General features: G+C 45.2%; 5 protein-coding genes across 5 annotated transcripts in view; 1 reads left to right on the plus strand and 4 right to left on the minus strand.

The window, feature by feature from the left end:
• Positions 1-5,574: 5,574 nt before the first annotated feature.
• Positions 5,575-11,514, minus strand: LOC144124285 (uncharacterized). Its single transcript, XM_077656922.1, has 2 exons — positions 11,078-11,514; positions 5,575-5,830 (listed from the first exon to the last, which is right to left on the minus strand). The coding sequence occupies exons 1-2, from the start codon at positions 11,374-11,376 to the stop codon at positions 5,575-5,577; spliced, it is 555 nt and encodes a 184-aa protein (XP_077513048.1). The 5' UTR covers positions 11,377-11,514.
• Positions 11,515-16,171: 4,657 nt separating this feature from the next.
• On the minus strand, positions 16,172-19,177 carry LOC144123511 (uncharacterized). Its single transcript, XM_077656326.1, has 2 exons — positions 18,911-19,177; positions 16,172-16,485 (listed from the first exon to the last, which is right to left on the minus strand). Exons 1-2 carry the CDS (start codon positions 19,162-19,164, stop codon positions 16,209-16,211), a joined length of 531 nt encoding a protein of 176 aa, XP_077512452.1. The 5' UTR covers positions 19,165-19,177; the 3' UTR covers positions 16,172-16,208.
• A 20,595-nt stretch (positions 19,178-39,772) lies between these two features.
• LOC144125551 (cuticle protein 10.9-like) lies at positions 39,773-41,070 on the plus strand. Its single transcript, XM_077659037.1, has 3 exons — positions 39,773-39,921; positions 40,053-40,118; positions 40,713-41,070. The coding sequence occupies exons 1-3, from the start codon at positions 39,823-39,825 to the stop codon at positions 41,001-41,003; spliced, it is 456 nt and encodes a 151-aa protein (XP_077515163.1). The 5' UTR covers positions 39,773-39,822; the 3' UTR covers positions 41,004-41,070.
• Positions 41,071-51,230: 10,160 nt separating this feature from the next.
• On the minus strand, positions 51,231-53,048 carry LOC144125552 (cuticle protein 16.8-like). The gene is made up of 3 exons (XM_077659038.1): positions 52,916-53,048; positions 52,710-52,766; positions 51,231-52,337 (listed from the first exon to the last, which is right to left on the minus strand). Exons 1-3 carry the CDS (start codon positions 52,925-52,927, stop codon positions 51,822-51,824), a joined length of 585 nt encoding a protein of 194 aa, XP_077515164.1. The 5' UTR covers positions 52,928-53,048; the 3' UTR covers positions 51,231-51,821.
• A 3,044-nt stretch (positions 53,049-56,092) lies between these two features.
• Positions 56,093-70,761, minus strand: part of LOC144124286 (uncharacterized) — a 19,006-nt gene continuing 4,337 nt past the window's right edge. Inside the window, exons 4-7 of the mRNA XM_077656923.1 lie at positions 69,019-69,131; positions 59,640-59,705; positions 59,432-59,488; positions 56,093-56,733 (exon numbers count right to left, since the gene is read on the minus strand). Of these exons, the coding sequence (XP_077513049.1) occupies positions 56,266-56,733; positions 59,432-59,488; positions 59,640-59,705; positions 69,019-69,131 (704 nt within the window). The 3' untranslated portion in view covers positions 56,093-56,265. The remainder of the gene's footprint in view (positions 56,734-59,431; positions 59,489-59,639; positions 59,706-69,018; positions 69,132-70,761) is intronic.

The raw sequence follows: 70,761 nt of genomic DNA on the forward strand, positions 1-70,761 counted from the left end.
GTGGATACTGAAATCCTCTTCCTGCCAGGGGCGCTTTCCGTAGTTGCTGAGAGCTCTTGATTATAACTTTTTAGACAGGAAACGAACTCACTGAACTACTAAGTTAATTAAGTCCCTGCGTCAGGTATTTCTGAAGCAGCACACCTGAAGAGGCCTCCGAACCGTTGTGTTCTTTTGTTCCCAACTCCCACGTCGAAGGGCCACGAGACTCGTGTGTTTGCGCCGAAATTGCCTGCACTGTCTTCTAGCTCACCACCACAGTTGGTATATGCTATTCTTGCTAATTGTATTGTTTATAACATTTTCTCTCTGACATTTTTCGTTAAGCGAAAGTGTCACGGTTGTGTGGATCATTCTCCAATGTTTTTCAGTGCTACGATGCTTTTGGTCTTTATTCGTACTAATTTGTTCCAACGGAGGCTCGTTGGGACGAGGGTGACCTGCCAGTCCTTAACGCATATATTCGGGGAGACCTTTTGTGTTCAGGCGAGGGCTCTCGACACAGCCGGTGTCAGTTGCGTTCCCCCTTCACGCAAGAAAGCTTCACGGGGTCTTTTAATGCGCTAAGTGCCCCAAAGATGCCAAGTCAATGCGTGAGAAAAGGGCTTAAATTAAAGAACAAGATAAAGTTGAATTGGATGTTTGCCAAGCCCAAAAATGTTGCCTGTGATGAGAGTTTTGCAACAAGTGCTCTGGAGTTTTTCGAGGTTGAAGGGGGAATAAGAAACTTTCGTACAGGTTATGTGGGCGTTGCCTTCATCAGGGACGTTATGAGCATGCAAGGCGACCGTGGAAGGTGCGTCGTATGGAGCTAGGTGGATGAAAATTATATTTTGTAGCAAGATGTCGCCCTCATCATTAGCCGTTATGTGAATACAACACGTCACGGGTTCTCCCTAAACACATGAAATCATATAACTGGAAGAAGTTTCAAAAGTGAGGCAAAAACTATCCCTTTTCTATTTGACACTTTTTCACTAAGCAGGAACAATTAATTATGTCCCACTTAGTTGTCACTCGTGAAAGTTGCTTCATTTGCGTCTGTCTTGGGGAAGACTGGCAGTTACAGGCTGTGCGAAGTGCCTCTGCGACCGATAAGGTACAGAAAACTCTTAAATGCAAGGTATTGAATCTCATTTGTGTAAGGTCACACGAAATACTGGCGTGTTGTGGATGCTGTGTGTTCCTGATTGCCTGATTGCGATTTTTTATTTACGGTCATCGCAAGCAAAAGCAATCACGCAACTTTAGCGAAACCTTGAACATTACGTCATGCTGAAACGGTGTTAATGCTGGCAGGCGAAGTCATGATCTATAAACTTCGCTTATGTAAGACCAGAGGAACTGGGCTTGGAGTTTTCGGCAACCTCCTGTTAGTAATAGACTTGGAGGCTTTGCTCTAAAACGAATATTTTGACGAAACACCGGTTTCGGGCATTATATTAAGCCTGCGAGAAAAGTAGGCATGCCTGTTTCTACATTTTGTTCTCTATAGTTGCCAGCTCGCATACGTTGACGTGAAGTGTTCCTGTGTGTGATACCATACAATGGCCTGTACTAGTATGCATGTTAAGCAAGCAAGCAGGCAATTTTATTGTCCTTTTTTTGTGATCGCCAAGTACGAATTTATTTCTTGTTGAACAGAATCCGTTTAGTGCATGTGATCTCATTGTTTTGTTTAGTGTCCAATGTGTTTAGTGTAATGCTAACCGTCGCAGTTTTCCTCTTTTAAGCCTTGCTTCTTGGCAGTGTGAACGTTGCTGAAATGTGCTGCTGAAGTGAATATTCATTATTTCTTAAAGGGAAAGGCTTTGTTCCTCTTTGTTTCAGATGCTTACCACTTGTGATCAGTGTTAGTGATGTGTTTGTATTGTATTTAAAACGCTTTGAAACTGCTTGGAAGACGAATATCCTAGTAACAAGCTCGACAGCCGGATTTCAGGAAAAGAGTACAAATATTTCGCAAGTTTTCTGTAAAAAATACATGGGTTCCATACCTGTGCACTCGTACGCTGGAACCTACGCGTAACCTGATTTGAGTAAAGATGATTCAACTTTTGTTTTTTGCAGACGCGTCTGCAGACGCGCAGACGAGTTCCAAACGTATTCGTCTTGACTTGTTTCATCGCAGACACACTATTTTTTTTTCCTCAGCAGCTGCTTGCATTCAACACTTTTCACTCTGAAGCCTAGACGAGGGCTCCCATATTCATGGATTTCAAGAAGAACAGAAATATCCGACCGCCTGCTACAGATGGTAGTGCCCGAGCTTTGTGTGCTTTGAGAAGAACCGGTACTTCAGAAAAGGCAACCATTTAGATGCGTCCAAAATCGACAGTGAGAGCAGTGCAGCGATTTATGGTGCTTATGTTTGACGAAGGATACACGAAGCGAAGATTCAACATTTTAACATGTAAGGGTACAAGGCAATTGTTGATTAATCTAAGCCTCGTATCAGTTTCGGATGATGTTATGACACTTAGAGGAGTTCATTTCTTTTCCTGTCATTTATTGAGAAAAGTCACAAGTTCAATGAGAACACAGTATCGATTACAGTTTGCTTAAGAAAAAAAAGCCTCCAGCCACTGCTTCATCCACTATTCTAAACGATTACTAAAGTCTGGTGTCAAAGCGTGGCTTTCAGCTCTACAGTGATCGCGGAATGCTAGTGTGTTGCCTAACTCTCTTCCAATTAAGGCCTATCGCATAATCTTGAATGCTGCAGCTCTGTGCAGCGGTAACCAATTTGTTTTAACTTGAAGCGGTCACAAGGTCGGACAGAAGTGAATCGACTGTGTCGCTGCTTTAAACTCAAGCGCTACCCAGAGGAATCGGGCTAAACCGCGTGCGCATGCGCAAACAAAGTTGTGATGAAACACACTGGTTACTTTCAGTTTTAGCTAGGACAGGTACGGACGCAGTTACAATGCTGAGGTGGGCTTTATTTTCAAGGGTGGAAAGCTGGGTGAGTTGGTAACGATGATCCATGATATTTAGCGCGATCAGGACGATAGACAAATAAAGCGCCTGTGTTGCGTACCCGTTTCTTAGTCCTTCGTCCTGTTCGCGCTACATACCAAAGGCTATATTTTCTTTTGTGCACATTTGTACACCCTGCTCTTGTCCCTCGGCGTGCACAGCCCGAAAATACCAAGAAGCGGAAGCTCTTTATTTCTGCCAACAAAACCATCTGGCCCAGGAACCAGAGTCTACAAATGCTTCAAGAATTTCGTCCAAGGGATTGTGCACTTCATATCGACCCGTTCAAAAGACTGCTAATCTACTGACTTCAGAGCCCTCGGGAGCCCTGTGTGACACACTGTGAACCCATACCCGGTACAGGGCCCCATTGCCCGCAGTGCAAAAATGTTGAGTGCACGAGTGGGCTCTTGTCCTTCAGTTACTTGATGCAAAGAATGGTGTTCGGCATCCAAGCCGAAATTTCGCTGCAGATTGAACGACATCACCTGATAAATGCCGGTAACTAAAGACTAAATCCGCATAATAATTAGGTATAAGCTCATTTTTATTTCTAATGGACATGTCTGGAAATTGGGACCAGTAAGCCACGCAAAATCTCCCTTACTTGTAAATACATTGAGTAACCCCGGTAAAGCAAATAGATGCTTTTCATCTTCCTAACCGGACAGCTAACTAGGTTTCCTGCGTGAAGATATGGACGTCCAGGACAGGACGCTTAGTACGCAAAAGCAATAAATTGGTTTTTCGTTCGCTTTCTCATCTTTGAAGGCGCGACAGAAGGTTCAGTATTTAGCCAGGCTCTGCAACTGGGCCAATAATTAAGGAAAAAAGTCAAGTAATCTGCAGCATGCGAAAGCCATAAAAAATACTTTAGTAGAACTTGTCGGGCCAGTTGGTTCATTTAGATGCGCGGAAAGAATTACGCGAACCTCTCCTCTTGGCCGTCCTTGTCTCATTCTCACGGTTCTTTATTCGCATGTAAAAAAGTGCTTTCCTGTCGTTGGCTGCTTAGAGCTAGTAGACATTCAAGCAGTTTTAAATTATTGATATACATATTCATATTTGTCAGAAACGTTTGCATTCGTTACTAGCTCCAAAGCAGTGTCATATTAACGAGATAACTTAGCCGAAAACTGGTGCTTTGGGGCTAACCTTCCGTGAGCAGCGAAATGTAAGAGTGCCGAACAAGTACAAAGCTAAAGGAACACCCATCACGACCGTCCATATGCAATCGTGTAAAAAACAGGTAAGTTCTGGTCGATAGCTATAAGCATATGACATACATAAGCATACTGCGACAAAAAAAAAAAAAAAGGCGAAGTGCGCAAAATGTTGGGCACATAAAGAAAACTCAGACTCGGAGATAGTCCGCAACTTTGTCTCCCCGGCCTTCCTCTTTCACTTGCAAAATCTTACACTGTTTCAGAGAAACTAAGCCTCCTGCTCACAGTCAAGGCTCGCATGCCGTAGTTGGCTGATAATGTGCTAAAGCCACACCATTTGGCACCTCGTACCTGTGAAACGGCTGGCTTGTCCTCACCTGTCTAAGTTCGCGGAGGCTTTTTCACCACAGGGTTCCAATTCGTCCTTGCTATGATGTAGGTACCTGATAATGTTTAAATTTGAGCCCATTGGCGGAGTTTTCAATTAATTTAGGGAGTATCAGAACATCCGATTTTTTTATCTGAGCTGTATGCTGCATAAAACGGTGACGTGCAGCTACTTCCTTTCTGCGACAAGAACTAAAGGAAAAAAATATTACTTGACGTCTTCACGGAGACCGCCAAGTTTATTAGCGCCATTAGGGCATGAGCTAGAACGAGCGTCCCACGCACCTTAGAGATTTGGAGCACATGCTTCGCAAAGCGCGCCACAGTGCGGGGGCAAGAAGCAATATGGTGGTCTAAGTATTAAAAAAAATGCTGCACTCGCTCACCTGCAAGCAAAACTCAATATCATAGGGGTGCGAGAAAAAAAACAACTAAATTCTAGGGGCATGTGCAGGCAGCCTTTGGTTATAAAGCGAACTGCAGTGCTGGTAGTGACAAATATATCGCCCACTTGATCGCTGGTCAATCAATCAATCAATCAATCAATCAATCAATCAATCAATCAATCAATCAATCAATCAATCAATCAATCAATCAATCAATCAATCAATCAATCAATCAATCAATCAACGAAGTTTTATTTATTCCAAATCAAAGAATGACACAAGTCTAAGATCTGAGCTTTGCAGAGGTCCTGCCCCCTTCTCTTACTTTTCGGTTAGCAGATAAACAGCACAAATATTTAGTTTCTACAGAAACAGTACCTTACAAGAAAATTGGAACACTAGGTAAAAAGCAGCGTCAATGATTGCAGCGCGAAACAAAACAGGAAACGTCTCGTCACTCCCTGTGTGTTTTTCAGGACTAGTGCCGGTATCCACATAAACTGCGCGGATTCTCATAACGCTTATCCCTAAACTGCAAGATCACGTGAAAGAGCACATCATTTAGACACATACTGATTAGATCTGACAGTTGAATCTTACTTCTGAAGGTGCAAAGTTTCGTAAGCCAAAAATAATTGCGCACTTTACTTTGTCACTTAGTCGGGGAATGAGTCAATGTCGAGGACATGGTTGGACACGGTCATGTCGCCGATGAGCGAAAGGGCGTCGATGTCCACGAGCAGTAACGTTTTGTTGGCTGCATCAGGGGGGGTATCCGAAGGCTCGAAGGGGGCGAACGTGGTCGTGGCACGCGCGGTTGGCGTCGCGCTCGTGCTCTCAACGTCCGCCTGCCGGGTGAGCAGCCACACGCTGAGCAGGAACACGCCCAAGAACACCAGGCACGCGAACATTCTGTGAACAAACGGAGAGAGAAAAAAAAACATGGACGCAATTAATGATTAGAACTGACTCTTATGATCGCTTGCGACGTCCTGCTAACACAGAGTAACAAATGCCGGCATGGCTCAGTGGCTATGATACTGGAGTGCCACAATGTCACCTTTTCAACTCCGGCTGCAACGGCTGCATTCTAATGGCTGCACGATATCAGCCGCTCCCACGTGTGAGCCTGGGTCATAACACAGTAGATGGCGCCAAATACCCGGCGCGCATAGTAACTGGCTCTAGGAGCGCATGGCGTACAAGGCCCTTATCGCCCTCTTTCAGCTCGATGACGTTATGACTTACCATCCGCTAACGGCTTGAGGGCTTTAAGTTAAGGCATACGACAGTGACGTCGATGGCAGTGCCACTTACCCCGGAAATTCTCACATCAGCCCATCACTGTGTGAAAAAAAGTGCAATGTTGCCCAGCGCAGCAATGTGAATTGCGCAATGTTTTACCTGTTATTTCGAGAGCACTAACGGAAAATTGAAGTTGTTCGGTATCAAAAGATAACCGGGTTCTAATGACAAAAATCACATTCTCTGAAAAAGGAACTTTTATAAGCTGTAATAGAAGGCCAAGAAATTGGAGCGGACACTTAAGCTCCGCCTCAACGGTATGACGTGATAGCGTAATGGGTTAATAACCATATAAGCAGTAAGTCATTCTCTACTTTACAATGGTCCCTGGGAGCCCTAATCCAATTCCTGGCGCAGTGGTGGAGCGGTTCAGCGACGTGCTACTGTTCTGCGATGGCAGGTGCTCCCACCGGTAGGCCTTGTGCGACCAAGGTTTGCTTTTCCCGAGTGAGAATCATTAATTTAACCGCCACCTGCCATGGTGAGCAGTTTGCTCTCTATCCGGTGGGTGGGTTGTGATGACGTCGCAAGGTCACGTGATGTAGGTGGCCCACGTGACAGAGCCATGCTCGTGGTTTTTCATTGACATCACTGGCGCCGACAACGCCGACAGCGGACTTTCTGGAAAATGAGGTCTTTAATGCTGTCGCGTTAAAGTGAAATCCAGGTATCACCGGCACATGCCGTTTTTACAAGCAACACGATGGCGTCAAGAACAATGTTCACCACGGACACCTGAGGCTAGACTACTCCGCTATTCCGTTTCAAGCAGTTGAGACGGAGTCATTTCCAGAGTTGACATTATGAGTTTGAACCTGTTGGCGCTCTAAGTTGTTGATTTTGAGCAATAAATGCGTCTTTCGTGCGAACAAAATTCAAGACTGCAAAGCCGAGACAAAAAGATTGGGGGGACACTTAATGCTCCGCCTTTAAGGTTATGACGCGCCAGCGGTACCTCTTGCCCATGCAAACACGGACATTGTTCTCAATCATTATGTGAAAGACCACAGGACATACATATAAAGCCCTGCTTTAAGAAAGACAAACGAACGTGTCTACGTGGCGTAGCGGTAGCGTGTCTGACTCGCAACCCGAGGGTCAGGGATTTCCAATGAGCCGCTGTTGTGGCTGGCGCCATCTATTGGAGCTTGTTGTAATGAACTAGTCCTAACTTTACGGCCACGCCGCCGGCTACGCAGACCCCTGCTTTTATGCGTCACGGGTCCTTTACGCTTGAGCGCTAATTTTGATTTTTGCCAAGGGCTATACCGTATGGCGTAGATTCCGATATCTCTCCAAACAGCTGCTCCCCTTATGCGCAAAGAGAGGGATTTCAATCTAGCCACTTGGCCACTCGCTCCCATCGCCTCCCACCCTCTATCATTCACCTTCTTTCTCCCTTCCCCTCAGCTATGAAAGTGGAGAAGAAGGTTTCACTCTTTCCACTTTGCCACCAGTAAACCAAGGCCTTAGATGGATGAACGAACGGACGTTTTTTCAACGTACGCGCATTAAACTTCACCGAACGAGTGTGGGCTTTTTTATACTAATGGATGCGTGCGACTCGCGCACACTATACATAGGACAGTAGTACAAGAAAGATGCCTATCACACTAATTAGATTTACCTTGGCATTGAGTGTTGATTCTTTCATGACATGAAACATCTGGGGCAATCGTCATCATCAACAGTTTTGCTACCCCACTGCTGGACACAGGCCTCTCTCATACCTCTCCCATGTCCCCTGTCCTGGGCCAACAGCAGCCGCTTTATCCCTGGAAACTTCATCTCTAAATAAAGGAGTGATTTTCAAGTTGTATGAACCTTTTGCTTGGGCCACATCGGCCTGCAGTATCTTGGAATAAATAATAAATATAATAAATTAATCTCATCCGTACACCTAACCTCCTTTCGCCCCTTGCTAAGCTTCCCATCTCTTGGAGTCTAATGCGTTTCCCGTAACCCGCATTCGTTCCCTGACCCACTGTGCTGTCTTGCTGTCCCTTAAAGTTACACCTATCATTTTCCTTTTCATAGCTCGCTGCGCTGTTCTCAATTTAAGTTGAACAGTTTTCATTAGCCTCCACATTTCTCCCAATAGGTGAGTTCCGATAAGATTCAGGTGATACATACTATTTCCCACAGGGATATTGATAAATTGCCATTCATTATTTGAGAGTACCTGCCAAATCTACACCCCAATCTCATTCTTACTTATTTCACTCTCGTAGTCTGTTTCTGCGGTCTCTATCTGCGCTAAGCAGACGTCTTGCCTTACCACTTTCAGCTCCTCGCTGTCAATCGTAAACAGCAGTTCCCCTCCGAGAGTTTTGAACGTTACTTTAGTTTTCTGCACATTATATTTTGACAGACCACTCTGCTTTGCCTATGTCTTTTTTTCTAGAGCATATAATAGCCGTCAACATGACTGTACATACAAGGACGAGTGCGCCAGTATGGTTGTAACTTGAGGTTGCGTGCGAAGCACTGCAAAAATTTGCATCTACCGTTGGTTACCACCCGAGAGCGAGGCGTCAAGTGCTCCTCAAAGGATGCCGTCTAGCCAATGGCGTCTCCGGATTTTCATGACATCGCGGCTAATCTACACCTAATCTCCTGTCGCGCATGATTTATCCGTGGTTAATCCTTTGTTATGATAGCGTGACAGAGGAATAACCGCAACGTAATGAAAATCAATCAACGTTGTTGGTTGACAGAAGTTCTTTTAGGAGAATTCCCCCTTTGTTTTTGAGATGTAATCGACTCTAGTGAATCGAACATATTTAAATCATAGCTGTATTCCTATTTGTCGAGAAGAAAGAAAGGTCGAGAGTATACAAAGCAAAAAAAAAAACAAGTCATTTTTACCGGGTTCCCACAGGTCCCGAATGCATTGAGCATAAAAGCGTCCACGGCGAAAGTCGTAAAAGCTGGGCTTCATCAAGTATACACCATAATAATTCGGGGCCTGATAAGCTCATTGTCCGATTTTCGAACGTCAAAATCATATAGAGAGTAAAAGAAATGAAGTAGCGCAATTATGCTCAGCAGTACATCGACCAGTAGCAATTGAGGAGGACTGGGATACACAAGTGACTCTGACCAATATAGGGCAAATTTCTAACATACAGCAACAATATACAAATAGTTGCCGTCGCCATTGCCAGTATCCTTCATCTCATCGGTCAATGAACTGTTCCGGTACCAATGTCTGTAAAATGCAGAGAGAGCTACATTTGCCTCAAGCACACTCGCGTCTAAACTGCAGAAACTTCACTCTCAGTTTGAATTGAGAAATGAGAAATTAATTTCTCCAGTATACATTTGTTACCTCTTATGTGCCCGTTTAGATACATTTCACTCAGCGAAAGATGCGTCTTGATGGGGGACTTTTGTATTTCCCGAGCATCAAGGGCCATTTGCGAGACCTCTATGATGTCATTACGTGCACGCACGTGAAAGAATTGTAGACAGAATTTCCTTAAATGAAAGCCGTACTTGATAGGCTTGCACGTATTTGATAGGCTAAATAAATTACTGAAATTTCAAATAGCATAACAATGCAATCAAGAAAACGATATCATTCGATTTATTATATCACGAAAACGTCGCCAGAGTCTACAGGTGGCTTTCCTTGTACGTTTCCTTAAAAGATGAAAGCTCGAAAGCACGTCTGGAATGTTTTCTTCTAGAAACCCCGACTAGGTATACAACATACGAACAGAAATCTTCACAAATGCTCAGTGCTCCTTTATGTTTTCTACGGTTCTAGGTATACTTCAACGATAAATGCATATCAGGTTAAAAAGTAATTCAATATACTCAGCGGTAGTCAGAGGGCAGGTATATGGGTTTCTTGCAAGCCCAAAGTGAACAAGGGCGAGGGAAGCCTCACGCGCTTTCACCGTTAAGGCATCTCTGTGTTAAGACATCCCTAAATAATTGCCTAGATAGGAGCCTATATTTGCTCTCGTAGTCGCTGAAGAACCCTACCTGTACATTTCAAACAGCCAAAACTGACACAAAAATATAAGAAAGATATTGAAGTAAAGACACAGGACAATGTTGAAACCTCTAGTCATTTAATATTGCTACGGGGACTTCGCTTATGACGAATAAAATAAAGCACCCATGAATGGTAGCTTGGCGCCCTCTGAAATTTCCTTCCTGGTAGACATGCTACCGAAACGCGGGTTTCCATGCGTCAGATTCGTCCACTGACATTCCTCTTTCTAGATGAATCCATCTTTGAAGCTTTGCTTTTGATGTTTTATTTGGGATGCAGTGTTGCCTGCAAGCCTTGTAGGACTATGCGAGCTCGTAGACATATTTAAAACGTCATGCTCCATTTCAGAATGGCTAAAGCATGTTTTTGCCAGCTGAACGTAAGCCGTTTTGAAGTTTTGGTGCCTTGCATGCATTTTCTTCTTCATTAATTCCTACAGCTCAACTCCTACCAGTTGTATAACAGAGAACAACATTTCCCGATTTCATGGTCTTAAATTTGGAACGAGAAAAGCGTGATTTCAAGTTAACAAAAATATAAAGAAGCATATCAAAGTGTGTAAAGGAGACGACGGCAAGGTTCGCCCGCGCCGCAGTGGTCCCGCCCGTATGACGATTACAGCGCTCAAACAGTACCCTCAGCAGAGCACTATAACTTCCCTAGTGAACCTTAATGATACCGAAACTGCGTATGCGACGAAGCGCATTTCACGGCCCGTGTACGAAATAGCTCAAGAGGCTGTGGGAGGGTGCATATGTCTCTAATAAACTTTGATATTTCAAAGAAAGAGTACCTCGGGAGGACAAGCGGTCGCAGTCTGCTCTTAAGGAGCAATGAACATAACTCACCTGAGGAACTTGGACTGGTACAGCGCGAATCCGAGAAGCGTGACCCTGATCAGGGTGGTCGTCATGGGCACGGTAATGATGTTGACGCCAGGGTTTTGCGCCTGCTGCCGACCCCCACCAGCTTCGTTGACCCTGGGCTCCGTTTTGGCCTGCTCGATAAGCGAAGCGTTGAACAACGTGACGTTCATGAGGGTCATTAGTCGGTCGCCTTTGTCACTGCCCGACGACTGTGACTGCGCCGACGTGAACGAGGTCTCCGCGTCCCGGAACTCGTCCTCGTCCGTTCCCGAGTCACCCATGCTCACACTATGACTCTTGGACGCGCGAGGAACTGCACAGAGACAGCGGGGGAGCTGGAAGGGGAGCGATGAAGGACGGGATTGGGAGGAGAGACCAGGGAAGACCTGGCGAGGTTACAAGCGGACGACCTCAGCGGCTGTGGACGTCGGCGCTTGGTGGTGCCTTCGTCTTCTTCTGCGCACGTGGCTACGAATCGGGGCGTACTTGGGAATAACACTGAAATTATAAGTTCCAAACTGCGAAAAGTGCGCAGGTGACTGACGCGCTGATATATTAAGAATAAAAGCGAAAGCAAGATATTATGCTTTATGAATTAGCGATATCCCACACGCAAGAAGTGCTCACTTTATTTTAGTAACAAAAATAGAAATTGAAAAGACCCTCAAACGGGAGGAACATTCATGCTGATCCAGTAAAAAAGGAAGATACCGGGTACTAATGCCATCCAGTAAAAGGTCAGACAACAAAAACTCTTCCTCGGCGCTGCAGGCCCGAACTATCCTGGACAAAGAATGCAGCATGATCTCTGCCCGCACCGAAGGTGCGTAGAAGTAGGTCGCATTTTCTCAAGACGAAAGATTGAGAGCGGCAATGAAGCTCAGTCTGCAGCCGTTCACAGAAACGAAAGAATTGCAACGGATTGCCACTGGAAGTGCAGAGTCTTCGTGTATATACATATTTGTTGACGCGCGAGCCGATAGCTAGAATGAATTCCACCCTCGTGCGAATTCTAATCTACACTGACAATTCGTTTTTCAAGGGCAGGAAACAGATTCACTAGAATATAAGAAAGCAATAAAATAAAGGAGTTTATTTTGAGTCCTCGCTACACTAGCGTGCTGGTTTTATGCGCATCCAGCGTGCAGCTTTCCAACAATGCATATAGACTGCGACTTACCTTTTGTTTTCTTGATATTCTCTTCGGCAAGAACCTATTTGCCACGCAAGGCGCGGCATCGTGCTCAACATATGCAGTGCCATAGGTAAACAATCACAGTGGGGTCGCCGTTGTCGCGGCCAGGAATCTCCGGAGACGCTGCGCCTACCCTGAAGGGGGCGTTGACTACCGATCCCCTTACACCGTAATGGCTCGTGGCGTGCATCAACTGGTGTGACCGCATGAAGAATTGATATAACGCTTCTCGTTGTGCGAAGGCTGCTTTCGCTCGCGTGCTTCGTCATACCTCCCGGAACTGCGTAGTCACCATATCGAGCGACGTGTACTGAAACGCGGTGCCCAGCTGACCGTATACACCGAGTGCTTCAACCAAGATTTTCAGCTGTAGTTGAAACTGTATGCGTTTAATCAGTTATAAAATCGTCCTAATGGCATAGTGTGCCACTGCTGTTTGATGTGCGAAAACGGGTTATTCAAGTTAACAGGCTGGGTGGCTGAAACGTAACCATTAGCGTTTAACTACTAGAGAGAGGCATGTGGTTGGAACTAGAGATTTTTTGGATGGTCGTTAATAATAGCCGTATCAATTTTGATAAGTTGTAAAACTTGATGGCGGACGCGTCACGCCGCCTTTCTTGCAGAACTCTGGCTGCTGCTGGCTGCACTAGCTCTCCAGAGCGGTTGCGGATAGATATTGGAGCGATCACGTGATAGATGCGCCTCCGAATGACGTGTACTCCTTCGGTTGGCTGCATGCGCGACACAGCCAGAATTTATTGAGCCAAAGTGTTGATTCGGATCCTGTTTTGAAATTGCGAGAACTTACATTACATGTGAAGATAAAATCAAGAGGTAAATTAATGAAACTATTGCGAAGATAAAAATCTCCAAATACAAACATGCGTTTAGCTGAAGAACAATTAGGTTTACCTTTTTGAATTTTTTCAACCTGCTCGGCTCTGGATGTCCGCCACAGCACAAGAAAAGCTAGCTCCCCCCCTCCAAAAGCCCCCCACCCCCCCACTCACACACACACAGACAAAAATAAATAACCGTATATTTGACAAATTCTGTATCTAATTAGTTCCAATTGAGTATTAGCTGAAATGTCCGGTATTCATTCAAATAGCGATCACATACTTCCCCCACGAGGCCATCACTTGGCGCATAGACCTTGAGCTGGGTTTGAACGTCGGCACTGTGGCATAGCTCTGTGTATGCTCGGTCGTGGTGGTGGGTGCCGCACTATCATCTCTCGCTCGTGCAGCGCTTCGAACCCCTAGCCGGAGCAGTTATGAATGTTCTAATCGCGTTCTAAGGATAAGATGGCAAAGGGACGCAAGGCACGTTACCTCGGTTGACGCCCGCAAACAATGTTTTGCTTCCGTTTTTGACAGCGGCTCTCTTAAATAAACGGCCTTCAGTTAGAGGAGCGTTGTGTCGTCGAACTTGTGATTAAGCTTTGACACTAATGCATTCAAGGCAAATCTTCCGGCAGGCATAAATTTTCAATGAAAATTGGTCGCCAAGGTTGTAGTGACCGGGTACAGACGAAGCGAAATAACAAACGCATGATTTAGATGTTTACTGTAGGATTTAGTGTTGCGATAGTCACGGTTTGGCCATTTGCTGCCTCAGCAATTCATATAAGTAAATACATGCGAATAAAGTTCCCCTTTGGAGTCGTATAGCTACATAGGAATAGTATGCGGAACACAAACTATGAAAGGTTTGTACGTGAAGCTTGTTTGTATGTAAATGTTGCTAGTATATCACATTGTTCCAAGCCATTGTCTCTCCGAACCGGATATCTCCTTTGCACCGGTTTTGTCGCAGCAAGACACGGAGCAAGACGTAACGCGAAAGCGTGGTGCGTTCGTTCCCATCACTGCACTTGTGGTTTGTGAAAGCGTATGGTACGGCCACAGTACTGATGCGCGATGCATGTTATCACGCTCGGGACAGCACATAACCTTGTTCGCATCAAGATGGTTCTTGCGCAGTAGTGATGGTCTGAATTTTAATCTAGGTCTGAGCTAGTTCGTTCATAGTGCACTTAAAACAGAACCCAACGAGGGACAGCACAAAACAAGGATACACGACACGGGCCTCGTGTTGTGTCTCCTATAGATGTGTGCTCTCCCTCGTTGGCTGCTGTTTTAAGCGAAAATTGAGTTTCAAGTCGGCTATTGAGTCTTAGATTCTAGTGCATTGAGCACAAGGTCGAGGGTCAAGGTGCTCAGAATTGTGAGCGTTATTTGTACAATTGTGTCGCTGTTCCATAAAATCCTTGGCATTAATAAAATAAGGTGGTAACCTTTCTACAGATTCGAAAGTTAGTTTTAATTACTGGTGGAAATACCGATAGATTGTCAGCGGTAGCGCCATTTAACTCCCCTATATTGGAGGCGGCTGTTATTTTATTTCCGGCCAGCTGAGATTGCGTTGCCTTCGTAAGAAAATAAATGAGAATGCAAAATGAAGAGGCATGCAGGCATGCACGCACGCAGGCACACGCACACACCAAAATGGAACAAGGAGGACGGACTGCATGTAAATAAGTACATGGCTCGTGGTACGTGCACACGCAGTCACTAAATGCTCGCTACGATGACAGAAATAATGAGCTGGCTGAAGCACTCGGAACTACATCGCGAAAGTCACCGAGGAGGCCAGCGCAATTAATCGGCGACTACCTTAAGATCTCAGACGCGCGCTCATGAAGTGGAGCGAAAATGTCAGCGGTGAGCGGATCTTGACGCTCGAGCTCGTGGTGCCGACAGCATAAGACAATAAAATCAGGATCTGGGAAAGCGCGCCCACAAATTTGAAGCCGCCCGAAGCAAGAGAACGGCGCACCACGGGGGGCGCCACCCGGGGCATTTCAGTCTTTTCAGTCATCGACTGGCTGTCAAAGACGTTGTGAATTTTCGCTGGTAATAGCAGAACGCTTAAGAGCCTTAATAATAATGCATGTACTTGGACAGACAACACAGATCACCCGCACAGCTGGGTCATTATTCACGTCTCCCAACAGAAACGCTAGAAACTCACGCGATAATACACTCCGTACAAGAAGCCTCTGTACTCAATAAATATTCGATCACTAATATAAACATGGGTACCGACGCCAACAATGCGATTAGACACATATAACGCCTACTACTGGTAACTCGCCTACATGACACACTAAAAGAATTTCATAGCTTAATCCAAACATTGCAGCCACTTTGCGTTCGATACATGGTCACCCTGGGATAGAGGGAAATGTTTAGGTTCATCAAGCGGCCCGAGAAATCAACATCCGGGCGGCCTAAATCCCCTTACCAAATCAACTTTCGCCGGAAGGCGCCGAAACGCACAGAGTGAATAGGTGGGCACTACAAACAAGACCACGCAAAACAGCCCAATCTTACACCAGCCCCAATCGACACTGAACAAGGAACAAGCACACGTCCTTCGAAGGGTTAAAACTAACTCTCTCCTTACCTTAGTAATGCTGTGCGACTTCAGATCGCGTGTCCCAACTGTCTGGGGATGAGGTCAGATACCGAACACATTCTTCACTTATGTAAGGCTGCCATTACCTCACCTTATTTACCCCCCCCCCCCCCCCCCCCCCCCCCGCTTCTTGGAGTGCGTAGCTTCTCTAAGACTCGGCAGATAAACACCACGCCTTAGGTGAGGAAAGGGTCTTTTTCACTGGCCTCAAATAAATTTTTTTCCTCCTCCTCCTACATCTGCTTTCCGGAGTACAAACAGGGTTCTTTTATCAACGGTATAAAAGTAACAATTAAGACGCTACCTTCCTTCCTCTGAATTTCTGGCATGCCTGGGCGCACAAAATAATTGGGAAGACTTCTCCTGCGCAGAAAATTTGTGTGATTGTAATAGTAACGAAGGCACGTTATCTTAAACGGAAGGTACAAGAAATCATCGCGCGGCTTCGGAGAATGAGTCAATGTCCAGCACGTGGTTGGGCACCGTCATGTCGTTGAGCAGGGACAGGGCGTCGATGTCGTACAGGAGCATCGTCCTGTTGACGCCATCGGGCTTCTCTGTGGCCTCCGTGATGGGGTCGTAGATGTCGACCGAAATCGTGGTGGTGGTGGTAGCCGCCTGTGTGCTGGAAGGGCCGGAGTTGGCCATCCGCAGGATCAGCCACAGGATGAGCAGAATGAGGAACAGGAGTGCGACGCACACGCATTGTCTATGGGAGAGAGGGAGGGTGTGGGTGGGAGAAGATTAACTCAGATGAGCTTAACAAATGTTGGCCCGTATCGATAGATCCACTGAAAACAGAGCTTTCATTGGCTATAAAATGGCAAAAAAGGAAATGAAACACAGGTGTTATCACTACCGGCTGTTTTCGCTAGCAAGCTGAGTAGCCGTCTTGGCAGGTAATTTCTCGCATATACCTGTGGCTAGGCCATCCCCATTTACTTCCAAACGTGGATTACGGAGTCATTATAGGTCTTGACATCGTAAGCTTGAATTGAGTTTGACTTAGTTTTTGTTGGTGAACAAACAGCAACATAATCAGAACGAACCAATGAATCTATTTTTAATGAGAACAGAATAGTATTTAGTGGTCTTTGGTGTTCTATAATTGCTGCAAAGGTTTTAAATAGTCAAAAGCGAGTTTTTAATTCTACATGCTCAGTTCATGTTGATGCTGATACTTATTTTAGTGGTGCAGCATAAACGTCGGTAGGCTTTTGGCAGGAGTTGTACGTGCGTTTGTGCTGAGCGCTGAAGGCAAGGTCAAGGAGTGAACTGGATGTAAGGGTAAATATGAAGATCGCCGGCCTTAAATAAATGCGTGTTCCCGTGCTACCGAGGCGGATATAATTGACCTTGCACAACCGATCGGTTTCCTTAAAAACCAAATTAATTCATGGGAAGGATGGCAGTAGTAATAAAAACAATGAGGTCAAGCAGTTAAAGGTAAATTCAATTCGTTTCACATTCACGAGGGTAGCCGCTCGGGCGAATAGATGATTCATAATGGTTGGTGTGGCAGCAAATAAGGAAACACGAAATATAAAATTATCGTCTTGTCCGATTGTTCCACATTCTTTCTCACGTGGTGTGGCGGTATGTGGTATATGGAGCTTAATGTTTCAAAGCTGCACTCAGGATATGATATGCGATCTATGGCTTTAATTGATTGCGTTTTAAGTGGAGAAGATTTTACGGAGCAGCCATCTGAGTTTTTTCTTTGGGTCGGTCCAAAACATTTGAGAGGATATTTTGAAAGAAATGAAGAAAAGATAAGCGGCCGCATCCAGCCGTCGCTTTCAGCATATGCTTCATTGCTACTCTGACGACCTTCTCCTTCGCGTTTTAGTTCACAAACTCCATACATGATAATCCTTTTTGGAGATAAAAATATGATTCCCGTTATATCGTGTTACATGGCACAGCCTATATTAGAATCAGAAGGTACGAATTTCTTTATAAGAGCGATATTTTGTTTTAAGACAAGTTACAGAGTCAGTCTTAGTCAGATAGATAGACGCAGACTAACAAAGAAAACAAGATAAACATACTCTGCTTCTATGGAAACACTGCTTGACTCAGGGTCCGGTGTTTGATAAACCAGGTGCAATATCTTAGTTTGGGCTAGTTATTTACCCGCTAATAACTATTGCAACGAGCACAAAACGAGGTCGGCAAAGCAGCAATACAGCGCCTGTGCGATATGTGTGAGTTACTGAATTTCTTGCGTTTAAAACAAAATCTGTGTAAGAGGTCACGTACTACAAACATGTTCACTTAGCTATTCACGTTTGCTGCTTACCTCTTATACTTGCGCTAAAGTGTTCCATTCACTACGTCATGGAAATCCCTCCACGCAAGTACTCCCACTCTTTCTCTTAGGCTCTGCCTACACGACCGTATATGGAGTTCTGCTAATTCTCTAATTTACATTCAAAGATCGCGGGTAGTCCTCGTACCACTCTTGGCGCCGTGGTGCACAGGCTAAGCGATGCGCCACCGCCCGGAAGGTGGCTGTTTCGAACACATCCACCGGTGAGGCTTGAAGGAGAAAGGTCGCTCTTTTCTAGGCATCTCCCGCGCCCAATCATTAATTATCTGCCACCTGCCAAGGTCGAGAGCTTGTTTGCAACCAGGTGGGCAGGTTGTGAGGACGTCACAAGGTCAGGTGATCTATGTCGAAGGCAGGCCACCTGCTCTGGCGATTTTTTGCTCACTCCGCCCAAGGCGCCAGGTTCACCTCTGAGCGGGAACCTAACGCTAAAATGGCATTTATTTATGCTTTGTATTAGGCACTCAAAAGGAGCTTACTTATTTTTGGAGCGTGAACAGAGACATCCGATAAGTTCGAGTCTCTTCAGTCCTTCTGTGTTAGCCGATGGTTAAGCGAAAGGGATCTCGTGTAGTACAGCCGTTAATGTGAGGTTAGTTACGACGTACACAACCTCCGTTTAATAAAATAACCTCAAGTGCCTGCGGGTATTAGTCAAGACACGAAAAATAAATCAGAACCAGAACATACCGACCTCTGCAGGTCACACGACTTACAATTACTGACAAGCTGCACGCTACATAACAAACGAATCCTGTCTGCATGTGCGCAAAGTGTTCAGCGTGTCGGGCAATATGGATACCTGAGCGCTTTGGACTGGTAGATCGAGACGCCTATCAGCGCTGTCCTGACCACGGCTGCTGTGACGGGCATCCCCGGAGCGGCTGAATGTGCAGCATGTTGGGACGTGCTCTCCGTGCTCTCGCCCCCGCCAGGCGTCTTCTGGTATCGCATGAACCCGGACAAGGACGTCATCGTCATCATGGTCTTGTCCTCATTCTGGTCCACCGCCGTCAAGTACTCCGGGGAACCAGGGGAAACAGTGCCGCTGGCCATGTCCGTGGAGCGCGGGGATGTCCTGCCTGGAAAGAACGACGCCAAGAACACTCTCTCAAGCTGTAATTATACGGGAGGAGAAAGGTGAGCTAACCCGAAGCTGAAAACCTTGCCAAGGAGGACACAATCGATCGGTGAACAAGCGCTCCCTTCTTTCTTCTTCTTCACCTGCTCTCTGCCTCCGTTCTTCTTTCATTTTACCACCGGCCGCGGCGGTCGAATTTCGATGGAGGCGAAATTCTAGAGGCCCGTGTACTTTGTGATGTCGGTGCTCGTTAAAGAACCCCAGGAGGTAGAAATTTCCGGAGACCTTCACTACGGCGTCTCAATCATAGCCTGAGTCGCTTTTGGACGTTAAACCCACATAAACCATAAACCATTTTACCACCACCCAAGCGTCCAAGTATTTATTACGTCACAGAATACAGCCTAGCTGCCACCGTTAGTACAACTTACTTTAAGAAAGCGTGCTCCTTGCATAAAAAATGTTGATATTTACCTCACAAGCTTTACAAAACACTTCCTGTGGGAATTCCCGTTGGCCAAAGAAAGCAAAACACAGGTTGCCTCTTTAGAATGTGAGAGTTCGACCAAGCGGGCAATAATTTCTACACGAGATGACCTCCACACCCGCTGCCAGAACGACGTGGAGATCGGATTTGTACGTCAAAATGAATTATTAAGCGTGTTCCGCGTTGGTTTCCGGCTTTATTTTGCTTTTGGCAAGCCCATCTCCAGGTGCCGCAGTCTCTGTTGTTGTTGTTGCCCACATAGGTGGGTTGGCCAAGAGTTGGGGGGCACAGAGAGTTTTTTAGGTAAATAATTCCTGAACGAAATTAAAATTAATGGTAAGGACGGAAGAAGTAAACAAAAAGGAACAACGAAATGCAACGGGAAATGTATAACACACGCAGGAGATCGAGACTGATGCCGCTGTCATTGCACTTAAAGCGAGTCTTCCTTTTCCTTTTCGACAAAATAGATGGGTTCAGCCGTTCAAAATACGTCGAAAAATTTGTATCCAGGTACGCCTCGTGCGCTCTTCGAATTAGCGTTCGTCTTCGGAAGAGCTTATGGTCATGCCACCCTCTTGAGAAAGAACCATCCCGACATAGCACCCGTAAGTTTGAAGCATCGTATTGTTCTGTCTATGCCAAGTCCGGTTTGGAATCCGTGGTGAGGTCGCGAAGTGGATCGTACTGGTGTCCATTTGCGGCAAGTCGCCAACTTGCCGCTAACATGCGCTTTCTTCATCGCTTGGCATTCGCAGCGGGCTGTAGCAACGCAACTAATTCTGCGAATACGTGCCTGGTTTAAATAACACTCCAACCTCATTCTATTAGAGCAGAGGAAGAATGAATTCTTTGCTGACCACCAGGTGGTGTGTTTGCATAAACTCAGCGTGATAAAGTCCGAACGCTCTGATGGTTCGTAACCTTCAAGCGTACCTCTAAAATAGCCAGAGTTTCGAGCCTTAGAAGTCCATGAATGCGCTCAAGAATGTAGGTCGTTCTGACACCTGTTTCTACGCGCAATTTGTTTTGTACAGTACGTGCAATAATAAAATGGCATGTGAGTGATTCTCTGTAACTACAGATGCTAAGTTTAATTTGCTGTCGAAATCCGATTTCACTTTCATCCTTTTGGAGATTTAGACGTAGGAAGCCCAGAGGGTAGGCTACGGGGGCCAGAGTCTCATAAACAGGTAGTATGGACAGCCTCTTAGATAGCCTTGTCTAAATCATATTGCTTCCCTGTGAAGTTCTTTGTTCTGTAGGAGAGAAGTTCCGTGGATAGTAACAAGCTGTGCGCAGTGCATGTCCTTTATGTGGAGCTGCAGCTAGACAGACGTTCTTCAGGCGCACGACAGTGATGGTTGCCGTAATGGGAACCCAAATTGCTCGTAGGTTTTGCTTTTCATACAGAATAAAATGAGCCGGAGGTGATGGGGGTGGTGAAGGCCAACGGCAACATTTGGGACAATTTTTGCGCTCGTAAATTGGTTCTTTGATTGCGAGAACTGCGTTTGATGTGCGCCAGTATAAACAATTGCTGTTATGCCTAGCAACCATCAAAGAAAAAAATATGCTCTAATATTTGCGGCAAAAATGATACTTCAGATTGAGGAAACGATATTTAATTCAACAGTACCACCGGCTGAGTGAGTAGGACCGTACAACAGCGCACGGATGCAGCGGCTGCGGCAGTTCTGCGCATTTGGTGAATTTTGGAGGAACGCCAAACTGCCAGCGCATTCCACACACCAGTAGTACAGGCTCATTGAAGCCATGAAGAATGCCAAGCTTTAGCTTCATTAATGCGGCGACTACTCTTGGCTAAGTTCAAGGGATAGACTAGGAGGGGAAAAAAGAGATGCTGCTTCTCTCGTTGCCGCGTTAATAGCCCGTTAAAAATCAGAATGAAATGCTTTGCACGATCGGCCAAGCAGACTCTACAGGATTGTCCACAGTTATTGGTAACGGCACTCCTTTAATCGGTCAGAGCCAAGTGCACCCGCTTTTGTTCTTCGCATTTTTTTAGAGACGCCTTTGTTTCTGTCGTTTTCATGCAGCTGCATAATGGCGCCGTTCTGATGCGCCGAGAGCTTCTCTGGACCGGCACCAACCCGATTAGAGTGCAAGACCTTCGAGACGTTTCCTCAGTCTAGAATCACCAAGTCCCATCACGCTGCGGCCGCACTTCGGCCGCCCAACATGTGGATACGCATAAGCAATCTACACAGACACGAAGGGTGACCGTTCGTGATGAAGGTTTGCGCCCTTTCGGGTTGTGTCATTGTGGTAGGCATTGCCACCTTTGTTTAAATTCTTAAAGTAATGTCATCTGTGCATCGATGTACTCCCTAGCGAGCGAAATAAGCCATGATGAGACGAAAGGTGCAGTACCTATCTCTCTAACAGTGAGGGACTGAACCGCACAATGAGAGTAGGCATAAAGAAAATGAAACTGGACAGAGAGAGGACAGATCGCATTCACATAGCACGCTGTCAATGGCGTGCCTGGGTAGGTGTGTGGGATAGTCCAACAGTTACCAGTAACCAAAATAAGTGTATCGAAGATAAAATAGGGGCTATGGCCGATTTTCTGACGAATCAAGCCAGCTGCTTTCATGCCCTGACGCTCTGGCGTTGTGTTGAACCCAGCATGGGGCTCTTCTGGGTCGAAGTACACGCGCGTGGAAACCCACTTCCCCCTAATGTAGAACGTAGTAAAAACAAACGCCCGAGATACTTTGCAAGGAATTTGAGGTGCCTTATCCAGAAGCAGGCAACCTGTCGTTGTCCACACCATTTTGAGACTTGAGGCTGTCTGATTTTCTAAGTACGGCAGTTTTAAAAGTGAGGTCTGGTCTTTTCTGCGTTCTTTCCTGAGAGGCAGTCTTCTTGTTTTTCCAGAGCAGCACTGCAACGAATGGGCACTGAAGATTGCCCGGGCCTCCCACATTTTTTTATGCGATGGCGGATTTGATGCAATGGCGATGGAGCTATGGCGCATTGGTAGAGCACCTGGTGAAATGAACGGCTGCTCAAATCAGAACACAGACAAGAAAGAGATGTGGTGTCTCTTTCTTGTCTGTGTCCTGATTTGCGCAGCCGTTCATTTCATCATGCACCAACTCGCCCCTCAGGCCGTTATTCTGTAGAGCACCTGCCTCACGTGTAGGAGGTGTGTATTTGAATCCAAATATAACCGCAAAACCAACAGTATTCTAATAGATACGCGGATTACACAGTTCGGTGCTTACTGTTCTCAAGGTTTGGTTTGTTTTTAGGGCGCGTAACGTCCCAAAGTGACATAGGTTATGAGGGACGACGTAGTAGATGGCCGCGGATTATTTCGACCACCCTTGGTTCTTTGACTTCCACTTACATCGGACAGTAAACGAGACTGCAGCATCGAACTTGCGCCTTTCGGGTCAGAAGCCGAGCACCATAACCATAACTGAAGGTAGCACACATAACGTCTGAGATGGGGAAGCAGCACAAAAGCTGACGCCATAGACGCGAAAGAGACTTCTGAAGAGACGAATCGAAAGCGCTGAAGAGTATAGACATGGGACTGGCGCCGACTGAGTGACGTGTGAGGCATGCTGCGAGAGTGAATTTTACCACGCGTCGGTTATGCAGTTTTGGCTGTAAATGTTCCTTTGCAGCCTCAACCATATAACGGGCCCAAAATAAAGGAAGCCTGACCTGTGCTCGAACCATTAGTGAAGTTCTCCTTGATAGCAATTGTTCCTTTGCACTTTCCAGTGAGAACAAGCTCCAATTTGCAGTGAGATGGGAGGGAATAGGGGGATTTGGTGGTGTTAACTTCTCGGGCTTGGCTTTCGAGAATAAAAGCTTACTTCACTCCTGCATGACAATCAAGACTGGACTTCGCGACTCTTCATCCACCCTAAAAAAGACTAAAGAGAAATATAGATTCATACGTTTACCAGCCTTCGGCAAAAAACAAGGAATAAGAAAGAAAAACGGCCCGCCCCTTCTAAGTCATCTGAGGTTGCAGTTACAAGGACGCGTAATAAATATTAACACTGGAGAGGGGCTTGAGTCTAATGGGAAAATTCGCGATCCCATTAACCCGATTGTTTACAATGCGTAGACGACACTACTTTTCCAATGCAATGTTTCAGGTGGCACGGTGAAAGCCAACAGAAAAGTTTAAAAAGGGATACGTTTTTTTTAAAGTTTGATTGTGCATGTAGTGTTAAATGCCCTGCAGAAATTCGGCAAACGTTGTATGACGTGATGAATAATTACAAGAACAACTGGCTGATTGTGACGTTTCTAGAGATCTTATTCGTGGCTGCTATTGGCGACTAAAAAAATGAATTTTTTAACCACTATCCAAAAAAACCGCACGAACACGTTCGTTCCGAGTATTCCTCGGCTCTATCTCCGACGGTTATATTGACTGAAAGATTATTAGAGGTAGCATTCTCTTTCGTCACAGTAGGTCTACCGACAAAGGGTCTTTCATCTTTTTCGCTGTTTCCTTTTATTCCCTTCTTTCTTTCTTCTTCTTCTCTTTCTATCTATTCCCTTTATTTCCTTCCTTCCTTCCTTCCTTCCTTCCTTCCTTCCTTCCTTCCTTCCTTCCTTCCTTCCTTCCTTCCTTCCTTCCTTCCTTCCTTCCTTCCTTCCTTCCTTCCTTCCTTCCTTCCTTCCTTCCTTCCTTCCTTCCTTCCTTCCTTCCTTCCTTCCTTCCTTCCTTCCTTCCTTTCTTTCCTTCTTTCTTTCTTTCCTTCCTTCCTTCTTTCTTTCTTTCTTTCGTTCTTTCTTCTTTCTTTTTTTACTCTCATTTCCTTCTTTTTTCCCTATCTATCTAAATTTATTTCCTTCATCTTTTGGTTGTCACTTTCTTCGTTTCCGTCCTCCTTTATCCCCTGTTTCTTACATTTTCCTCTCTTATTTGGCTTTCTTTCTATTTTCTCTCTGGCTTTCTTGTTTATTTGAGAGCTTGTCTTTCCTCGTTTTGGTCCTCCCTTGATTTTAAGTTTTCTTCACCTAATTTTCTTTCTGCTTATTTTTTTCCTCTTCAAATCGGCTATTCCTCTCTGGTTTATTCATTTACTTTGTAAGCTTGAACCCGTACACCTCGTTGCACCTAAAGGGGACGTTTCATCTTTATTTGAATTTTTTGTTTCATTTCCGAGCATGTACTTAACGATGCCTTTTCAGGAGGTGAGAAAGAAAACAACGGAGTGACAGGCGGTGGTGGTGAAAACATTTATTAATCACAGAGAGAGGTGTTGGGGGTCGTGACCTGAAGGGTCACGTCCTTACAACCATTGGGTGGGATGCCTAGCCAGGCAACCCATTGGCGGTTGCCGCCGCCCGGGCGCGCTGCGTTAAGGCCCTTTGGGCCTCGAGGGTGCAGCAGCCCGACAGGGTCGCCTCCCAGTCCTCTCGGGTGGAGTTTGGGATAGGTGGTAGGGATGGGTTCTGCTGGCAGGCCCACACCATGTGGTAGGTGTCAGACAGCTCCCCACAGTGTGAGCACCGCCCGTCGAATTGAGGATAGAAATGTTTTACAGTTGTCGGGCACAACATCATGTTAGTGAGCAGGCGCAGGAGTACCCGCTCGTTGGCCTTCCCCAGCCCTTTGCACGGGGTGTGAAGAGTTTGATGCGCGCATTTGTAATAATCGCATATTTCCTTACAAGGTTAAACCGGATTGAAATCGGAGTCCTGGCCAGCGTCGGGTCCCGTGGGAAATGCCCGGAGAGAGAGCGCGCGGGCGGCGGCGTCGGCTGCTTTGTTTCCGCGGAGGCCTTGGTGACCTGGAGCCCAAACGAGAGATCGGTGTGCAGTAGATGCGATAAGCCAGTAGATTCTGGTAGATGCGATAAGCCAGGGGAGTATCTCATCCCTGCTCGACGTTCCGGCAAGCCCCTCGCGAGTCGGTGACTATGCATTTGGAGGAGGAGCCGGAGGCTACCAGGGCGATGGCAACCTCTTCTGCGTGAATTGCTGATTGGCCCTTGAAAGTAAGGCCGTCTACTGTTTTGCCCTCGTGGACGACCACGGCCGTGTACCATCCCCTGGGGTCCGGGCCAGAGGCATCCACGTAGAATACTCCTGGTTTGCTCCCAAAATGACGGTGCAAGGCTTCCGCCCGCGCCAGGCGCCTGCCATTATGGTCCTCTTTGGACATGTTCGTGGGGAGAGGCCGCACGTGGAGGGCGCGTCTCCACTGTACGGGAAGGCGGCATCTCTCCCCTGTAAATTGGGTGTTCTGGATGTGAAGACGGGTTAGAAGGCGGCGACCCGGCCCTGTCTTTGTGAGACGAGTGTATTGGCTGTTGAGGTGGGCCTCCCGAAGCTCCCTGAAGGTGGTCACCATGCCCAGTGCCATTAGATGGCTGGTAGAGGCAGAGACCGGGAGTCCAGCGCTCGTTTCATGATTTTGTGGAGGATGAACTCAAGGGCATCCTCTTCCTGTTTCCGCGGGTGGAAGCAGGGAGTCTAATACAAGATTCGACTGGTCACGAATGCGTTCGCCAGCCGCAAGGCGTCTTTGCATCGTAACCCACCGCGCTTGTTGGAAAGCCTGCGGACCATGCGGCCCACCAGGTCCCCCACCTGCCGGAGCTTGGCGAGCGTTGTGTCGCAGCGTCGCTGGTTGTGTATGAAGAGTCCGAGGACTCTGATTTTCTTGGACTCGTGTATGGGACCGCTTTGCAAGGGAAGGAGAAATGGATTTGTGTCGAGCATGCGCGCGAGGGGCGCAGGCTCAGGCGTTTATTATCTTTTTGATCGTGCCCGCGACCATTTCGGAGTGAATCTTTCAAGATAACAAGGTTTCTGAAACGACGCCCTTTGCCTGAACACCTGTGGGCACTGTGCCGCCATGCACCTGGCTTTATAGCTTCATGTGCTTTTGCGCGCAAATAAATAACGAGTTCACTGATATGTTACAAACGCGTATTGACTACCCCACACTGACTCTATTTGTGTGGGCTCTTGGCAACGAACTTTACACACTGACGCATACAACTCTTTTCCCTGCTTTCGGAAATTTCTGGCAGGATTCTGGAAAACCTTGATCGGAATCGGCTATGTTGGCCTGTTTTTGAAAAGAAAATGCATTTCGTAAAGAAGAAATCTTTCGAGGATTTAGTGTGGTCTTTGTCCTCATCGACATCGGTGGCCGTGACCAGTGGCCTCTACATACTCTGTACACTGAAAGAGAAGTCTACTGTGATGTACTTAACTGCTTTCACCAGTTTCTGCAATTCTTGGCACGGTCAAATCAGGACACCTCGACCATAGGCAGAAATAACATAAAAAATTAGTCCTTTTCTCTTCTGATAGCGTTACGCATAAGTACGCCAATACAGGTGCGAAAGTGTTGAATCTTATAAACTTTAACACCCATTTCTAAGAGCGAAACGGTGACCTGCTGAGCACTCGACGATGAGCTGTGAAAAAACTAAAACGCAGAGTGGACAAATCGAAAACTTCTCAAGATCCCATTTCCACCGCCGCAGACTCCAGCCCCCCCCCCCCCCCCCCCATTCCCCCCCCCCCCTCAAAGCTAGTTTAAAGCGCCCCGCCAAAGAGAGGTCACGGTCGAATTTGGAATGCGAAGCTGCCAGACTCCGTCCAAAAGCTACAATCATATATAGGTGAAAGCGAGCTTTCTAGTAGAAAGTGAATAACGACGGAGGTGTTTCAAAGCAGGGCCCCGCTAATAAACTGGCCGAGGCCAGGGCTTAAAATTTTTTATATCCTCATGTTGCGTAGAAAAATGTAAACTTAGGAAATAAAGCAAACGGAAACAAAACACACGCTTGTACCGAAAAGCGTTTTGAAGCACCGAACAAACCAAACTAGAAGCGCAGCGCCGAAGTCGACAAAATCTAGCTGTGAAAGTTGCTTAATGGCTACAATCGGCATTAAAAATGAATAACCACTGAAATGCTTCATTCAGTCGCTGAAATCACCCAAAAAAGCTGCACTGTAATAACGCATAATGAATTATAGTAACAGTGCTGTGAGATTTTCATCTAAGCAGCATTTGGATCAGCGCGGAACTTGAATGGCCATGGACGTTGAGCTTCACTCGTATCCAATAATCTGCTGGTGATCGGTTAAACAAATGATGCTATAAATAATCCACGCCTCATGCAGTAATCCTTTAACGGGGCCTTTGATGTATTGATCTGTGTCTGTCTGTCTGTTGTTGCCAGGAAGAAAGAAAAGGAAAGTGCACAGGCCTGCTCACTGGCTCTAGCCGAGCCACAATCGCTAACACGTGCAGATAGTAGGAAAGTTGAAAGATGGGATAGAAAGACAGGATAGAAAAGACGCGCGGTATAATGACCCAGGCCGATCCCGGGGGCAGTGCAATACCGGGCCAACCGGTGGCGTAAGTGAAGCAACCTTCAAGCACTCCGCCACATTTCCAAAAAATAAGTCCAATTGGGACCCGTACCAGATATTCTACGGGGTCTCCGATAGTTCGATATGATCTGTGACAGAATCATAATTAGTCCCTCCTTGACGGAGGCACTACATGGGCCCACTTAGTTTTTTGGAGACACAAAGCTTATGAGACGAGACCGGCACGACACCTTCTTGGCACCGCTGAATGAACATTAGCGCAACTTTTGAAGGGAAAGGAAAAATCAACAAAAGGGTTTAAAAGATCGAGCTGAATGGTCCGACTGCGATACTACTCGAGCAAAGTATGCATTTCGAGAGCCGCAGTAAAAAAGAAGTTGTCTACATTTTAGCCGCGAAGTAGCATTGGAATAAAAAAGTTAATAATTTGTACGCGCTATGCGCGATAACTTGTGCGGGCAAGTGTCCGGAGGAACGGGTTTTCGGGCAGTAAAGCGCTTCCTTTGCCGCATGCCTTTACGCCTGAGGATTTACGTATGTAATGTCATGCCCACGTTTAAATACCAGGCGCCATGCGTGCGGCGCAGGAAATTCCCTCGCCTCTCCAGTCTTGCGCATTCCTTCACAGGCAGCGGAAGACGTGGCAGTCTAGGCCACGCTTGCCCCCCTGGGTAACCGGGCAAAGCGGTTTGATTGCGGGCTTGCGCAATTGGAGGGGAACATGCAGAGGTTCCCTGACGCAATTCTTGGAAGGCTGAAGTAAGGCGTGCGGGGTATTTAGAGCAGGATGACCACCGCAGGAAAATGCCGAAAGAGAAAAAAAGAGGAAGATTGTGCATGGGAAGACAAAACGACTAACAACAGGATACGGTGCTAATTTATGTAGCATTCCTCATTTTGTTCTTACGATTGCAATGCTTCATTCCATTTCTGTCTGTTAAAGTAATGCCGATGATTGCGCGCACAGCAGGAGTGGTATGGTAAGGTATGTAGGTTTAACGTCCAAAAGATGCACATTGACTTTGAGAGACATCATAGTTGAGGTTTTACTTATAAATTCGACCACGTGGGATTCTTTAAAGCGGCTGACATTGCCCAGCACGCAGGCGCTTTTGCTTTTCGCGTCCAGCCAAATAGCATAGCTGCATGACTACGTGACTGCTGCATGCACCAATACTGGGAGTTTAAGCTCACCGAAGAAACACATGGCTTTTAGGAATGGAATGTCAGTCTTATAGCCCTCTCAAAAATACATGTATCTCTCACTCTCGGTAAAGTAATTTTATCTGGTAAAGCTTTCTTATTTTGTTGCTGTGATTATTGCCATAAAGTTGAGCCAGAAGTAAATGACTGCGGAGCAGAAAATATAGCGCACTATTTATGAATAAGTAATTAGGGATATTGAAAGCCCGAAGTCCTTGCACTTTGAGTAGTGATCGAGTCTCGGCACGAAACAAGACTGCAGATATTAGAGATAGGCAAGAATAACTGCCATGAAACAAACAGCCTAATGTCTGAGAAACGCTGAAGAAACGAGCCATGCACAAATGCTATCGCACACTAGCGGCCTCAAAAGAGATATTACAGTGGATCTATCACCGAACAGAAAGTTGACAGCGTACGGTGTTTACAACAGCAGAAGCTCTGAACACATAAAGAAGAATTCTTTGAAGGAAATTTCTTAGTGGAGAAGTTCGAAAGCTTTGAAGTGCCGTAGCGACAACGTGAATTTTAAAGGTGTACTGAAAGGCTCCTGAATAATTTGGATCTTTGGGGGTTCTTTAATACCAAATATTAACAGTACATGAGTGCAATGCCCCTCGCCGCTGGCAGAATGCGGCCGCCGTTGCTAACCATTAAGCCGCGAACTCGTGGCTTGAAGCGAAGGATCCACAGCAGAAAGCAGGAAAGCATTTCAGTATTTTTAGATCAAAACATGTCATATTAAGCGGATAGCGTTGTACATCACCATCACTACGGCATTTCTCAAGAAAAGCCTAGCTTCGTACTTTGATTTTGTTTAGACCGAACACATGAAATCAATTTAGGGCACTATATGACAGCACATTCATTGACATTTTAGCGTGTTCTGAAACTAAGGCTACTAGGGCAAGATGTGCCGGGCTCGGATGACCGAGGGTAGTTGGCAAAAAAAAAAAAAGTTTCAATTCGACCATTAAATGACGCTGTGGATTTCAACCCGGCCTGTTCGCTTAACCCCTCCCCTCTCCCCTTTCCGAAGTTCTTAGTGAATGATGTTAGTAATTAAGAGTGCAGCTGACCAATTCACAGCTCCTTTGAGAGTTAGTCGCTCAGCTAAATTGCATAGCCACACAGGCTGGCATTGGACTGATGCTCAAACTCTCGAGTGCCAACATCGCGGTTCGCCTATCCTTCCCATCCTTGGTTCAACGAAACTTTAGTACTTGTTGCGGTTGCTGCTTATGAAGTCCTCAAACCTTTAACTAATGCACCTAGGGCGAAACAAAATGTTATTCTTTCTCTTTTTATTGTCGTTTTTTTGATGTGCGACAGTAAGCCTGTGGCATCTGGTTACACATGTGGTTTTGCTGATCACTTTTGCCACCATCGATGACATGGTCACCATCGTTGCTGTCGCCTCCATCGTAATAAATGTTCATCACACAGGAATTCAAAGGCCCCAGGTTTGAAGGTCTTTCTTGGAGGAACCAGTTTAACAATTCAGGTGTGATTTTCGGCCAGTAAAGTCTCTCATTTACACGTACACACAGTGTTTAACCTGAAACGTGATGCAATTTTTATACGTAAGCTTTCTCAGTTGGAAGATCAATTTTTTAGCATAGAACTGTCAGTGATATAAGGCATCACAGTACAGCTAAGACGCGCCAATTAGCAGGCTGCTTAACTAATGCTGAGCAGTTAAGTTTTAAAGTGCTACTGCTAGGCTCCTTAATTATAAAGAGGTGCGTAGCCCACCGCAAGAAATATCATATCAGTTTTAGAATTTCAAAAATGCGGTTTCCCTCGACGTTGTGGCTCAACAAAGTTTCACTACATCGCACCAAAATGTATGCGTTTTCGAGAAGCTTTCAGGCAAAGCAACCTTTCCAGTGCACGCAACACGTCGAAGTAGCCAAAGTTAGTTGGGCCCCAGCGCCGAGGGTAACAGTGTTTTCGAAATTCTACAAACTGATATGAATATTACTTACGGTGGGCTGCACGCCTCTCAGTAATTAAAGAGCCTAACAGTAAGAGTTAAAATGTGAACTATTTAATATTAATTAAGCAGCATGCTAGTTAGTACGTCTTAGCTGTATTCCGATGTTCTACACCACTGTCAGCGCTATGGCGAGAAAACCGGCCTTCTAACTTGAAAAGCATATTTTTAAAACTTGCAGAAAGTCTTAGATGCATAACCCTGTAGGTATGCACTGGGGAAATATTCCACTGTACCTACAGAGATGGTGCGATCGTTGGATTTGCGCTTTGCTTGTGCAGTTGTCGCTTTACGCCCCGTCCTCTATGGATTGATTTCAAGTATGCAGTGCCAACCATAGCGTGTTCAAGAATTTTTATACCTTACATCGAATGTGATCGATTTATTGAAACGCGTCCATTATTGAAAGCCTATCATGCGCCCACTGATAGAGCACGCGGCCGTTGTCACGGCGGCCGAGGCGAGTGTTGATTCATTCACTGACACTTGCTGTAAAGCGCGTTACTCGGGTTTTTTGCCACAAATTTCTTCGTGCTTTTGCCGAAGCAAAGCGACCACCGTGTTGTCGGTTGCTGGAAGAACCCACTCGCTGTACGTGGCCGGGCGGATCTTAATAAGCAGTTCGGTAAGCTTCTTTCTACGTAGCTCCCAATGTTCACGGCATTCCCAGATAATGATGAGTAGCGGTCACCGGGCTTCGGCAGCGGTGGAAGATCACTTTGTCGGGGTCGCCGATTAAGAACGCCGTACCTTCAAGGCGTTCGTACGTCTGAAACATTCCGCTAATTTCCTCCGCTTGTTTTATTATGATCTACGCTATCCCAAACTCAAAGGCCGGTCTACGTAACCAGCAATTCTGGACAAATGCATTTTTGAGCGGGAAACTGTTTATGAACACAATTTTTACATATAATAGAATATTTCACTATGACAATTAATATATCCGCAAATCACCCGACGGCAGTCTTGCATTTTTTTTTTCTATTCACCTTTTTGCTATCGTCAAAAGCGTTCCCCATTGTTCTTCAATGACAGTATTAACTGTTCGATGCGACCGATGGAAACACTTTAAAGAAAGATTTTGCTAAATATCAGAATAACGAACCGTTGCCTTCAAAATTTTCACAAGAGTGTGTTACAAATTTGCAATTTTCAAAATTTTTGCCCGAGAAAGCTGGACATGAACAAGCTAGAAGAGAAGGCTATTCGGTCTTTGGTTTGTGGCGCCAGCCGCAGGTTCCTGCAACATGCTGACGCCGTTGTAGGAACAGGAACGTGGTTAACATCAAAAATTCACAGCTAGGAATTTCATATTTCAATGATGGATTACAGCACAATTAAACATGCACGGGAAAGTGACACGTTCAAGCGCAAGCAACAAACATTTTTGCTAGTTTGCGCGTGTCCGTGTTAGCACGGAGACAAAAGGGGCTAGTTGTTATTGTTTTCTTTTCTAACTTGAATGCGCTGAGTGGTTACAAGAACGAAACGAGAAAAAGACTACGTAGCGCTGGCCATGCAGAGTTAAAAGCACCGGAGCGTCGAGTAAAGATTGTCAAAAAGGGGAATGGCAAAGGCGTGCTTGTTACCAGTAAGAAAGTATTGCGCTCATCAGGTGCAAAAAAAACTTGCATCGGTAGGTTGTGAGGCTTACGAAAAGTAGCTTTCCGGCGCATGTTATCAGAACGGTAGCGAATGATTGCCTGAAGCTAAAAAAAAAAGGGGGCTTTCAGTCGGGAAGCAATGAAAAGGAAAGAAACAGGTAGGGCGCCGTCCCATATGTGCAAAAGGCCTCGAACTGCATCAAAAAACAGCCAGCAGGAACAACGTCCAGCCGGAATCTGTTCCTTATGAAAATTGAAGTCGATATGTCAGAAGGTAAGCTGAATCGTACTACAAGGCCGTGGAGGTTCTTGTGGCCAACAGAATAAGAAATCGTTTGAGCGTTGTCAGAGGGGAGTAACCTACATCATTCATCTGTCTTGCGGTGCTAGTTATGTTGGAAAAATTGGTCGTGGCCTAAATGTTAAGTTGCAGGAGTATTTAAGCGTAATGATAGAACCAGCGAAACCGACGCAGGGCAAGAACAAGGAGACACACACACAACACCACTGGACTTACATCTGATTTATTGTGAGGAATTCAGCCACATTTATACATACTTCCTGAGCAAGCGCACACTTTGGACGAGGTGAGACAAAACTTTATAAAGATAAGAATTGAAACTGCCTTTTAGTGATTATGAGTGAAGGGTCGCTTACTCATATGTGCTTATTTTTCTTGATTAAAAACGCTTCCAGCAGCTCGCGCTCACTTCTTGACTCTGTTGAGTATTTCAGAAGCCGGGATAGATCAGCGCGCCATGTACACTTGCAGAGCACTGCCAAAACTGTAATGATTGCAAAACAGATCACCAATGTTATAAAAAAAAAAACCGTGTTCCCACCTAGTGCAACGAATCAGTTGGTAGTGAGCTCATGGAGGCGTTCTTTATCGCCACCACACACACATGGATGTTGTATCAGCACGCTTTGAATAGCGCTAACGAAAGTTGAGATGGCATTCGTAGGTGTATACCTCAAACAGTTCACAATGACACAAAGTGAATCGCATGCTCCGTGATAGCACCGATTTGCTGTATTATGTCCTGCCTTGTCGAATAAAATTTCATTTGACAGTTGTGCCACGTACAGTCGTCTGGTTTAGTCCTTGCAACCACTCTGTACATTGAAGCAGCAGAGCGTGTGCGTGTCCCTCTCATCCCGTCCACGATTCTTTGCGCTGTAATCCACTGTTCAAAATATTCCAACTATCCTAAATCAAGCCTTACTGGCGTTCAGATTTCAAACTTTCTTGTTAAGGCCCCCGTTCTGCAGAACATTCGGTGTCGGCGTTGTGAGCTAAAATTCCCCGGCGAAACAACCTACGTGGGCCACCTATGTCACGTGTCCTTGTGACGTCATCACAACCTGTCCACAGGATTGTGAGCGTACTGACCACCAACACAGATAGCAGTTAGACTAATGGTTAGTCGCAAGCGGCTGCTCGGGAAGAGCAAAGTGGGTTGCACGAGCCCCACGGGTGGCAGCACCTGCCATCGCAGGGCAGTGGCGCATCGCTCAACCACTGCACCAGTGCGCCGGGAGCGGTATGGGGACTCCCAGGCACCTATAGATGTAAAGTGAAGAATGACGAGTTCCGTATATAGGGGCGCTAATGCATTAACCCATTAACGCTACCGCGTCATATCCTTAAAGCGGAGCTTAAGTATCGTCTCCGATTTTTCGTAGCGATAAGCTACATTACGGTGCCATTTCGAGCTTTCAGCGTGGTGGCGGCACTTGGTCCGGAGCAGCTGCAGGCGGCGAGGAGGCGTGGTTTGTCACGTGGTTGGACTCGTAAGCAACCACATGGTTGATCACGTGGTGCGGAGGAGCAGCTGCTGCCGGCGGCGCAGCGCGCCGGCGAAACCGAGCTGCAACAGCGGTGCGCATGCGCCGTGTCACGTGGGACGAAGATGAGGACAGAACGGCCAGCGAAACGGAGCGGCGAAAGACTGACTTTGCATTTCGACTGAGCAAGTTCCAGTTGCCTAGCTGTAGCTATCGCGTCAATCCCGGTTTAACCAGAGCTAAACCGCCTCCAATTTTGAGTTTTTTTTTTAAAACAGAGCAGGTGAAAGATTTGGTGGCGTCATAATTGCAGGTCGCGAAGTATGCATACTACACCTAGAGCAATGGAAATTTTTTAGCTTGCTTGGTCTTCGCCAAATATTTAGTGTAGTTATCGGTGCATGTTACAGGCCGCCACCCTGCTACGCTGACTTCGCGGTAGATTGAAATGATGTCGTAACACATCTCCACAACATGCACAGCAACTACGCTGCCGAGATTGTCAGTTGTTTCCATCAACATCACTTGGTCATCTGGCTCACTTGCTCGGGCTTGTTAATGCTGGGGTTTTATGAAATTTTCTTGATTGGTTTTAATTTTCTAAACTGACGCGTCTTGTTAGTTCATCGAGAAGGGCTGATGCCACTCTTATTTAGTCTGTACAACTAACCTTTAACGTGACACTGGAGCCGTGCTAGAATATATTAAAGTGTTTATTCCAGGCGTGTGTTTTTGGTAGACTGTCGATCTTAAACCTCTTTTAAAGCTTGTTATTAATTACGAGACGCAATTTGGGGCGGAGTTGCTTACGTTTTAGAAGGGAGAGGATCAAACATGGGTTCTGAGCCGACACATCGTTGGCAGCATCGTATCAAGTGCTTTCCACGCCAACTACATCCTCCCCCAAGTTTCTTGCTCGTTTCAAATGACTGCTGGGATGATAGATGAATAGTTTAGAAATGTACTGGATAGAAAGCAGGTAACGTACGGGGAGGTGAACTCTTAGTAGGAGCACACCGAGTGCGCGGTCACGTTTTCGAAGCGCCAGTGCGTTCGTCGCCGCTGCATGTTGGAACAGAGTGGCGCCTGATCGGAATAACGTGAACGGGATGCTTGGCGTCGTCGGACGCTTGGCTTCGACGCATGGTTGCAACAGACGCACTGTCGCTTCGAAGACCTCGGCCCTATACTCGGGAGTTTGCGTTATAAATGGATAACTTCGGGCAGGACTGAAAACATTTAGTACATCAGGGGAAAAAAATCTAATTTGGTGGAAAGTTTTTCAAAGTACCTCGCCATTTTAATGTTGTTTCTGCAATAATGAGCACAAAATAGTGCATTTTTTTTTTCGGCCAAGGTCTCCGATTTGTAAACACGAGGACATTGAAGCCGACATTCATCACTTGCTGTGGGACTGCCGATCTCTCAAGCCTACAAGGATCCGGCATCTGAATGTAGCGGGTCTTTCACCAATTAAGCAATCCTGCTTCATACATTGCCTGGACGCAGGGACCCTACCATCGTTCTCTAGTGGACTTCATCAAATCAGCTAGCCCTTTTCCATTCATTTAATTACTACTACATATTTCATCACACCTGCACCCATTATTGATGCCCAGTGGCAATAAATTTCGATATAAAGAAAAAGCTCCAGCAGAAAGAAACGCAAATATTAAATCACCTTTTTCTACAAAAAGAAAAACAAAACAAAAATAAAACACGAGTCTTGAAACTTTTTGCTGGATGACCTTATCTGGACACGAATTTCAGCTAAAAGAATATCGCGAGATTTTTTACCTCGTAATTTTCGAAAAATAAAAGCTGAAGATGAAGGGTCCTACATATGCAACGCTGATAAGACTAAACCTAGAATATGGTTCCTTATTTGGAGCCCACATCAATCGTACATCATTGACAGTTTAAAGACGCAACGAAAGTAAGCCAGTCAATTGTATACACAACAGGACTGAGGTCATATCTTCACCACTAGAATAAAATACAGCCTTGGCCTTCTAAAGTTTCGCGTTTTTTTGGAAGTCAAGACTGTGAAAACTTTGTTTCCTCATTGAAATGAAATTGATAGAAATTTGTGGACCTATAGCTTCCATTGCTAATGGTCCCAGAACAAAACAAGAGATTCGGGCGACTGGGAAAAAGTGAAGTAAACTGACGTTTAAACAAATACAAACAGCGAAATCAAACAAGTTGCAAACAGCTTAACAAAACAGCGAAATCATTCGGTATTCGGTCAAATACAAAACAAGACATTTGGAAAACCACATAAGAGACGTGCAACCACCCTACATTTCATCAAAATGTAAACGCCGAATTCAAGCAGAATAGAAACAGCGAAGTGAGTAGTAATTAAAGACACATTCTTAAGCAAAATAACTTGGAGGACAGCTCAAAGTTTCTGGCAAGCTTTAATTCTACTGGAGTTGTCTTCCAGACGTTTGTCCCGATGCGCTCGATTTATCTCTTGCTGCGTGTGCCGCACATTCTAAACTATGACCCCACATCCTACTCCGTACATATACGTAGGCATTCAAAAGATACATTTGGCTATCTTGACCACGTTAACAAAGTTTAAATACCATTTGTAGGCATTCGTACAATAAAATTTTAGTTTCTTCATGAAACGATAAGGAAATATAATGTCCTTCCCTGGTCACTTACTACCATTATTAACCCGAAAAATTTATCTCAGCTCTAGGGGGTGCACCCAAACAGAGCAAACGTTTATGAATATTTTCGCGTCTTTATTCTTGTTGCCTTCTGTTTTGCCTTAACGTTTAAAATCCTGGTTCTTTTGTATTCCCTGCATGCTTGTTTCAAAGCCGTTATTAAATTGTTGCTGGGTTGTGTTTATGCTTTAATTACGACATCTTTGCCTTCTGTGTAATGGCCATGTGGGCCTTTATGGCAAATAAAATTAAAAAAAGGTGACCACAAAGTTAGGGATACTGTCACGGCTGCCTTTGGTTTTCTCTTCTCCACTTCGATGCAGAAGCAGCGTTGGTTTCGTTGGAAAAATCTCTTGGCATCAGAAGAGCATCAGAAAGAACGCAACCACGACAAAAGTAAAAAAAAAAACGCGGTTGAACAAGAACGGTCACGTATATTACGGCAGCCGTTTAGACAAATGTGTAGTCGCGTGATCAGGCTACTCCAAAAGTGTCGCACGCTTGTGTGTAATTCTAATTTTGTGCATCTTTTTTTGCTGCCCCCAAATTTAAGTGCTCTTCTCAAGCTGCCATAAATGCTTGGTTGCGCCAGTATATGACAAATAATTTTTATTTAAACCCTCACTTCATCATGGGTGCTAGTCGGGGCATGGCCTCGTTAAGAAAATTTGGCCCCTGGGTGCTGCTTTGCGACCCAAACTGCTTTAAAGGCAAAAAATGTTTCTTCTTAAATGCTTCCGTGGGTGTTATTAAAGGTGGAAAGTGTTTAATGAGGTTTATTTAAGGCAAGTGAAACGAACTTTATTGAAAACGAAAAACCATGGTTACTTGCCCAATCGAAATCAATGTGGCTTCTGTCTCGTTTCTTCAGGAACAGGCTGCTTCTGTAGGACCTAAGTGTGTAATAATATGTAATAAAATGTTTAATAAAAATGTTCAATAAAAAAATCATATTCCAGAAATAACCTTCATATATATGTGCAGACCGGATTAAGGGTGCTATAGAAAGGTTCTCGGAGGATATCTAGTAAGAATAAGCCAAAGGGACTTAAATCTTTTATGAACGAAACTTATTAATATTCACCTCAATGCGTTCACGCTTGCAAACAAATCTGACGTATGCACAGTGCAAAGATCACATCAGTTTCGAAAAGATATAATTGTCAGTATCATGATAATACATACTACTGCAGTGTTTGGGGACCACTTGTGGGGCGCACATTAGGAATATAGCGGTATTTAATGGTGCCTATCTCCAAATGCGATCTGTAGGAGAAATATACGTAACACTAATCCGATAGGCAAATTTCACTTCATTGATTCAATTGCATGATAACGATGTGTAGAAAAAACTACTTTGTATCAGACAGGGTATATAAAGGAAGCTCATTTCTGGCCCTTAACGAATAACTTATGGTACCTATACGTCTAGATGAATGTTGGCGCGCGCGTCAATTTGCTCTAAAAGCAAGAATACACTACCACTACAGATGCGTACTAGACGCGATACTATCGCCTGGCCCCCTTGCAACTTGCTCTGAATGACGCGATCGGAATGGTCCTGCTGTGCTAGATATTTATGTGGCACGTCGATAAGAGAAACACGTTTTTTTGGTAGCCTTCTGCTGAAATGTGCCGCAGCGCGTTCTCGAGGCTGGCCGTGGTTTATTGAAGCGTAATCCTCGCGTCAAAAGGATGCCCGCCGCTCCGCTTTCCCGGCGGGATCCTGCTCCTTCTTCTTTTCCTGAAACCAAATCACGCACCCCTGGCGTCGCTCAACCGTTATGTACATTGAGATGCGCACTGAGCCAGGGTTATGTTAACAAGCGCTTTCCTGCGAGTGCTGAGCAAGAAGAAGAAAAGGAAAAAAGAAAGCAAAATGAATTCGTGCATTTTAACGCAGTCATGACACCTTGCTTATAATCCGGCTCTTTGCGCAGCTTCTGCCTTTCTTTTTTTTTTTTGCTCAGCCTGCTTCGTGTGGCGTACGGCGGTGCAAGGGATCTTTTTCAAGCGCATTTCATTTTTCTTTTTGCCCTGCTTTTCGCGAGGCGCTGCTCTTTGAGAGTGCTACTACTTCTGTTGATAGCGGCCGGAGATCCACCTCGGGCGGAGGACAACGCTCATTGCTAGGCTGAGGCCGTCCTAACAGGTCCTGCAAGGAAGAGCGGCCGTCGACGAGTTAAAAATAAAATTAAGTCAAGCTTGATATTCTCCTGCGATTGCTGGACGCTAGCGCTGTCCTCAAGGACGCGTTGACTCTTTCCCTCTCGGCGCATGTGCATGCATGCCGCGAAGCTGGAGTGTGGCGTGGGAAGGGAGAGAGGGGGTTCCGTCTACGCTTTGAGCGGTCACCGCTGGCTCGCGCGTCCCGGGATGCGCACCTCCGTCCAACGGGATTCACCGCCGGGGTACTGCCTGACGCTTCAGCCTCCTCGCCCCACGTACGTGATGTCCGGTCCATCTTGGCGGCTAGTCTGAAAGATGGCCTTAACGCGGCGCTTCTTCACATGGCTATAAAAACGCGGCCGCGGCTTGCAAAAGGCCAGATCTTCCTCTCACATCCGACCGAACGGACCAAGGGATCCCATTCCACGATGCTGTGCAAGGTAGGAGCCTAGCGAGTGCAGTGAAGGAGGGAAAGGAACCGAGAAAACGCAGTCGGGATTAGAAAATGTCGCCATCGCTCTCGGTTAATGGCGGAGTACTGAAGCCAGCCCACCATCTTCTTGTTTCGCAGGTTGTCCTCCTCTGCCTGGTGGCCTTCGCCGCCGCCCAGGTCCAGGTCCAGCTCCAGGAGCAATTCGTACGTTTCACTTGTGCTGTATCCTCGTTCGAGCTGTGCCGTTCTAATACTCATCCTGATAGCGATGCTACTGCGGAAAACAACTGCTAGAAGACAAACCGCAGACGTGTTCGAACACTGTAGCCAGACTGAAAGCTATTTTTACCGCAGCATTTAACGCAGTCAACTGCTAGTTTTATTTGTAAGCGTAGAGAAATTAAGAATATTATGCGCTATTTACGAGGCTGTATCTCAATTCTGATTACGTAGCGACGAGTCAAGGTAAACAAATAAAAATATTGCGATTCACTTCTGTTTTCAATGTCATCAGGCAAGCAACACGTTTTGATAGTATTTAACGTGTCACGAGCGTTGCGTTGGATTTCCGGCATTATAATATCGATGTAACCAATCAGGCAGTCGAAAATATTATTTAATAATGTAGGCAGATCGCAAAGTAAGGCTATTCCAAGAAGGAACCATTGACAATCCTATTGTGATTTTGTATAAATGTTTCACTGGTTTAACACATTCAAAAGAGCTGAGCGCGATCCGTGACGAAGTGGCATTAAAGGACGCTTCTCTGATTGGGACCTCCGTACTCTCCGCCCACAGCCACCCCACCCATACACCTTCAGCTACGACTCCACCGGCGAGGACGGCGGCCGCCTTAGCCAGCAGGAGACCGGCGATGAGAGGAACGGCAAGACCGGCAGCTACAGCTACCAGACCCCAGACGGCGTCTACCGTACTGTCAACTACGTCGCTGACGCCGATGGTTTCCGTGTGTCCATCGACACCAACGAGCCAGGCACCAAGTCTGAGAACCCAGCTGATGTGCAGATCAACGCCAACCCAATTGAGGTCCCAGCCACCGCCTACACCTTCGGCAAGTCCAAGAGCTAGATTATTCGCTCGGGAAAATCAACTACCGCTATGTAAATTAAAAGAAGAATGCTATTCTACCCACTGCCGCAACGACCTATCCTTGGTCTCCGTTCCACGTGATCCTGCCTCTCACTGACCTTGCCTTCGCTTCCTCCTGCCACGTTTGGATAGTGCTTGTTGGATTAAACAATGCCGGCCAGACGTGACCTCCTGTCGTGAACGTTCTCTGTTCCACTCGAATCACTCCGACTCTTCCTGGATTCCTTTCTCGATCTGACTTTCTCTTTCTTTCTGAAAATGAAACGAGAAAAATAAATCTACGGTTTTGTTACAATGGTTGCCTCTCTGTGACTTTAGCTTTACCCTTGTGCATTGCTCCCTTCAATGTAAGGGTTGAGAACCAAGCATCTGGACGCCTTTCTTCTCTTTCGAAGGCGGCTGAGATGGCCCGGAAGGTAGCGGCCCTGTGCTGGAAGGAAAAAAGCGACAATCGCTTTTGGACACAAGTCTACGCTCTGCGCAAATCCAACAGGTTCTCGTGTTTCTTTTTTCATGCATTCAAGGTCTGCAGCTACGCGCCATGATGAACGGGTAAACCTTGAGAAAAAAACTGGCGATTGGTCAAATGCGTAACCACTTTGTATTCAGAGCTAGTATACCCTTGCAAAGTTGCGAAGTCAATCGAGCACGCAAGCTTAATAAGTGGCCAACTGCCCATTGTGCTGAAGAAGGATATATATTATAAGGCCATGCGCCTCTCAAGCCGTAAAAAAGAAATCTCTTAAGGTTTTTATTGCTTTTTAATTTGCAAATCAAACGTACGGGGTATTAGCAGTTTAGTTCTTATTTAAATGGCCTGAAAAATGTTCCCTGAAACCTGATGCTTAATCTTAAATAGTTAATCTTGCTGTTTCAAGGTGAAATTCATTAGAAACAACCGACTTTTGCGTACAGAGAAAACACTTTGGACACGCAGTAGCGCAGGACTTTAGACTAGTTTAGATGGCCTCAAATTTTGTTAAACATGCACCGAAAGCTCAACGTGCAAGAGTTTTCGCATTCGCTGACCATTAAAAGTGTGGAGCTTCAGTTCGGATCAGATCTGTCGCTTAATCTTGAGTAACACACTAGTTTGTTTCAGCCTGGAACCAAAAAGTTGTATTAAGCCCTGAGAGCGTACAGTACTTTGAGGTCAAACGAAAACTTTAAGTTGGGTTTAAAGAAGCAGCTGAAATTAAGCGACGGTACAGTGGGGCAGGGTTCAAACTCCCATAGATTTTAGTACTTTCCAACACTATACGTCCCTGTTCATGTTTCTCAGCGGCATAGAAATGATGATGGCACGTTCACAATTAATCTTATATTGCCTCTTGATGTTTTTTTAAGCCGCTTTGCTTGTCATATTCGGCAGCTCGAAAGCAACGGTGTCGAATGTTTTTATTTTTATTCTTTGTCACCACGAGGAGGTATTCAAGGTCGGACACGTTTGGGAAGTTTTTGACTATTAAGTTTTTTCGCAGTGGTACGTGCACTCAACACTTAGCAGCAGATTTTTCACACACACTTAAGATTTCTAGCAAGTGGTCTGTTAGACCCATAGCATCGCCTCATAGTTGCTATTTCGTTATCATACGAAAAGAAATTGCAAATCACTGGACTTATGTAGATATTTGGGGCGTAACTTCCGCTTTGAACGTCTTGATAGTGTTATGTGGCACACAAACTGTTTTAAACGTGAAATTGTTTATACCTGAAGCATTATTTCGCAGTTTCTTGTCGCGGGAGAGCGCATATAGTAGTGAAAAAAAGTGGATATGGGTGGTGGGACAGTAAGCTTAACGTGCAAGGAGCGGAAATTTCGCAGTAGCGATTTTAACTAACGGCGCTTTGTATTTTGTTTGCAAAAAGGGAACAGAAATTGCGAATTTTTTCATCAAGCTGCTCTAGTGTATGGTCACCACAGGTCGATCGAAGGAAACGGCAAATTTCCGCATTGTGAATTTCTTTTTTGAAACAGGGTTTTATAAAATGATTGTTCGTATATTTAGCGCAATCAGTCTTTCTGAAGAGAGAAAACCTTGCTTTCCACATTGTGTTCGAGCTACTAAAGAGGCGTGATAAAAAAATAACCTGTGGGAAATCAATAAAAGAGAAACCGAAATCACCAGGATTACGATGGCGCTAGAAGTGTGTTTTAATTTTCAATAGCACCTTGTTTCCCATTTTGGCACTGCATGATTGTACAACGCGGACTGCGGCCTCATCCGGGGAATGTGAAGAAATAGTCGCATTCTTCTTCATATTGAAACCAATAGTGGCGCAACATTGGAGAGAACATGCTAATTTACAATTTACTGCGAATGCTTCTATTGGTTTTACAACGAAAGCGGAAATTTATTGGTATCACCAAGTGGAGAATCACTGCTATTTCAAATAATTCATCCAGCGAATCCCATGCATTACAAAACCGAAAGCTGTATATAACATATACAGAATCGTCAATGCTGCAAAGCCAACACTAGAATGATTATTCGCCTAATATCGTGAGCAGCTTCTACGTCCATGTTGAATAAAACTGTTTTTGCAAATTTCTGCTTAATCAGTGGCTCCCAAGTGTGCTTTTTTCTTATTACACACAGTATAGTAGATTAATCGATCTGAATGTCGCTTCTTTTGACGAGTTCTATTTGTGAAGTAGATTCTTTAGTTTTTGCATATTTTTCTGAGCATGAATGCGCAGTGGGCAGGCGTTAGTGTATATCAGCCACCGAAAAAAGTGCCATAGAGAGTGCATACGTAAACGAGTTGTGTGCAGTGAGCTGCTTGTTTTTATACGATCCACTTTCAGGAGGCGTTTTCAGAGGTTGTTCGCGTTGGCACTGCTGCTCAGATGACTTACTTCTTTCATATTGTTCATACGCTTACTATGCGTATTTTCGACCGCACTGTGCGTGCATTGAATTTTTGTAAATCCCTAATGCATCTGACTTACGCAGTTATTAACTCCACCAGTTGAGCTAACCATCCTGCAAACTCAAGGCTGTCAGTATCCTTTTTTTTCATTAAAGCGCTCATCTGATGCAACCTTAGTAATGCTTGTAGTTCCAAGAATCTAGTGCACGCTTGTTGCAAGAATGTGTGAGAACACGAATTACGACTAGTAGTTAAAGCGACCGTACTACTAGCTCTTGGATTCCAGCGCAATTTGCCCAAAACCTAAAATCTTCGATGAGCCCAAGAAGGTCCGGGACACAGCGCCTGTTCGCTTTACCGCCAGTGGACACAAGGGGACACAGTACGACCACCTTATCGCTGTCCACGATCGTCGCCGGGTGGTCGCACAAGGCGCTCAGGAAGCCAGAGCAGCTAGACTGGCGCCTTCATTGGTATGGAAGTGTCGTATGCTCATAATCCAGCTCCCTGTACATCCTGGACCGAGTGGTCGGGGCTCTATTTTTTGCTGCTCTGACCGCTCCTTGACGTCCGCCTGGCGCGTCCTTGATCCATTTCGTCCTTGGCGCCATCCGTGGGAGGATGCTTCAGCCGTGGATGCCGCTGTGCGCCGCAGCCACCGCTTTTGCGAGACCTCGCCGGCATGCCGCCGCGCAGCCCTGCGCCCGGAGAATGCTCCTCTAAATGCGATCATGGCCATTCATTTCCAGTCTGTTTTTCCCAGTCACGCTTCATTGGTGCGTCCAATGCATCCACTGCATGAAAGGAACGATCCAAAGGCGGCGGTGACGACGTGTATAGGCGTCCTGTGCGCTGAGGTATCGGGTTACGAAATGAGTTTCTTTTTTTCTTTTTGGCTGAAAGTTAAGCGACCGGGAAATTACGAACGCTGTATGGATGTGCGATGAGACACGTAAAATCATTATCCTTAATTTGATATTAGATATTTCGTTTCGTCGTTGCGAACGTACGTGACCGAGGATCGGAGTCTTCGCATTTACAGCCACTAGTGTTACGCCCAAGTTACCGTAGAAAGCAGTGCCTTATGAAAAAGCAGTGTCTTATACTAAAACGGGCATACGTTTCCCTTCATTGTAAATCCATTTACTCTATTCTTGACAATTCGAATACAGCATCAGGAACACCGTCAACCTGCTATAACAGTAGATTTTTATCGTGGGGGCTCAGTGGTTACGACGCTTGGCTGCTGACTCGAAAGGCGCGGGTTAGATCGCGGCCGCAGTGGTCGCATTATGATGGAGCCGAAATGCTAGAGGCCCATGTAATGAGCGATGTCAGTGCATGTTAAAGAAGTCCAGGTGGTTGAAATTAGCGGAGCCCTCCGTTACGGCGTACCTCATAGCCTGAATCACTTCAGGCGTTAAACGCGATTAACCAAACCAACCGTAAATTGTTTTTGTAGAAGGAAAAAAAGTCTGTATAAAGGAAGCCTGAAATTTTCTTTGCAGCCCGATTGTGCAGAAGGAAATGAGAATAAAATAGCTTTGAAACGAACGCACAAGGACCTTCGGGCTGCAATTTGAAGGAATCTAAATTAAACCTAGAAAATTTTATTGCCTACGATGCGATGCTGGAAACAAAGCGCTCCTTGGTACTTTAATGTAATGGAGAAAGCATCACGTGTTGAAGAAAATTTTTAGATTTATGCTTCTTCTTGTTTTAGCCCGAAAGCCCAATAAAGCAAGATAGGTTGAGTTAGAAAAGTATGGGTTCCGCTTGGTCAGTAATTTATGCCAGCATTCATAGTGCAAAAAAAAAAAATCAAGAAAGCAGGGAACAGAAGACATTGCGCTGTGTCCTGGGCACGACCACTGATGTTGAAACATTTCGGGCGTCTTTGCGAAGGCACAACTAAATCTTGCTGTCGGCGGGATCCCACGAATCTTCAGTGTTACGCAACTTAAGGTGGAGATATTGGCCGCTGCCAACCAATTCCATAGTTCGCACAGTTGTTGGGCCAACTTGTACTCAGACTATATGTTGCTACGGTGAGAAATGTCCTCTGGATGCTATATTAGCGTTTTTTATAATGTATTTGTTCAGATATCTCGCGAACAGACTTTTCCGGCAGGCTAGGAAAGTGTCGCAAAGGGAAAAACGGCACCTATGCTTTGCGGTACCTTCTTCATTCAAATCCAGGATTTGGCTACTCAGTTTGCGCGCTGAGCGATGTAGCTAAGCGACTGAGAGACACTCTTTCTTTTTAAATTCACTTACCGCTAAGAAGGCCGGAGTGCTGACGGCATGTCCAACCACTCGCTAAAGCAGCAGAAGCAGCCGATTGCGTTTGGCACCGAATATTCACTGCTCAAAACCGCCTATACTGGAACCGCATTTCCGCACTTGATTTAAATAAGACGGGATCATTTTAGTCCTTACAATAAGTTCAAGCGTCGCCATGTCCAACAAAGTGCAAATAAAAAATAAGAACTGCATGTTTAAGCTAGCCGCAACGCCTCTGAGTAGTAAAAACATGAAGACCATTTAAAAATTTTTTTCAGCATTTGGTATAACTTTTCACTGATGGTTGAAATTCAAGATTGTGTAAAGGAGATGAGCAATCACTCCAGAGGTTGCTATCAATACGCTAGTGTTTGTGGTCGATATGAATGCACTCAGACACCGCAGTCGTCATTAGAGTGCCACAGAAGAGTTTCAGGGTAGATGAGGATTATCCATTACTTGCTGGATAGTGGGACTATTTAGGAAGCTTAGGTAAACAGGAGCAGCTCTAAAGGCATTCCGTGGTCACTCGAGCTGTCAGGACAGAATTTCGATACAAATGTGGTGATGGAATGCCTCCAGCGCGTCTACGCACCTTCTTCAAAAGAACAGTTAAATCGAAATATAAAATCGTTACGTTTTCTTATTCGGAAACGCATAATCACTTCTGACAGCTGTGCATGGCAATCTAAGAGCATCCTTGTAGAAAAATAAGGGTGGCTTTTTAATATACCAATAGAGTACCGCATGATGAAAAGCTGCATCAAACTTGGAACGCGTATACTTCAGTTACATATTCCTTCTTATTTATAGACAGCCAAAATTCCTATGGTAGCGATTTGTGGCCTCTGAGGTAAGTGACGTGAAAGTCGCCTGGCTTTATTACTTCCTCGACGCCACGCATTAAAGCGCAGCCGTTGTGGAAGATCTATGGCAGAAGTTGCGGAAGCATTATCGGGTTCACTATGCCGCGCTTCTCGATTTTGATGTCGTTCGCTTCCCTGATGTTGCTTCTCCATGCATGTGAGGCTCAAATTCGTGGAAACGACTCTTTGGGTGTCAGTGGCAGACTTCTTATAGCGGCAGCGGCCAGGGCGGACTGACGGCCTACACGTGTGTTCACCTTCACACATAGATATTAGAAAACCCAGCGTGAGAGTAAACGCTAAGTACGTCAAGCCGAAAAGGGAAAGAATTCAGACTGCTTAAATAGTGTAGGTATTATTAGCGGCGTTTCACGACATACGCTGTAGGTGCTCTGGAGCTTCGACGTCCAAAAAGAAAATCGAGTTTTTGTCCTTTCGTCCTTCCACCGAGTAGCCGTGTCCTATGGGGCTCTCAGAACAATATGGTGCTCTCAGACATTGCTTCTCCGGGAAATTCACAAAAAACAAAACGGCGCTAAAAGCCAAAATTAAAAAAAAATGCAATTTATTTGAAGATCAGGGACGTAAAAAAAAATCACAGAAACAAATGGTCCCAAAGTCCGCGGCGCCAGGATGTCGTTCCACGATGTAAAAAAAGAAATTAAATCAGCACCTGGAAAGCGAAAAGACATAGAGCTCCAGACAAGGTGAATAGATGAAAGAAGGTGCCGGCAGACAGCAGCTGAAACATTTTTAGCCAACGGTAACCGAGGATTTCGAAAAGATGGAGCTTTTTTATCGAGTGCACGTGTCAGAGACTGCCTGCTAATTGCAAAAACTAGCTCGTGAGAGCAGCGCTCCCGTACACGTTCTCAATGAACTAAGTGCTTTTTCTCAAAAGCTCTGTCCGCGCGGGCCTTTGCTTTCATCAATGCGATGCATCCGCAGCTGCGGATGCTGCGGATGCATCGCGGGCGGCTGAGTTTTTTATGGAGGAAAAACGCTAAGGCGCCCGTGTGCTGTGCGATGTCAGTGCACGTTAAAGATCCCCAGGTGGTCGAAATTATTCCGGAGCCCTCCAGTACGGCACCTATTCTTCCTTTCTTTTTTCACTCCATCCTTTATCCCTTCCCTTACGGCGCGGCTCAGGTGTCCAACGATATATGAGACAGATACTGCGCCATTTCCTTTCCCCAAAAACCAATTATTATTATTATTAAACACATGCACTTTGTTTTTGAAGGCAGTAGGTTATGAGCAAAAACGAGCAGATCATTACATTTGCGTTTATCTTTGAGCGAGAACATTTATTTGGAGATTGTTTACTCCGCGGCCCCAGCGTTTTTTAAAAAGCCGTCTGCATTCTACCTTGTTTTTATGAGTGAGGATCAAGTGTATAAGCGTTATATTTTTGATTCAGCGTCTCAACAAATCGTGATGATGCAGCAAGACTTTCATCTGAGCTAGTTGGTTGTAGCTTGACATGGTCATGGTCACTTGGCTTACTGAAACTTTCCTGGGTAATCTGTTGGAGCAAGTGCTTCCTTGTACAGTTTGAATGGCTACAAGCTCACTATTCGTATTTGCTTATCTTCTCACGTGCCTTTTCTTGTTTCCTCTTTGTGTGAGCGCTTCATTGTTATTTCATTTGATCTGCATAGATTTTGATCCCGTTAATGAAAATATCCCTCGCTCATATATTATAAAATGGAAGACTTATGGTGCTGGTAAAATGCAGTATTATTTACCGCACTCGTATGCCATTTACACTCAGCGGACATTTAGGTTATCATGCTTCGCACTCTCAAATTTGAAATTTTTCTCATAGCTAGTTCAGAAATTTTATTTTGTTTTTAATATAGAAGTTGACTTTTAATAAAATTTTCCTTGTTGCCTCCTTTGATGGGATCACCCATTGCCCTCAAACACGGGTGCACGAAACAGCTTCAAACAGGCAGGGAGTTTTTCAAGATCTGAACTTCTCAAGCACTGAGACAAATAGCTTGGGCTGAAGGTACGTTAACACACTGAAATTCGACGCGACATACCAGGCAAGCTGAAAGGAAGAAGACACAACGAGAAAGAGCGAGAGAGAGGAAAACTTATTTTGAAAAGAGTAATTCGCAGGAGCCAGGTGGTCGGGGCCCATACATAGTCCAGGGCTTCACTGGCAGCAGCTGACTTGCTGACTAGCTGGATGATCCAGGCTTGCTGGTCCAGGTTGTCGCCAGTAAGGGCATCCTCCCACTGCTCGTGTGTCGGGTATGGCACTATTAACTTTTTGTCCTGGCATTCCCAAGATGCATGGTACAGATAGGGGCTTGCTCCGTACCAAGGACATTAACTGTTGTATTGTGCGGGTGTAATCTTGTGCAAAAAGTGAAGACTTCGATATGAGTTTGTTTGTATTCGAACACTACATGTCTATACGAAATTTTGGTTGGTAGTCAGGACTCGCCAGATCTTTCTTCTTCCTCGTCTTTTGTGTCGCTTTCTTTTTCCCGGCAAACAACAAGTACACAATGATGCGATGTATTTCTTTGTTCAATTGTGGTGTCATTTCTCAGTTGTCTACTCACTTCAAAGGTGGCGCTGGCTCCGCACGACAAGCTGCCATGTTTCGAACATAATGGTTTCTATGTAAGGTACGCTAGCACTGTACATCTTCCTTTGGCACTGCTCCAAAGCTCGTAAAAATGTGCCACATTAAGGCTAATTTCTTGTAAGCATTCAAGCCGTTGATATTTAAAGTTTCTTTGCATTTTTATGGTCATTTTGATGTTCAAGTCCATAGTTAAGAAATGTATAAATTTTAGCTGATATATTAAGTGTTTCGGCAGAGTGAAAAATACCGCACGCCAAGCGAAGTGGCTACCGACACCGCTCAGTTGAATTCACTCGCGTAGGAAGACGTGTCTTTTTAAAGCCCCGGATATGTTTAGCTGGGACACTCTGTTTGTGGTAGTTGTGTTCTCATATTTGTGTCCAGTCAGGCCGGTTTCGCTTTGTCATAGGACAAGTTGTCAGAGACGCTGCACCCCGACGTCCTCTTTGTCGTATAATCCCAATACTATCAGCGGCTGCGGTGTAGAAAAGTGGAGAGAAAATCGAAAGTTATAGAGGATTTAACGCACGTTTCTTGGCACAGAGAAGCAAGACATATCTTTTTCGCAATCTCTAAGCGAAGTTTACAAGCTGGCGTAAGATATCAAACTTGGATTTCCTCGAAAAGCTGTGCGTGGGACGTGCCCAAAACAACAGCTACTAAAGCGTCGCTTTCGCTGGCTCTGTGCCTGCATGGTTGTGGGTGTCTTCGAAGAGAATGGAAATGCAGAATTCGCTCTATCGTCGGTGTGCTCCCCAGTCTCTAAATTAATGCGTCAGCATAAGGAGGTTCCATGAAAGCGGAAACGGCGACGGCCGTGTGTCAGCAGCCAGTGACAGGTGGCCCACCTGCTACAGCGGGGAGGCTGCCGCCTATTCACTGGGCTGCGAACATAGCATAATGCATATACGAACTCAGCATAATAGTTGGAATATAGCAAACCTTCGTATCCCAGATTGGATATAACGGTCTTTAGTGATACGTGCACCCAGGTCAGGATCATTCTGTGCGGGAAGGACTGATGTGCCGAGAAGGAGCGGCCAGCGCTTATTATCTCGCTTGCCAGCGCGTGCGCGGTCTTGTGACGCCACTCGCGTGTCCCGGTGCCCAGTCCATTGTCACCTCCAATCCCCGCTCTCGATAGAGTACGTGGCTCCATGCTTTGATGTTGGCCAAAGTAGTCGTCCTGTTTCGCCCGCATTGGTACTGTTTTACATGTTAATGCTCGCTTCCGGAAGCCCAACTCTGAAAAATAGCTACCTGTTTCTGAAAAAAAAAAACGCTGTTTGATTTAACAGAACATATAGTTTTAGTCTTAACTTCACTCTAACATAACTTAATATTTGATCTGTCTTCCTGGACAGTAGTGAAGCAACGTTTCGCTGTGACGAGAGAAATATGAGATTCTTAGGTAATCGTTCAAATTGTTTACGACGAATGTAGTCGTCAGGTTTCTGAAAGCCTTTTTTTGAAAGGAAACCTCGTGAAAACGTCAATTGTCCATATTGATCGATATAGTTTTCTTGTGCTCACGGCACTATAGGGCATCCAAACAAGGAGTGCAAGAAGAAACGAAGGCAAGAGATGTTACGCTTTTAATGTCCTCACTAACAAACGAGGAAATTCAAAGCATCACAGATAGGCGAATGCTCTTCGTCGCGAACTGCATTCGTTGCAGAAGAAAATGAACATGAATGAGATAAAGTAGCAGATGCTGTCATTCTGCTGAGACAAAATCCCGCTTTGCGTTACGAATATGCAGTGCTGCTAGGAATAGCGGCTAGCCTCCATAGACAGTGCTTTATTAGTGAGACTTGAGTACAAAATGTTCTTTCACTTACATTTACTCAGGCAGCGTTGCTTCAGACTCATCACGAGGACCACACAGGGCTTCTTCACCGTTGCATATATTAGCTTATTTACAGTGTTAGCACGCTCAAGATTGCACGTGTTCATTTACAGGAACTCTTCCAAGACGCTGAAGCATATCGAATGTGGCAGCGCGTACTACTACTTCAAACATTAGCAGCAAAAAACAAAAGGCAAACAGACAAACAGAACATGAGAAAACACCGGCCGATGTGTGCAATAGTCGTGCCTGGCTGTTGCGTCAGATGGCTAGGAAGCGTCTACGAATAAAACGAGGAAAATAAAAGTACCGGAAGTCACTTAGCTCTTGGCACGGCCAAGAGTGTAAGTCAGAGGCGCACGAGCGATGGCGATCCGGCTGCCACCCCCAGTCACGGGGGTCACGTGGTGAGCGGTGCCGTAGGTGATAGGCGCCGCATGGATGGCGAAAGGCGTGGCGTGCAGGGTGACCGGTGTGGCGTGCAGGGCGTGCACCGCTGGAGCGGACTGGACGACGTAGGGCCTTGGCGCGGGCCTCACGATGGTGGCGGTCTGAGCGGGCCTGGGTGCGGCTAGGGCCGGAGGGGGCTCGACGGCGTTGGAATAGAACGCAGCGTCGGCCGGGTTGGAGGTCTTGGTTCCGGGCTCGTTGGTCTCCACAGTGACGCGGAAACCGTCGGCATCGGCTACGTAGCGCACGGTACGGGTGATGCCGTTGGGGTCGGTGTAGCTGTAGGAGCCGACCTTGTTGTTGTTTTCGTCGCTCGTCTCTTCTCGAGTGATGCGGGTGCCGAACTCGTCCGTGTTGTCGTGGCTGAAGCTGTATGGCGTGGCGGGCTTTTGGGGGGTTGGGGCGCGAAAAAAGAAAGTGCAGGTGGTGAATGCATTGCAGGCAAATGCACGACTCGACTACCTATTTTGCTTGCTTCGCTAAAATATCATTGGCTTACGAAAATACGACACCTTTCGCTAATCTAGCTTGTTTTGGATATTCATTTGAGGTCGTGCCAGTGCTTGCACAAAGTAGAACATCGTGATGCAAAAAATGATAACAAGCTAATTTTCTACTCGCGCTTCCTTCAAGTTTTTTCTCAAAATGGGGGGGGGGGGGGGGAGGGGGGCTAAAGCGAAACAAGAAATGTTTCTTCTAGTCATGCTACTTGTGAACATTATTAGCCCGAGGCGCAATGTTTGCGGAAGCATACTCACGAGTTCTCCCGGAAGAGCCTGGCCGGCAGCGTAGGCCACCAGGCAGCACAGAAGCACCTGGAAGAGTACACAGTGCACGTTACATAAATGAAAATAACGTAGTCCCGCTGATCCTGTGTTTCGTCATAGTTTTCAGCTCAACAAACACAAACACACAAGCGCACCACACGGCAAATTTCGGCACAACTCCACGCTTGACGGCGCACCTTGCTGAGCATGCTGAAGGCGAGATGTCGGGAAGGGTCTGTTTAGACCGCCGGGGACACAGGATTCCGAAGGCGCTGTTCCAGCTTCCGCGTCGCGTGAGTCAAGGATGTTTGGCGTTCCGTCTTAACCCGTGCACATTTTTATACCCCGCTCCTTGTGACGCCTTGCTGAATCCCAGAGCGAGCACGCCTGCAAATTTTACATTTCTTTGTGTTTTTCTTCTTGGCTCTCACTAGAACGGCCTTCCACCAGACGGTTTCGGAGAGGGTTGGAATATTTTTTTTTTAAAACAAGTGGACATGTCGCGCTAGCGACGTCCACAGAAGAAGAGCCAGAAGACAGAAGTCGCGTAGAGGGGAGAGGACACGGGATGTCCAGCGGCTGCGTGAGCGTTGCCAACTTGCACGCATTCCGCTTGCCTTCTCCATGTGGAACTTCGTATCCTATATCCTCCACCCGGAAACTTGTTTCGTCAAGAGAGATGCGCAGCCAGATATAGCGCTATCTCAGTTGTCGTCGAGAACTGCAGTGGAAACGGAACCTCTATGGTAATCAAATCGGTTCAGGCAAGACTCGAGCCGCTTTGCCTACGTCGGCACCCTCGGTGGGAATTGTTATTCAGTGCGACCATGGTGCCCTTCGGTAAAGCCAGCCTGCTGGGAGTACGTGCTTGGAGAAGAAATATGCGTTCATTCGAGGCCGCACTTCGGGCAGGAAAGGAGGAAAGAGAATGCTGGGAAATCATTAAGGCATTTCTATTTTTGTCGCCTATCTGGAGTAACGGCACCCACTGCGCATCAGCATTGTGCTTTTGGGTGGACTCCGTATCTTTGATTTGTCGCCTCAGTGATGGTACAGACGATGAGTAGCGTGCCAGTTGTATTCACTCGAAATTTAAATATTTGCGGATACTGCTGATTACGCCAGAGTTCGAGAACTGAGGGGCATGTTTAATTCAACGAATCTCATTGGGGGAACGTTCCTTTCAAAAGGATACGATTTGAGAGGGCTGGAGAAGACGAAAGAGTTCCACGGAATTCTATGCTTTAGTCCTTCATAGCTCCCATTTACATTGAATATACGTTCGCACACTTGCCTGCCAGAGCGTCCTTTAAAACGCGTATCGCTACGTTTCGAGGATTTTATTTTAGATATTTTGTATCAAATAATTAACCCCACATTATAAATCATGCACTCTGTGAGCCTCTTCATACTGCATAAAAACTTGGCACATTGAACTTCACAGTTCGCAGCTGTTAACATTTTGCGAGCTTGACCGTGGCAGGAGATCTAAGCGCGTTTGTTTTTGTCCAAGAGCTACGTACCGTATCGGAGCAGCAGGCACAAATTCTTGGCCGTCCAGCGCCGACGTGAAGAGAGTGCGCGGCCGTAGTGTCGTCTTATCACAAGATTCGAAACGATCGGCTTTTGCCAGAATCGAGTATGATGTGATGCAGGTACGCCCTAATGACACGCGGTTTGTTTCCGGATGGAATGCTTTAACAAACGCACAGCTGTTTTTCCTGCCTGCTGAAAAGGAGGAGCACTTAAGTGGAAACGAATGAAAGTCTAGAGGGGGCTGATAGCGCAAAAATGAATGCTAATTGACGTTAAGTTCAGATTATAGAATATACACTGATGTTGTAGCTCTCGTTTTATTTTTGAATCCACCTAAAAACGGTCCCGAATAATGAGCCGCAAAACATGTGCCCCGCCTTCATGTCTAAAAGAAACTTCTTTACGACTTTTTCATGCTCACTTTCACACACTCTCATCGGCAACTTCAATTTCTATTTCAGCCGCAGCAGCAGCCAAAAGGACACTCGAGTCGTTGCGTGACTCCTACCGGAGTGGGATGAAATGGCGTCACAAATTCATCATATTGACGCTTTCAGCGCTCTCCTGTACTGGTGGACTTCTTTTGTCGAGCTGAAGCGAAATCAACAATCGGGTCTTGAGCTCAACGACAGCAGCGAGCGCAACGAAATGATACGCACAAGCGTGAACTAGAAATGATTAAGAAGCGTGAGCGTTGTGGCAGGACGTCGTAACAAGCTAAGGCTATTTAATTTAGCAGCCGCAACTGGCTAACCACTGCCCCAGAAATGGATAACGCGGAATAATCTTTTTTCCACCGGTTAGAGCTGTTTCATTTACTTCCATAGAGGCAGTGTTGCAAGAATCTGGCATAGTCTAAATCAAGCATCGTGTCTTCTGGCGAGATTTGATGAGCGTTGACAGGCTCAGCGTTCGCGTCACCTCTACTGGCCCCATTTTCTTTGAGATAACTCTCCGGAGATACCAGCCCGGCAATACCCGCCACTTTTGTGGGTACCAGAGCCGCTGCCGTTATTCACGTTAGAGAAATTTCTTTTCGTTCTAACGACGCCCTTTCTGCTGGAGCTAAAGGCTTGCACTGATATATGGCACATACATGAAGCGTCTAAATAACTAGTTGTGGCTAGAATTATATGCCTGAAATAGTTTTTAGCAAAGTCTTTGTTTTATGTAGCGAAACAGTTCTGCCTCCCGCAATAGTGTCCCCCCAGCACGAAACTGTGTTTTTAGCACAAACATGCACAAAGGCACTGGCGTTGACAGCGAGGCATCCTGCATTACGGGATACCGTTAATGCCCTACAAGCTTATTTAACACATTAAGTTACCTCATGATTATCTAAAAGCAATGGGGATTGGCGTTTCAACAAAACCAGGCCGTGAAAGCAATAGGGCCTCTTTATTAACGTGATTAACGCCCACAACTGGGCTATTGGGGTCATTGTCATCGTGTGCAAAGGGGATTTTTTATTTGAAGATATTGTCGCGGACATTGAATAAAAGACTTCTTGATTCTTTTGACGGAGTTTAAAAAAAATAAATTCCTATGCTGCCTTTACTTACCTGCATGTCAAGAGTCGGAAACCACAGCAGTCACCTTTAATGGTAAACTTTTCCTTCCGATGTTCCCAGTTCCACCAGTGCATTTCATTTGCTTTTAAAGGCACACACTACACTTCCAGGACCATGTGAGGAAGTTCTTGGCAGGAAACAACGTGCTCGCCTGCTGTGCCCAGGGGTACTGTGTGTTGCTGCACCACGCTTCCCATTTCCTCACCTTGGCGTCACCTGCCACGCACAGGGGCACAGACGAGGCAAGTACATTGCGCCACGAAAAAATTTAGCAGTAACAATTTTTTATTTCATAAACTATGAAAAAAAAAACAACAACCAGGTTTCAATAAAAAAAAATTGAATTTTGATTTGTGCTTGAGCACCGATTCGTTTCCTTCAGAACCGAGCAGCCAATGACCACCTCATCGTGTCATTCTCCGTTGCGCAACGAAGACAACTTAGGCGCTCTTGGCGCGGCCGAGGGTGTAGGTCAGGGGAGCGTGGGCGAGGATTGGGGTCACGTGCTGGGCGGTGGCGTAGGCGATGGGGGCGGCGTTGACGGTGAAGGGGGCGGCGTGCACAACTGGGGTGGCGGCCTGGACGACGACTGGCTTCACGGCGGCGACCTTGACCTCAACGGGCTTGGCCACGACGGCGGCGGCTGGGGCTGGGGCGACCTCAATGGGGTTGGCGATGTACTGGGCATCGGCTGGGTTGGAGGACTTGGTTCCGGGCTCGTTGGTCTCGACAACGACGTGGAAACCGTCGGCGTCGGCAGTGTACTTGACGGTACGGGTCACGCCGTTGGGGTCGACGTAGCTGTAGGAACCGACCTTGTTGTTGTTCTCGTCACCGGTCTCCTGCTGGCTGATGCGGGTGCCGAACTCGTCGGTGTTGTCGTAGCTGAAGCTGTAGGGCTGTGGTGGCTGTGAAGGTGGCAAGAAGCAGAAAATGTGGTCACATCCTCGTTCTTTCGAACACAACGCGATAACTCTGAAGCAAGATAAGAGGCTTGCAGAAAACTGCCATTACTTTTTTTTTGTTGGCATCCTTTTTGTGTGTCTGCGCGTACTTTGAGAGGAAAGAAATATAGCGGAATCTGATACTTGTTCGCTCATGTGAGTAGTTGAATCTTCACGTCTCTCTCAGATCGATGCAGGATATTTAGCGAATCAGGAGATTTGATGGAGAATATCACGTGTTCAGCGGTTGCATAACATTGAAAATAATTTCTTAATCAGAAAAAGATTTGTGAAAACAGAAGGAAATATACTCCATGTTGTGATAAACGTTGAATATAAACAAAGAAAACTGCATAGCCGTGACTACCCTTACTATATAAGAGGCATCAGGTACCCTGCCACGTTCTCCCAGAGAAAGGCGAATGTTTTCACCCGAATTTTATACAATAGCAACACACAGTATATATATTTAAGCCACCAATACTTCTCACAATCGATCATTGCGGCGCCTTGGGAAGCGAAACTAACCGGAAATTATATGGCAAAAATGTTTATGCTGTCAGCCTTCATTGCAAGATTTCCGAAACGTGCTACCCAACTTCAGTGAAATGCTACTGGAGTGTGCTGGGTAAGCTGTTTCGATACGCAGAGCTTAGCGTCAAGTTTAGAGCACTGCTGGATGATTCCCTTTCTCCACGCGAAGCCTGCCCTTGTGCAGGCATGCGTTTCTCTGAGAACTTCCTTCCTTTCGAGGAGCTCGCGGCATTGCAGTAGACCTGTTCTGTTACGTTAGCCGGGAGGCAAAGACGATGGCGCCTTGGCTGCCGGCCTTGGGATTAGCAGGGAGCCCGCAATCCGGTGCTTCTTCATTGCGCACAGGCATATAAATGCGCCAGCCGTCTAGACACGCAGGGCACGTAGAGCCGACCGCCTGCTTTTCTTTTTGCCACCAGGCAACTACTCTCAGTGCTTTGCGGTTCGCCCTGGAGATTTGACGCGGGAAAGGAAAATCCAGAACAAAGAGCGCTCACCACTGTGCTCGTCGCGGCTCTACTCCGCAAGCCGGTTTTTCTTCATGCGACGTTAAACACGCCTTTGTATTCTCCATTTGATTTTAATCAGAGCTTTTCCGTAGACTGAGATTATGTTCTTTTGGACTATAAGGCTAATTCAGATTGCCTTTTTTTTCCCTGCTTAGGCAAAAGGTTCAATCAATCAGAAATTTCGAGCTCTCAGATGATACTGCACATGATTTTAAATCTAAATTGATACCGGGCTTACCTGCTGTAAGGACTCATACAAACGCTGAAGGTATCCCTCCTCAATGGACAACAGGCATACAGGCAGGAATACAGGCCGTTTTCACTTTGGATCATTCTTTCATTGTGAAAGTTGCAAACATGATGTACATATTCTCCTGACTACTGTTCACTTTATTCTGTAGCACTTTTTATCCACCCGGTTGTTGTTTATTCATCTGTTAATTATTTATGTCGCATGTTGACTGTTTTTCTTTATATTGACTGTTGAGGACAGCCAAGCAGGGCGCAGCCCCGTCAGGCACGAGTACTGCCTTCTGTCGCATCCGCAAGGAATTTTTGTAAAAGAGTGCCTTCGCAAGAGAATCAAAAACATTAAAAAAAGATGATATTGCACAGGTTGGACTGCGTTTAAGTTACTGTGTTCTTGTCCCGTACCTTTCTGACTCCTCAAGTGAAGGAAAATGCTTTTGAACAAGAAATGCCCAGGTAAGTTTCCTACAAAATGTGACTGCTAACAGAAGTTGTGACAGTAGTAAAGAATTATGTAAACTACACATTTAGCCTTACGGGCAGGCGGAGAAAACCCTCTGGGAGATACTCTTCTCGGCTATTTAATGTGAACCGTGTTTGTTTTTCGACGAGTGCACGAAAAAAAATTGTCAGCCTTAGTGCCGGCTACCGTAGTTTTTCTTTTAGAGCGAGCTTAATGTGTCTGATACTGAAAGCAAATCCTCTATTTTGGACAGTACTATTACGGTTAATAAAGTACTATTAACCATTGAAGCTAACCTGCGTGATTATTTCACTAAATAGGGAGGCTTAAGTCGTTTAGGCTTTGAATATTGGCGCTTCGACAATGCCTACTACCATGTAACTACTTTTTTGTCCGCTAATGTTTTGTAATCCATTTATTGGAGCATTTTTTAAGCAAGTTTTCACTCCGAGGGAAACATAATAAAAAAATAACTATTAGAAAATTTTTAAGGTCTCTGTAGTCGCCATTAGCGAGTTCAACTGTAATAATCTACGGCTTCTAAAAAGTTTAACTTCTTCGACGCATTGCGTTTGGTTGAAAATTTATGCAATGTGCTGTAGACGCAGTTTTATAAATAAAAATAACTATAAGCATTAAAGACTTTTTTAGCATAGCTAAAACTGTTATTTTACAATACCTGCAACAATTGTTTTTCGGTCTCATAATGCGCCCAACCTCGTGGCTTAATTTGTTACAGTGTGCTGGCCAGAAGGGCTCTCCGAAACATTTAATTTTTCTACGATGTGCAGCCCCATCAAATAATGGTGACGAGGCCTGCGCGGAGACAAACATGGTGTTTTTTTTTTTCGTGCGGCTTAGTCTGTATACGTTACTAAAACAAAATTTAATTAAGCGAGCTACTTACGCCCTCCAGGCTGTCCTGCTGGGCAGCAGCGTAGGCGACGAGGCAGCAGAGAAGGATCTGAAACGAAGTGACACAAAAGGCATCTCGTCAGTGCACGTGGAGCACTCTCGTCCCTCCCAGTGAAGATCCACTCAGCGCTGCTTCAAACCGGCTCCTGTCGCCAGCAGGGCTAACTACCGTACGCGGAGACGAATACGAAAGCTGGCACCTTGGTGTACATGGTGACTGGCTGGTTGGTTCCCTTGCCGGAGTGGTCAAATGAACTGGCGGCCTGCTGTCGCAGGCAGGTGCCTTATATAGTAGTCTCGACGCATTCCGCTGTCATCACGCGCTACGCTGATACGGGTCTCTTCGGTATTCCCTGCAAGTCGCGCTCGCTTGGGGCGCCCAGGCCTGCCACTCTTGACAACTTTCTCCTCGCACTGCATTAAGTGGAGGAGAGACAATATCTACGGTGCGAAGGGGGGGGGGGGGGGGAATCGACCTGCACTGCGACACAGTGTCTGCAGGAAAATGGGCGTATCGAAAAATAAAAAAAGAAAAAAAATCTTCGAGTACGGCATCCATAAGCTTTCTCCAAATTCTTTTCGATTTTCCTGAAGTGTTGCCGACCCCGCTACCGTTCTTATTTTCCTCGAAACGAATGCTATTTAATATTCATGCAACTGTATTTTTAGAGGACACCGTATCTGAAGTAACCAGCCAATGAATGCAAGTATTAAAGGCTTTTATTTTTGCACGCCATTCCTGAGAGCGCAGCATATCCCTATGAACTGCTTAATAAAATCGGAGGAAGGTACTCGCTGGAATGCGCTTTCTTCAGACGTACGCCTTTATCAAAAATTAAAAGAACTTTAAAGTCTTGCCATATTTACCAATAATCTGGAATGCTCAAATGAATAGGTGCGGTGATCGAAATGCACTAAGGGGCTAAGCAGGCAGCTTTAAATGGTGCAGTGAACTTTCTTGGCCTGAAAAGCTTTTCCGTCACATACCTTTCGGCGGTCTAAAAACGGATAATCGCTCTGTAAAGTTTAGCTGTGTTTTTGTCACCAAATTGAAGAACGCTTTCATTGTGCGATAAAAGGAGTAGCCAAAATAGCTTTTGGCGTGCTAAAGATGAAAATTTTGGTTTATAAATTACACTGAGGGCTCACTGAAGCAGTCGATGCCATTTAAAACGTTATCTGCAACACTCATGGGATTAAAGTTTTTAATAAACCATCAACTAAGAAAGATCGAGATTTGCTCCTTTGTCGTCTAGGAGAAAACTTATTTTTGTAACGTACCGGCAGAACGCCCTGTTTCAGCTAAGGGTTTTCACATGAAAACTATGACATGCTATGAAACTGTGAATAAATCATGATTTCTGTAACAAGAAAACGTCTGATGTTTTCTCCATGTATGCAAAAACTAAAATACCTGATTAGTATGTCAGCTTTCTTAGTTAAATGTTTACATCGCAAGACTAAGTAATACAAGGTGCATGGTTGAATTGACAAGAAACGATGAAACGGCTGAAACCTTAAGTTCGCGAAGTTGCAATGGTGGCTTGTTTTTCTTTTTATACATGCCAAATGTCGTACTTCAATACACGATGTTTTTAAGTAGAACACTCATACAGGCACAGAGCGCTGCACGGGACAACTTCACTGGATGAAGCGCTGTGAAACTGTCATGTGCAGCTCTATTTCTTTGTTTTGCCTGTTTTATTATCAGAAAAAATAGTGCATCCATTCATATTTCGCACTTTATGTCCACTGTAACGACTTCTTTTTGTAAATTAGCGCGTATAGTATAAGAGAAGCAAAAATTTGGTATGCTAGGTTCGCAGCCTGCTAAACTGAATTTCCCTTTATCATCTGATCTTCTTCAGCGACAAAAAATTTCAGCTAATGTCATACAGATGAGCGTGTTTAAGCTTCCCTGATCCGCAGCTTTATGTCGGCTTATCTTTTCAAAGAAAATATTTTGAGCTGCCGATTTCAAACCATCTATGTAAATACACTATACTGGAGCGGTAAATTGGGTAGACGCTACGGCCTGCACACAAGCAGGCCGAAGTAGGAAGAAGCGGCACTCAAGGCACCTGTATCTAATAGCCCCCTATGGTGTGTAATAAAAAGGCCTGGCTTGTGTCTATCTGACACTAGGGCACCCGCCCACATGTCATCACTCTTGGCGTCATGTCCACCGACATGAGTAAGGAATCCAAGTAGTAGAATCGATTGCTGCTCAGATCATCAAAGCACAGCTGTACAGCTCGCCCCCTTTACACCGGGACATCTCTCTACCGCTATGTAGATAGCACACCGGGAGTTGAGCCGGAACGATGGGGTGCACCGAGCAGTTCCGGTCTGCACGCGTATGGTCGGTCAAGGATATTACAATAGAATGACAAAGAGTTCCACTGTACAGATCTCTCACGGTTCCGAACAACACTTCGAGAGAACACTTCTCACACCCAGATATTCGAACGTGTGCATGGAAGACTGAAAAATGCTCGTTTTTCACTGCGGTTGCCCACATTTCGGGCTGAAAGATCAGTACAACACGAGTAGTGATCGTAGAAAAGATTTAGCCTGCCCTTGTACTTGAGATAATCAGTGCCAATGTAAACCTGAAGAAAGTGCAGTCGGAACCAGATTGAGCAGGTGAACGGCTCTAGCGTCTGACCTGACTGCACTGTGAGCAGACTGACGCTGGTGAACACTCTCAAGGTTAGGCTACACGCAACATAAATATCATGAATATCAGAGAAAGCAGAAGATCGAACAACCGCCGCCGTAGCCAAGTTAATAGAGCCCCGCACGCATACTTTGGAGATCGCGGGTTCCGACCCTCCAGTGGCATCTCGTTGTTTTTTTCTTCATCATAATCAGTTATCTTTGAGGTATTAAAAAATTACACAGGTATATTACCATTCATTAGCGCTAGAAAATAGAAAAGTGGATAACAGAGTTAACATTCTCTTGTGCTTTCCTTGGTTTCACTGACTGTTGGCTTCTTTCGTTTACTGCTCCGTCTGACATGGGCTGCCACATCTACGCCGTTGTTCTCACCAAGTTTCGGCCTGAGTTCGAGGCTTGAAAGGAGTACAACAATCGTAGTATACATCAAGAAACGACAACCTGAGAAAAGTTGTCATAATATTTCAGTTACAGGGGCTACGAGAACGAGTCTAAATAACGGAATAGTAAACGGCATTACTGGCCCCTAGCTTCGGATACCAGCCAGGGCAAAGCGCGTTCAGGGGAAATTTTCATCTAGAGCGGCATTGCGACACGGCAACTCTAGAATTTTCCTGTGAAATTCATATTTGCTAGTGCTCTTTATGCTTTAATTTCATGGTAAAGTTACGCTGTCACACTGGTTTATTCTTTGCGTCTATGTACCTATGTACGGCTGCACAAGCAATGCTGTCGTTTTAAGTTTTTTTACTCCAACAAAGGACAACAAGAACAACTTTTTTATTGGAGTCCAGCAACAACACAAGAATACAAACTAAGAAGAAAATGATTTAAAGCTTTCACGCGTAGTAAAAGCTGCTGTCAACTGCCCTGATTCAGAAGCCAAACCTTGCGCTGAGTTAACGCGATATATGGCTAGCTGACACATTCGACACCTTGTCGTGAAATATGCATTCCCTCAGTAATTTCTGGGCTAACTTCAATAGAATAAATTGCCAAAATTACTGTTATTCGGATTTGGTGGTATCATTTATATTCTTTAGAATGGATGACCAAGTTGAGACCACTAAAAATTTTTAACGACCTCTTATGCTCCCGTAGACGTACTACAATCATACAGCGGCCAGTTTGGTCCACGTATACTTTCCTGCATGATAAGGGGATCTGATAAACCAAATCAATTTTACAAGGCTCTAAAACTTTCAAATATTATACCCCCATGTATTGAACCACATTTAATTTTTTTTTTTGCTTTAAACCTTACAGATTTACACAGCATCTCTCGCGCTGTCTAAATGTGCAATATGAAATCATACCAACTAGTCAGGCTATCTGTTCTTTTACTTCTTCTGGCTATTTGTCTCCCACAATTGGTATTCTGACAGAATGCTGGAAATTGGCTCGTGTTATCTCTGTCTTAAAGTCTGGAGGTAAAAGTTCAGTCCTAACAGGTTATTATTGCTCAGCTCTGTCTCATGTAAGCATCTTTAAGGCATCATATCATCCCAAGTCAGCAGTACTTGAGGCTTTTTGATCTCATATGTTGTAATCAACATTGGTTTGGTTTGGTTTATTAGGGTTTAACGTCCCAAAGATAATCAACATTGATTTAAACGTAGTCATTCACTGGATTCGAAACTGTTCGAGTTTATCTCTGATACTCACTCTTTTGTTTGATTCGGCTCAACTTATCCATGCCATTTTTTATTCACTTCGCTAAAGGTTTCCACAGTGTTTCGATTAATAGACCGCAATCTATTATAAATAAACTTGGAGGTAATCCAGGGCTCCTACCTGGTTCAGTCTTTTTCCGTCTCTATAAATGAGTAAACTTGTGAAATCAACTCCTGTATATTCATTTGTTTGCAGACCACTGTGTCATTTACCGTCCCAATAACAGCTCTTCTGGTTAGAGTACTTGGCAGAATGACTTAACCCCTGTTTCTGCATGTGCACGAGGTAGCTCACAAACATGAATACCATCAAACACAAAACACTAACGCTTGCTGCAGAACGACACATTGTTCCACATGCTAACTATGTAAAAGAAGGCGCAAGTGATTCGTGTCATCGGGAATAGCATCTAGCTTCTGATCTGGCATGAAATGTTGAACTTGGACATTTCAAGAAGTAAACTTCTCAAACTTCAAGATTCCACAGACATATTCACTGCCAAGATAACCAAGAACCAAAACTTTTCACTTGCATTGCAATGGCTGGGTCCGAACTTGAGCACATGTCTTTCATCTGGAATCCGCTTTATCCTTCCGCACAGACTCCATTGCAGCAGCTCAGAACAAAAAAAAAAACTTATATTACTACTCCATGACTATTGTTATCTAAGAAGCTTAGAAACCTGAACTAAAGAACTAAATATTGCCTCCTAAAACTAGAAATAACGCTGCCCGCCTTTTTTCATTGATAAAATTTAACATGGTTCGTTATGCTTTCGAAAAACACTTTTGAGCCCAGTTCGCCACATAACATGTTTATACCACTTAAGTAAAGTCATCTTCACGTTGGCATGCACCAATGTATTGAAATATTTACGTCTGCGTTTGGAACCGGGGAGTGAAACCGTTTCCCTGCAGATAGAGCATCGGTAGTTGACAACGCATTATTTGTAAATGCTGCAGATAAAGTATAAAGTATAAGTTAACAGCCTGCTTTTCTCTTCCTTTCTCAATTTTTCTCATCTTGTTCATATGATTGTATCCTCGTGTAGTGTATACATTGCATAATAGGTAACGGGCGTTCTTTTTCAAACCAAATTGGTAAGATTCTGTAATGTTGATCACTATTTTGTAACAGTTTGCAATAGTTTGATTTAGGTTTAGGGGTTTTAAAGTCCCAAAGCGACTCAGGCCATGAGGGACGCCGCAGTGAATGGCTCCGAAAATTTCAACCACGTGGGGTTCCTTAACGTGCACTGACATCGTACAGTACACGGACCTCTAGAATTTCTCCTCCATCGAAATTTGACCGTAGCGGCCAGGATCGAACCCGCGTCGTTCGAGTAAACATCTGAGTATCATAACCACTGAGCCACCAAGGCGGCTACTGAATTTTTTTATTGTGATCGCCAGAAATATATATACCTTCACAATAAGGATAATCATTAAGAAGAAACAAATACAAAGCCCTCAATACCACACGTGCGGAAAACTGCGACTTTCTGTGATCAGTTCCCGATCAAAGAATTTTAATTATTTATCCAGTAAATCTATTGTTAGAGCACTCACGTAAACAGGGCCTACATGAGAATTTCCCTTGCCTCAACAATCTCTCAGGGCAGCTAATTCCTGAGTGAGTACAAAATCAGGCAAATCTTAAAGAAGGAACTGCACCCCATGCACGAACTACAGTGTTCTTCCATGTGTCCATTACTGCCTTGCCCTACCTTGTGATAATGTTCGCAAGATACTGCAATCACAATAAAATCTAGTTGAAGTCTGCGTCCTGTGCGTGTCCCTTTTCGTGTTCTGTCTTCTGCATGCGCAAATATTTCCAAAAGTATGAAGTACCAGCTCGCCCAAAATGCAACACTTGCGTTATATTCTATGCTTTTGTCCTGCGGGCAAATTTGTCTTCCCTTACATTTTGTCCACTTCTTGTCCTTCTCTATCGTCTGCCAGCGCTGCTTTTCGCAGAGTGATTACCAAACAACTCGCCCAGCAACAAACCTTGCTCTAATTTCCTGACATGTTCTTTTTAGTTTATCGAAACATTTCCGCTCCCCTCTCGATGTAATGTCAGGAAGTTTCCTAAGGTATATAAGTAAATCATGACATGAAATATAGGAGCCGTATCCAATAACGTCTTTACTGCTTTTCAGGCTCTTACCAGTTTTTCAACATGAAGATGCTAGGGCTGGTCTTTCGTTTAAAATAATATGTGAAAAATCTTCCAGCCATCAATTGTTAAAGGTGGCCAACGTGCCCGGTTTGCACAATTTCTGTGCGTAGACTATTGTCTCTATTTGCGAGGTTAGTGCTTACTTAACTTTTTTTTTCACTGCAGCTGTATGTACCTTAGTTTAAAGCCAATTTGATTTTACATTTATTTGGCCCATAATTTAGGCACATTCAAACGTGGTAGCTCAACTAGAGCGCGCAATCGAATTTTACGGTGTGCAGCTTTTTAAGCTTAACGGGAGCTGAAGAGTTCAGATTCGTCATCACCGAATCACCGAAAAGTGCGCTTGATTTTTATTTTATTGCTTAAGTCTTACTCCGATGATGAAACGCTCAACTTTCTTCTTGTGGGGCGCAGCCGCTGGTAATAAAAATCTATAGCAGCAGTGGCCTACTTGGGCTTTGATGAGGAAAATATCACGATGCTGCGGGCAGCATTTTGATTACCTTGAACTGGGCTTAACGTTGCATGATAAGCGCTGAAAAAATCGGTGGCAGCTGCCAAAGCCCACAGGGCAATTCGCTTTGAAGTTATAAATTGTCATGAATTTTCTTGAGGAATTACGTCATGTAGCCCGTCCTTCAGCGGCGTGCTTCTTTCGGGCGGATCAGAAATTCTGCCCAGAACAGCCCTCATATTATATTTGAGCCCCAGGCAGAACGAACCGATCTAATAATAATAATAATAATAATAATAATAATAATAATAATAATAATAATAATAATAATAATAATAATAATAATAATAATATTAATAATAATAATAATAATAATAATAATAATAATAATAATAATAATAATAATAATAATAATAATAATAATAATAATAATAATAATAATAATAATAATAATAATAATAATAATAATCAATCTTTATTTTTTCGGTGCCCAGGAACAACCCAAAGGTCTTGGTGCTGGTACACCATTCACACGCACAAAATGTACATTTATTTCACTACAAAGGAAGACACTCAGCGGAGGTAATGCAGCAGTCAAGGCGATAGAAAAAAAAAGACACATAAACTAGGCGCGACAGCAAGCATGAAACAAAAAAGCGAGAACAAGGAAACAGCGAGAACAGCGGTAAATGAAAACAGCTAGAACAGGCAACAGACATATAAATAACTAATAAAACAATAAACAAAGAGAATGAACACAAGAACGACCGATAACAGCCAAGTACAGCATATATCAAAATACAAACAAGAATAAAGCCAATACTAATATGAACGAATAAGAGATCTCTGAAATACAAGCTAGAAATACAATCATACACAATAAGAAATGTAATAATAATTGTTTTTTTGGGGAAAGGGAATGGCAACCGATCTAGAGCGGACAGTGCATTCTGCTAACGGTAGCACTGAAGAAACCGTCAGGTTTTTCTTGGGCATTGTTCTCGTTGCAAAGGCTAGTATAAAACTTTAGATCTAAGTAGGTTCTTTCGAAATTCCAATTGCTCGAAATGATACGAATAACGCCGTCATTGTCATTAAAGAAATAAGCGAGTATTAATCAAATTTGCCTGCTTCATTAATTGTCCTCTTCCTTGCAAAACTTTGCTTTGTAGCTCTTCTTAAAGGCTGAAACTCTCGTATATTTGTGGGAACCATGGAAGTAGGCCTATAACCTCCAGTATAGAGGCCACTGAGAATCATAGTTCTCCGGTTTTTACTTTTCAAGAATAGACAACTTTTTCATCTTGCTCTTCTTTTTTCTTTCACTGGTAGGTTATTTTTATTTATTTGATCAATGATAATTTGCGGCATGTTTGTGTTTATGCGCTTTTTCGCTGAAAGCCTTTCTACTCTGGCAACATCTAAATCGGGCTTGCAAGCCATTTCCCGCTTGAAGTTGCGCACGAAAAGTGGGCATATCAGGGTCCTCAAGGTCAGGCGCTTGCTGCAGTAAATACAGGGGTCTCTGGCGCTCCGTTTTTTTTTTTTTTCATCGGATTCGGTGGGGCAAGATGCCTCAAGATATTCATTCGGCTAGGATAAGAGCGCGTGCCGCATTCGCTTGGCTGTCGAACGGACAACCGCGCTCTATGCATAGCGTAAGGTTCCGCAATAAAAACGCAGCGACTAATACCACATCATTGGTTTTCGTAGCCGTATATTGTGCGCCCAGCTAGGCCCTGCAGTTGCAGCGGATGACGGCGGAGGCCTTATCATTGACAAATACGACTCATAATAATCGACCATTAGTAAAGGAGACGTTTACCGGCACATGCCCTCCACCAGCAGTGCGAAGGCGGCCTGCAAGATTACAACCGCACCTTCTGCACAATTGCTAGTGATTTTCACTCTTCGTGGAAGTTTAAACTGGTTGCTCCCAATTCTGCGCTTCTTATTGACTCCTGTCATTTGCACAGTGGAAAATTAAAGGCCTGCTTCCTTTTGTGTTTGCGTTTTCTTAGAGCTTGTCTGTTTAGCTTCTCGAAATACGCAATCGTCCTTTCGAACAGGCGATGCATGTCGGAATAATAGGGGTCACCATCGCTGTCGCGTCTGCAATGTCACCGCTGCAAGTACCGCCCCAAATATACCAGAAGCTTTTCCTCTGGAAGCGCTTTCAGTTGTCTCTGTCGCCATCATAGGGCGAATTTTCTGACAAAAAAAAATTTCTATAATGTTTCCAGCTGAGAGAGGGTGAACCCCGAAGTTCCGGCCTATCGCCATTCACGTTCTGCAGCGCAGGCTTCCTCGGGTTCGGAAGGCTCAAGACCACTCCGATTCTCTTAACGCAAGATAGTGATATCACGCCATCGGCCGGAAAAATTGGCCACAGATTTGGGTAAATCTGTAGAAATTTTAATGGGCTAACAAGCTTCGGTGACTTTTGAAACCGGATCTGGTTGGCGAAGACGACAGTAATGACAACGCTTCATTCAACAGCAACAAGACATTTTTTTCTAACGTCCAAAGTTGTTTCTTGTTCGTTTTAAAAATTTATTTTTATGAGTATTCGTTACATTACACACAGAACCACTGAAGTTAACGCCCTTGATGATGAGCACTGGCTTATTCAAGACGCGTGTGCAAGCAGCAACGTCGGTGTAGACGGCATCAAACCCGTGCAGTGACCCATGAAGAGCTGGTTGGTGAGGAAAGATAAAATATACAGGATGTGTCGCCTAATAGTAATCTAGGGATTGATCGAATCTAAAAAAAACTAACTGGAAAAGAGCGCGGCGTCCTCCACCCTTGAAACTGACCGAGCTCACTTGGGAGTCAGTTGGCCTTGTCTGCAGTAGTTTTGTCACAGTACATGTAGTTAGCTAAGCAATTAAGGCTAATTAGGGAACTGCTGATCTGTAGGATTAAGGAACGAAATGCCAAAAGGAAAGTTGTGATTACGCTCAGAAGCAAAACGGCTACAGTGTTTACAACTAGGTACGCTTCTTGTGCTGTCTTCGCCAAAGGTAACCAGTCTGCAGTGACACGTGGAAAAGACGGATATGTGGTGGATCGACACTGCTGACGACAGCCTTCTTCAGTTTCCAGGAAAAAATTGGATCACCTGAACTTCAGCCATGGCTAGCCTTTCAGGGATGAAAAATCTCCTGATATCATTAGTGGCGGTAAGAGCAGCCAGGTTGCTGTTGGCAAGAGGGTAACGTTTTTTTACGGCCTTAAGAAGAACGCTCGCTTTTTACGGCCTCAGAAGAATGTCACGAGAAACACAAACTAATCACGCACTAGCGGAGCTCCCGTAGCGCTCTCAACGGACTACATAAATTGCGTACCCGAGAAGACTCTGACGAGTTCGTCATTTTCCGTGGCCGCAAGAAATACGCCGGTAACATGCAAAACGAGCCCACTTTGTTTTTGAAGTCAGCTAAGCGTGAACATCAATTGATCGAAAGTGACGATTGCGTTTTATTAGGGTAGAAACATTGTAATTTTTTATGCACGAACTTTGCAGAAACTGCTAAAAAGTTTTTTGGGGGTTTTGCGTTCTGGCTTCAATTCATAAGCGGAGCGCGCCAGTAAATTTATAGGTTTTATCCAATGCTTCGGAAAAGCGTGGCGGCAGGCATGGACAGTATCTAAGATACAATTAAAATTAGTGGTTTCTGAAAAACGGAAATGGTGCAGTAACTGTCTCACATATGTCAATGGACACCGAGCCGCGCCGTAAGAAAAAGGATAAAAGAGGGAGTGAAAGAAGAAAGGAAGGAAGAGGTACCGTAGTGGAGGGCGACGGAATAATTTCGACCACTTGGATCTTAAACGTGCACTGACATCGCACAGCTCACGAGTGCCTTAGCGTTTTTGCCTCCGTCGAAACACAGCCGCTGGCGGTCAGGTATGAGCCCAGGTGCTCCGGCTCAGTTGTCGAGCGTCCTAACCATCGAAGATACATGTATCTTCGACGCTATCTTTCGATCCATTTTGTGTATCTGAATCAGATACCGCTTGCAAAAATGAGAGTATCGGGGTTTCGATATCGCGTATTTTAGCGATACTCGATACTCAAAAATACTGAGGACCGAAAACGAACATCTCTACTGAAGGAAACGAAACGACTTTTACTCAGGAGATAAAAAAAAGGTATGGCTGAAAACGCGGCTTCTCTAGTTCTTCATGGAACCCCCGGGCCGCAGCAAGTGTTTTGTTTTTTTGTTTTTTTGCGAGCGCTACAATCCACGCCGACGCCTCTTTCCGCGGCTGCCACGAGGAGGGGTGTCTCCTTAACCCTTGTAGGGCTTTTGGGTGGCATT

This window comes from Amblyomma americanum, chromosome 3 (genome assembly GCF_052857255.1).
Source record: "Amblyomma americanum isolate KBUSLIRL-KWMA chromosome 3, ASM5285725v1, whole genome shotgun sequence".
Classification (NCBI taxonomy): Eukaryota; Metazoa; Arthropoda; class Arachnida; order Ixodida; family Ixodidae; genus Amblyomma; species Amblyomma americanum.

What these genes read in the sequence shown, in the direction of transcription:
- LOC144125552 (XM_077659038.1), bottom strand. An exon ending in AGGCTCTTCCGGGAGAACTC is followed by an intron (nt 52,338 to 52,709) that starts GTGAGTATGCTT and finishes ACCCCCCAAAAG; the next exon opens with CCCGCCACGCCATACAGCTT.
- LOC144124285 (XM_077656922.1), bottom strand. Translation starts at nt 11,376, where the DNA reads ATGGGTGACTCGGGAACGGACGAGGACGAGTTCCGGGACGCGGAGACC. An exon ending in TACCAGTCCAAGTTCCTCAG is followed by an intron (nt 5,831 to 11,077) that starts GTGAGTTATGTT and finishes GTTTGTTCACAG; the next exon opens with AATGTTCGCGTGCCTGGTGT.
- LOC144125551 (XM_077659037.1), top strand. Translation starts at nt 39,823, where the DNA reads ATGGCTATAAAAACGCGGCCGCGGCTTGCAAAAGGCCAGATCTTCCTC. An exon ending in ATTCCACGATGCTGTGCAAG is followed by an intron (nt 39,922 to 40,052) that starts GTAGGAGCCTAG and finishes CTTGTTTCGCAG; the next exon opens with GTTGTCCTCCTCTGCCTGGT. An exon ending in TCCAGCTCCAGGAGCAATTC is followed by an intron (nt 40,119 to 40,712) that starts GTACGTTTCACT and finishes CTCCGCCCACAG; the next exon opens with CCACCCCACCCATACACCTT.
- LOC144123511 (XM_077656326.1), bottom strand. Translation starts at nt 19,164, where the DNA reads ATGGCCAGCGGCACTGTTTCCCCTGGTTCCCCGGAGTACTTGACGGCG. An exon ending in TACCAGTCCAAAGCGCTCAG is followed by an intron (nt 16,486 to 18,910) that starts GTATCCATATTG and finishes TCTCTCCCATAG; the next exon opens with ACAATGCGTGTGCGTCGCAC.